At 40.2% G+C, this 72,089-nt stretch overlaps 1 pseudogene; it reads left to right on the top strand.

Moving 5' to 3' along the window:
- The first annotated feature begins 21,892 nt into the window (after positions 1 to 21,892).
- Positions 21,893 to 61,043, top strand: LOC122739178 (annotated as a pseudogene).
- The last annotated feature ends 11,046 nt before the right edge of the window (positions 61,044 to 72,089 follow it).

The following is a 72,089-nucleotide window of genomic DNA, read 5'->3' as shown; positions in this document are numbered from 1 at the left end:
TTCATTCCTACAATTTATTCACTTTTTCTTTTGACCTGAACTTGTAATTCCTCTGGTGTAAGAAATTCTTTTTCTTTTCTTTTCTTTTTTTTTTTTTTGTGGGGCAATGAGGGCTAAGTGACTTGCCCACGGTCATACAGCTAGTAAGTGTCAAGTGTCTGAGTCTGGATTTGAACTCAGGTCCTTCTGAATCCAGGGCCGGTGCTTTATCCACTGCGCCACCTAGCTGCCCCTGGTGTAAGAAATTCTAATTGAGGAAATTCCTATTTATAGGCTTTAGCTAACTCCTCTACACCTAATAGTTCCAGAGAGCTGCCTGTGCACTGAGAAGGTAAATGATTTGTTCAGAGTCACATGACTAGTATATGTAAGAGCCATGACTTGAACCCAGGTACTCCTAACTCTGAGGTTAGCTCTTTACCTACTGTGCCATGCTGTTTCTCATTTTGCTTTTTTAAAATTTTCAATGTATTAGCATAGCCCAGTCATAAGTATTAAATATCTTTTCCATTATTTAGGTCTTCCTTTATTTCTGCAAATATTGTTTTATAATTGTATGTATCTATATATACATGTATACATATAATTGTATTTATTTAAATTTAGTATGGTAACTTTCAGATAGTTTATTTTATAGCTAACTTAAAAATGGTATTTCAATGTCTTTTGGCTTTTAGCAGTATTATACAGAAATGCCAAAGATTTTGGTGGATTTATTTTGTTTCCTACTACTTTTCTGAAGCCATTAATTATCTCAATTAGTTGTCTCAATAGTCTAGTAAATGATTATGTTGCCTGCCAATGCAAATAACTTTGCCTTCACTTCTTCCCTTAATTTCTTGCTCTTGTCTTATTGCCATCATTGTAGTAAGCATTTCTAGTAATGATAATGGTGGAGACAGGCAGAATTCCTTAATTGTATTGGGAAAAAATTTACCCTTGATTTTATTGGGAAAGCTTCCAGTATTTCTTTATTCCAAATAATATTTACTTGTTGTCCTAGATAAATACTTTTGATCCTATTATTTTTATTTATTTATTTTTTAGTGAGGCAATTGGGGTTAAGTGACTTGCCCAGGGTCACACAGCTAGTAAGTGTTAAGTGTCTGAGGCTGGATTTGAACTCAGGTACTCCTGATTCCAGGGCCAGTGCTCTATCCACTGCACCACCTAGCTGCCCCTTGATCCTATTATTGAAAGGTAGTCCCATCCCTTTGCCTTGTAGCATTTTAAACTTTAACATAAATGAATGTTATATTTTGTTGAAGACTTTTTTCTACACTCTTAATTTGGAGCTAAAATCTACCTTTCTACAACTTCCACCCATTGTTCTCAATTCTGCCCTCTGGGACCAACTAAAACAAGTCTAATCATTCTTCCATATGACAATCCTTTATATAACAGAGGAGAATTCCTTCCTCCCCCACCCCCACCCCCACCCCCACTAAAGCTTGTCTTCTTTAGGATAAACTTTCACAGTTCTTCATCCCATTGCTGAATGACATCTTCAGTCTCCTTTACCATTTTGGTTGTCTTTCTTTTGAACATATTCTAGATTGTCTATAGCTTTCTTAAACTGTGGCTCTCAGAAAAGAACACAGTCGTCAGTCAGTCGATAAACATTTATTAAGTGCCTACTATGTGCTAGATACTGTGCTATTCCAGACATGGTCTGACTAGGGGCAGAGTACAGTGAGACCTTCACCTTTCTCATTCCGGATACTATCTTTTCAAAGTAACCAAATCTAATTAATTTTCTTGGTTGTCATGTCATAGTATTGTCTCATATTAAGTGTAATTACAGTCCACTACAAAGGATTCCCAGTATTAAGATGCTGTAACTCAGAGAATGGGGTATTATTAGCACAGTCGGAACCTGAAGAGAGGAATTCTGGCTGCCTGCTATGGCCTGAGACAGACGGATCTCTCAGGAAGCCAAGCAAATTCCACCCACACTTCCTTCCACCTTTACCTTTAATGGTTCTAGGAAACACAATTGCCAAACCGAGAGGAAGCTGATCCTTCACTATTCACTTAGAGCATAGAAATGGGGGCGTGGCCAACCCCATCTCTGGTCTAAGCATTTTATATTTTCAAGAGGTTCTTGGCCCCTAAGCAAAAGGGAATGTGGCAGAGAAGAGAGGCTAATATGGGCAAAGCTTATTTAAAGATTATGTCCGGGGCAGTTAGGTGACGCAGTGGATAGAGCACTGGCCCTGGAGTCAGGAGGGCCTGAGTTCAGATCCGGCCTCAGACACTTAACACTTACTAGCTGTGTGACCCTGGGCAAGTCACTTGGCCCCAATTGCCTCACCAAAAAAAAAAAAAAAAAGATTATGTCCATCCACTCTCTAGAGCTGGCCAAAACTTGGAGATCGTTTAGTTTGGCTCCCTCATCATACACATATGGGGATATGATGAAGTTAACACCATTTAGAAAGAACATGTTGTGGTATATGATTGTGATGGGATACTATTGTGCTAGAAGAAATGATGATGGAGATAGTTTCAGAAAAGCCTGGGAAGACTAATAAGCTGATACAAAGTGAAGTGACCAGAACCAGGACAACATTGTACACAGTAATAGCAATATTGGAAGGATGATTAAATGTGAAAGACTTAACAACTCTAATCAATACAATGATCCAAGACAATTCCAAAAAACTCATAATGAAAAATGCTATCCACCTCAATTGAGAGAACTGATGGAGTCTGAATGCAGATTGAAGCATACTCTTTATTTTTCTTGCTTTTTTGTTTTTGTTTTGCAATGTGGCTAATATGAAAATGTTTTGGATTACTTCACATGTATAACTGATATCGTATTACTTGCCTTCTCAATGGGGAGGTAAGAAGCTGGGGGGTGGAGAATTTAGAACTCAAAAGTATTTTTAAAAAAAGGATGTGTTTGCATACATATGTAAACAGCATTCAGCAAGTTAGTAAACCAGGATTTAAACCCAACTCTCCTGACTCCTAGCTCTTTCCTCCAGACATGATCCAGAGCTCTCCTTTCCCATCATCCCAATCACCTTCTGCTATATATGTTCCATTTTATCAATATCCCTCCTGAAATATGGCACTCAGAACAGACCAGGGGTGAGTCTGATCAGGGCAGAGAAACAATCACATCTCTTAATTTTGATGTTAATACAACCTACAGTCACTTCAGCTTTTTTTTTGGCTCCCAGGTTGCCTTGTTCAAGGAGGTAGGTTTAGTTTGTGCTTTTAAAAAAAGACCAATCATAAGATCATAGAATCATAAGAAAATAACTAAAAGAGATATTAGAACTAATCAAATCCAACTTTTCAAGGGCAGCTAGGTGGAACAGTGGATAGAGTACTAGGCCTGGAGTTAGGATGTCCTGAGTTCAAATTCAGTCTCAGACACTTACTGGCTGTGTGACCCTGGGCGAGTTACTTCACCCTGTTTGCCTCAGTTTTCTCATCTGTAAAATGAGCTGAAGAAGGAAACAGCAAACTACTCCAAGTAAATCCCAAATGGGATCGCAAAGAGTTAGAAGAGTCTGAAGAACAGAAAAATCCAACTCTTTAATTGTATGGAACTTGTAATCTATACAGATATAAGATATTATTATTACCTCCCAGTTAATCAATTCCACACATGGGTATCAGTCTTTGTTAGAAAATTCTTCCTTAAAAAGAAAAAAAAAAAGAAAATTCTTCCTTACCTTACCCTGAAATTTATCTCTGAAAATTCCTTAGCATCAATCTTCAGTTTTATTCTTCCCCTTCCATTTAAAGAGACCATGAGACTGGTATGGCCTACGTTTGATAGAACAGAATGGAATAGAGGAAAGAACACGGACACTGGAAATTGGGGAGATCAAGGTTGGACTCTTGGCTTCAATATATTTAATAAGAAGGTGCCATGGAAATCTCTAAACCTCTTTGGGCCTCGGTTTTCTCATCAGTAAGATGGGGACAAGAACACTAGTACCAACCCATCTCACAAACTTGTTGGAAGGAAAGTTAAAAGCTAAAAGCACTACATATAAAGGTTAACTAATCTGGAATCTTAGCGTCCCAGAGTTAGAAGGGACTGCAGAGTCCAACTGATTCATTAGAAGTTAGTGATTTTTAACAGGAACTGGGCTCAAATTAATCTCTGGTCTACCTATAAAAAAAGTTTGGTAGTTTAAGGTGTTATTTCACAGGCATATACCCCCAACTCTCTTGACTCAAGCAATCCAAGGTGTGAATAGCAGAGGGAAACAAGTCCTTACTCACTTTGGAAAGAGTAAAGTGCTTTGACCATGGAATCAGATGGTTGAAGAGAATTAGGCATACATACCTCTGGGATTCTGTGTGACTTATTGAGCCAGTTCAAAACAGAGTCCCAGCAGGAGGTTCCAACAAGCCAGTTTAGTGATGGTTGAGAAAACTTTCCTTGGGAGAGGGGGTGGGGGAACGGCCAGGATTAAGGAAAGTAATAGCACCAACCTCTCAGGCTTGTTGTGAGCATCAAATAAGTTAATATGTGTAAAACACTAAGCTCAGAACCTGACACATAGTTGTTGTTTTTCAGTCATTTTGGTTGTGTCTGACTCTTCATGATCCCATTTGATGTTTTCTTGGCAAAGATACTACAGTGGTTTGCCATTGCCTTCTCGAGCTCATTTTACAGAAGAGGAAACTGAGGTGAACAGGATTAAATGACTTGCCCAGGGTCACACAACTAGTAAGTGAAGCTGAATTTGAACTCAGGTCTTCCTGACCTTAGGGTTGGCTCTACTTAGCTGCTGAGTTGACATATAGTGGGTACTTAATAAATGCTTGTTCCCTCTTTCTCCTCTTCCATGGCATTAAAGCAGGCCCCTAGCTACCCCTAACTGGGCAGCACTTTGCCTAGTTATAGACTTTGAAAGAAATAAAAGTGCACATTATTCTTTGTTTTTTTCCCCCTCCCTAATTCTGCCTTTTCACGAATGCTGATTTGTAACACCCAGGCTCACCAGAGAGCCTGCATTAGGTAGGTCTGAGTGCTCTCAAAATTTGCCTTGAATCTTAGTTCCCAGCCCACCCTTCCCCACAATCCAGCTCAGCTCAGTGGTGACTCAGCATTTCCTGAATCACCAGCATCACATCTGCCTGCTGTTTCCCCTCCACCCACAGGCTTCAGAAGTTGTAGGGTGTTTTTTGGGGGGGGGTTGAGGTGGTAGGGGTGGTGGATGGATTTGGCCATGGAGCAGGGACTTTCCCAAAGCTATAGAGTGGGGGTGGGAGGGAAGGAAACAACAGTCTAGAGATCAAACGTTTACTGTGGCCTCACAGCTGTGGCTAGGGAAGAGGACTGCATTAGCAATCAGGAGAACTAGGTTCTGGCCTCATTCTACCATGAAATACCGTGTGAATTTGGACAAGTTATTTCCCTAATTTGGGCCTCAGTTTTCCCCATCCATAAAACGAGCAGTTACTTCCAAAGTCACTTCCCATTCAGACATAGTATAAATTCTCTGGGTTAGAAACACAGTAATGTTATGGCCTTGGGTACCTCATTTGAATGGCCCTGTGTACCCCAGAAGTTTTGTGGAGGTAAATCAAAAGAACCTTCTCCTCAAGAAACTAAGCCAAAGGACAGACACACCTAACTCCCCCACCCCTCTGGGAGATAAGATTGGGTGTGGCTGCTGCCTTTGTGGCCTGAGGAGCAGAGAGATGGCTTGAGAGATCCACAGCTGCCCCTCACCCAACTTCCCCAACCACCACCAGAGGGAGATGGTCCTCCCTCAGTAGGGGAACTTTCCACAGTCAGATGATCACCTTATCAGACCACCATTAGACCTCTATAAAAGTATCTGCCTGTCTCCTGCTCGAGGAGATAGGTATCTCAGAGCCACGCTCTGTGCCATGCCTTCTTCCATGAGAAGAAGCCCAAGGATTTCTCTCTTGGTTTCCTTTTCCTAGTGCCTAAATAAACTATTATTTTATTCTAATTGGATTTGTGTGCAAGAGGGTGTAATTCTTTAAAGAGGAGTTCCTAAGAACCCCTATCCCAAATCCATACCCTAAACCCTCACTCTATTTCCCCATAACAGTATGTGGAAAATAACTGCGGCTCTCCCCTCAGTACTACTTTCTTCTTGATCCAGTCCAGTCCCTTCAGGGTCCTCTCATCCCATTTCCCTTTGCTCTTCCTTCCCTACCTCCACCCATCAGAGTCACAAGCCTAGGTATTGTAAACTTGATAAATTAGCATGATAAGAAATGGGATTTAATCAACTATTCTCATTAACAATCTGATGGAATATAATAAAGCCTAGATTTGGAGCCAGGGACCCTGGGTTCAAATTCTGGCTCTCAAGGCAGGTACTTCATCTCAGTTTCCTCCTCTGTAAAATCAGGGGTCTAAATTAGATGTTATCTCCATTTCTGTGATATGACCCAATTATTATCTGAATAATCTTAAACACTGTACTCAAAAAACCAATTCTGAGAAAATTGGAATCAAATGCTTTAGATTACTTGATAAAATGTATATTTTTAAATTGTATAATATTAAAACAGTATATATGTATATAATTATATATGTATATAATATGTGTATATCATTATAGAACACATGTATATAATATAACATAAATGTATATTAAACACAACTGTATAATGTAACATATATGACTCAAATCCCATTTAAATGATTTTATGGATCACCACTGGTTGACAACAGATATTATTTGGTGCCCATTTTACAGATGAGTAGAACAGGTACTCAAGACAGGTGAAGAGATTTGCACAAGATCACAAAGTACCAGAGCTAGGATTTAGAATCATGGGATTTTCAAATTGGAAGGTGCTGGAGGTCACCTAGTTTAGTTCCATATTTTTTTTAAATTTTTTTTTTTTGTGAGGCAATTGGGGTTAAGTGACTTGCCCAGGGTCACACAGCTAGTAAGTGTTAAATGTCTGAGGCCGTATTTGAACTCAGGTACTCCTGACTCCAGGGCCCATGCTCTATCCACTGCGCCATCTAGCTGCCCCAGGATCTTACATTTTAAAGGGGAAGACTATGTAAAGAATTGAGTACATACAAATTATATACAGAGTAGATAGAAGGCAGTTTGAAAGGGAAAGGCATTAATAAGCTCAGGGGACTGGGAAAGACAAGTGACTTGCTTGGGCTCATACAATTAATAAAGTTATGAAAGAGCAATGAAAACTTACCCCATACCCAGACTCTTCATCACAGCCAAGTAATTTGTAGTGAAAAAATACTTTTCAAAAGTCTAACTCCATTTCCCTTCACCTTGTCCTCAAGGGTACTCTACAACTGAATTCATATTTCAAAAAATACAATTATAATACACCCTCTGAAATATTCTTCCAACTTCTACTTATGCTCACAGGCTGGGTCCCTGTAAGGTAACTGCTTCCTCATGTTCTAGCGGTAACCGTGTGGATTTGTACCACACTGCTCACAAGCCCCCACTCTTGTATTTCTCATTAACAATCAACTAGTAGAAACAATTAGTTCTTGGCAAATAACTAGAATTAATGCAGTAGTTACAAAACATTTTCTTCTCCATTTAAACCTAGGATATACTTTCCAACAAATATGCAGAATCCAAAGGAAGAGTAGTCTTAAACTTGAGAGTATGATGATAGTGAGCCTCATGTATCAAAAGTAAGTTACAACTATTGCTACTACAGGGAGTAGAGATCCTTTCTCCCTTTGTAGAGTTCTCATGAAGCAATTAGGTACAATTTCTCTACTGTGACGTTTGTTCAGCTGGATTTCCAGGGTCTGCTCCTCTCCAGGCCACTTTTCTTTGCTTTGGGTTCTGTTCCTTGAAGCTGTTTCCTCCAAATATCTGAAGTCTGTGCCTATGTGCCTCTTGCTCTCTCTTGCTCTCTCTTGCTCTCCCTTGGGCAATGAGGGTTAAGTGACTTGCCCAGAGTCACACAGCTAATAAGTGTCAAGTGTCTGAGAACAGATTTGAACTCAGGACCTCCTGAATCCAGGGCTGGTGCTTTATCGATTGTGCCACCTAGGTGCCACCTAGCTGCTCCCTTTTTTTCTTTTCTTTTTCTTTTGCCTATGCTCTCCCAATTGTGCTTTGAGATCCTTCACTCCTCTCAAAATGATGGACGAAGTGTCTTCTGCTGTGCAAGTGGCTACTGGGCACCATGACCCCTGAGCAAGGAAAGGAGAAATTCCATCTCTGTAAGAGTCTTGTCACAAGATGCTCTCCAAATTCTCTCAGACTCCCCAGAGTTTAGCCATTTAAAGCCCCCAGAGGAATGCCTAATTTGTTTGCTCATCAATGAGACTGCCCCTTTTAATTCACTCAGAAGACTTGTTCCCACTTCACTAAGAGATCACCAGGAATTAACACCTTGTTAATACATTAATTAACACCTCATTACCTGTGTTCTTACATCTGAGCTGGGGTTATCAGAGCCACCCTTAAACAATTATTCCAGGCAATTGGGGAAAAAAGGCTGTTAACCTTTGCCCTATCCCTTGTGGCCCAGAAGACTGACATTGCTCAAATGACCTGTAAGCTACTCTGACATCCACCTTTTAGAATCCCTAATTTCCTCCAAAATCCTTCTCAAATGCCATCTTCTACATAAAGCCTTTCTGGATCCCTTCCCTGCTCCTGTGTCCTCTCCCCCAAATCACTTTGTATTTATTATGTATATGTAGTACCTCTCTGGGCTATTTCCTTGAATCTTACTCATAGTCATAGCTTGGTGTCTCAAAGGGTGGCTGCTACTTCAGCTTCTAGGGGTAACTCTGTGGGTGGCTTTTCCTTCTACTATAGCTCAAAGTTTCTACCATGGGATTCTTTCCATTGAGGATCAACCAGTAGACTTAATCAGAGTTTAGCAAAAGTATTATTAAGATAGAATGGAGGGGCAGCTAGGTGGCGCAGTGGATAGAGCACCAGCCCTGGAGTCAGGAGTACCTGAGTTCAAATCCGACCTCAGACACTTAACACTTACTAGCTGTGTGACCCTGGGCAAGTCACTTAACCCCAATTGCCTCACTAAAAAAACCAAACCAAACCAACCAAACAAAGATAGAATGGGAGAGCATTTAGTACAAAACATTCCTTTTCCCAATCTGGGGCACATTTTGCAACAAGTATACACAGTGTCAATGGATGAAGGTTGCTCGCATTAGAGTACAATGCTAGTGAGGCACAGATTTAGTCAATAGTGACTCATAACTGCTGGTACTGCTTGACTAGGAAGTTCTTTCTCACCTTGTCCAGACGTCATGCAATTATCTCTGTTTGCTGGGCTGCTCAGTAGGGCTCCAAGGGTCTGCTCCTTTCTTGAATCCATACTCCAAACATAGCTACTATGAGGAGTCACACTAACTGAAGCTGCTTCCTCTCTCAGGTGTCTCTGTCTCTGTCTAAATCTGTGTCTGTCCTTAACTGTGCATCTCTACTCCATGCTGGATGCCACATGTTCTACCAGTCCTTTAGTTCTAGTGGCATGCCAGTAGAGAGGGAGAAAAGTCCCCTTCTCCTCTCTACCGAGGTCTTCCCTCCCTGCAAGTACTCCTAAGCCTACACTTCTTGGCTCTCCAACTGGAACTGAAAAACATCTAGCTATTTAAAGCCCCAAGGGGTACAGTAAACTTGTTTGCTCAGGCAATCACCTGTTCCCTTTTGGACCCAAGAAAAGTAGTTTGGTCCTCATAAAGGGATCACACGGATAAAGGGACTCATTTAATATCTACACATTAATACATTATCACATATTAATAATAATAACAACTAGCATTTATATAGGATTTAGGGCTTACAAAGTATCTTACAAAAATTATTTCATTTTCTCTTCATAATAATCCTAGGAGGAAGGTGCTAATCTCTATTTACAGATGAGAAAACTGAGGCAGACAGAGGTGAATGACTTTCCCAAGGTCACACAGCCAGTAATTGTCTAAGGCTGGATTGCACTCAGGTCTTCCTGATTCCAGGTCAAGTGCTCTATTTGCTTTGAAAATCATATTTCCCTTCCCTTCCATATATGTTTTATACACACACACACACACATACATACATACATGTTGTTTTCCTCTAGAGAATGTAAACTCTTTGAGGGCAGGGATGATTTTGGTCTTCATCTTTGTATCTCTAGAACCCAACACAATGCCTGGCACATAGTAAGCATTTAAGAAATGCTTATGGATAAATTTATTTATTTCTGACCTTCCAGACTCTGGATTCATGGTTGTTTCCTGCTTTTCCCCTGATATAATTGTTTTCTCTGAAGCTGATCCCTTCTCTGCTTAGATTTGCGATAGTTTCTAGAGCCTCCCTACTTAGCCTTTTGAGTTCTGATCCCTCCTGACCAGTTGTGTCCTCCCTCCTCTTCCTTCCCTCTTCCTTGTCCTCCTCCTCATCCCCACCACCACCATCTTGTCGCCATATGAACAAAATGAGATGTGTACATATTCCACTCCTCCATTCATTCCAGAACCCAGTTGATCATTTGAGAGTACTACAGAACAGTAGCAGTCATGGCAGTAAGAGTAGCAGCAGCAAACAGCAACAAGAGTTCACATTTGCATAATGTTTTAAGATATCATCACATGCCATCAATAATAACCAAATAACCAGTGTAAAAGCATTTATTAAGCCTTCTCTGTTCTAGGCACCGGGTAAAGTATCAGGATATGGACAAATGTCAAATAATCCCTGCCCTCAAGGAGTTTACATTATGTGTATATATACATATATAACATATATGTGTATATGTATGTGTATAGTTCTATTTGTGGCTGTACTAGGATGGTAAACAGAGTTGTTAATACACTTCTTTTCATTTCTACCTTACTACTGATTCATTAGATGAGTTTCCAGGTAAAAGCACTGCTCTGAGAAGTTGTAATAATAATAATTTCCAATTCTCTATCTTTTTAGTTCCAAGTCAACAGGTGGAGATAACCCTGAGGCACATACCTCAATTTTAATTCTCTCTCTCTCTCTCTGTCACTGTCTCTAACTCTCTGTGCCTCTGTCTCTGTCTGTCTGTCTGTCTGTCTGTCTTTGTCTCTGTCTCTGTCCCCCTTCAAGCTTCTTCTCAACTATAATCCCAATAAGTATAACCAGACAAATAAATATCTATGTTTAATATAAAGTAAACTTTTAAGACAAAGAGAGAGGTAAATAATTTTCTACTCACCAAAGAAAAAGGCTACAGGCACCTATGAGGAGCTCCAGGGGAGAAAGGAGATATAGAATTGCTGCCTAGGGTATCTGTAGAGTGGGTGGGAAGGGGTTCGGCATCACATCCCAGCATCTGTCCTAACCCTGTTCCAGCCCACATAGTTTTGTTCCTCAGCAGCAGCTGGCTGCAGCTTCCATGTTCCCAGCTGCATAAGGTTTTCTCCTTTTCTTCAGCTCCATGAATCTTTTGTATATCTTATCAGGAACTTCTTCTTCAAGATTCATTCCTAACTAAACTCACTTGAATTGACCTCTTTGGGTAGTGGTAGTCTCTAGATTTTAAGATTCAGACTCAGCTGCCATCCTGTCTTGGAAAGAGCAGGAACACTTATCATAGGAATGGTAGAGGTTTTGCTCCCTTGGGATCTTGGTCCTGGAGTCCTGCCCCTTCCCAGGCAGGTGTCAAGGCAGGGTCATCCATTTAGGCTTGTCTTTTAGACTTAGTCTTTCAACAACTCTTTCTGGTAAAGGGCTGGATATCTTTCATGAGGGACCTCACCCTCACTTATGGTGTGACTGTCCATGGCATTTCTCAAATCTTCATCTCTACAATCTAGGCCACAACCAGGCAATGGTTATTTGTTCAATAAAGACCCAATAGCTCTGAAGTTCATGGTCTCCCAGGTCCCTGACAACCCTGAAGTCAATCAGACATTATGGGGAGGAAAGAGCTTTTCTTTGACTTCCTTTTGCCCTTCTCCCAATGACCCAATCACTCAATAACTCCCTCATGGGGGAGGGGGTTTGGTCTAGCAGGAAGAGCATCAATGTGTTTGTTCCTACCACCCAGATGAGCTGGGAGTCACCATTACAAGCCTTTACAGAAAGATAAGATGTACACTGATGCTGTATTCTTAAGTCCACTGGACCTTACATCTACTCTGTCACTATGTCCGCAGGATTCTTCATCACCGTCATCCATCCATCCTCCAAAATTGCAAAAGGCTTGATTTGTGACTACCCAAGGGCCCCCTTGGCCTTGCCATCCATCTGGCCATTTTATTCTTAGAATTTCTGGGTGTTTCTGTCTGCCTTGCAGCTGAACTCATGTATATGGTACACACCCATACACACAAATATACAGTCTCTGCCCTGGAAGAGTTCACATTCTAATGGTGGAGGCAATGTGTAAATAATTTGGTACCTAAATGATACATACAGTGCAAATGGGAGGTGATTTTAAAGGAAAGTCAGGGAAAGCACTGGAAGAGGGGTGGCAAGGGAAAGGCCTTGGGTTCCATCCAAGTCTTGAAGAAATCCAAGAGACCCATTAGGCACAATTGATCAGGAAGAGCATTCCATACATGGAGGAGAGCCTTGCAAAAGCATGGAAGCCAGAGATGGAATATCATCTACAAGGAACAGCAAATAACTTAGTATACCTAGATTGCAGAGTTCATAGAGGGGAATCACACGTAAGATTGGAAATGTAGGAGGGGGTCAGATTCTGAAGAGCTTTAAATGCTAAACAGAGTTTATATTTGATCCTGGAGGTTGTAAGGAACAGTTGGAGTTTATTGAACGGAAAGGGGACATGGTCAGACATAATCAGAACCGTACTGTGGGAAAATCACATTGGCACCTGAATGGAGGATGGATCCGAGTGGGGAGAGACGTAAGGCAGGGCAACCAGCAGAAGGCTATTAAAATAGTAGAGAAGGGAGGTGGTAGGATAAATTGCAGCCGAGATTAGAGGGACACTAGGGTCCTAAATTAGGAAGATAATTGAATTTGTTTTCATCCCACTTTGGCCCAAATCTTTGTTGTTGTTTATCCTTCCTTCCATCAAGAAGATGATGTCTCAACTTACAAATGAATTGGATTTAAGTGAGGCAGGACTGTGCAAAGTCACCAGCCTCACACTCTCCTCTGGAGCCATATGGGTCCAGTGGCGAGATATATATCAGGACAAATGGAGATGACCCCAGAGGCAGTGGGAGACCTTGGCTCAAGGAGCACCATCAGAAGCTATGTGGTAAAAGTACTAGATTTGTTTTCAGAGGACCCAAGTTCAAAACCCAACTCTATTACTTACTGTCTATGTGATGTTGGTCATTAAATGACCTCTAAAGTCCCTTCTGTTTCTAAATCTAAGATACTTAACATGAATGATTTTATTTCTACACCCCTGGGAGATTTAGCCATTTAAAAAAAATCTGAGTACTTAAGGGCAGTTTTCAAGATATTTGGACTAGTAGAAGAAAAGACAGCATGTCAGAGAAATTTTGTCCTCTATGATTTTGCTAGAAATATTTTTCTTCCCTGCCTTCCTGCCATGCCTGTTCTCCTCTTTTCCATTCCAGCAGGCAGAGATGCCACAATCCTTATGCCTGGAGCAGAGACAGAGACTCTTCTCTGCATCTCTCTTCAGTGCCACAGGAATAGTTTTCATAAATTAGACTATAACCATTTTGTGAGTTGTAGATGCCCCTAACCGAGGGCTGAACCCCCAGCCTTGAAAGAATGATATCTATGGCCAGTCACTGTAAGATCTTCGATCTTTCCATCACACAGTCTGCACCACTTCAGGTTCCTTGGGTTGGCAACATAGTTGAGAACTGGAAGGGACCCTATAGAATTCATTTAGTGCAAATCTCACTTTTTATAGTAAGAAACTGAGACCCAGAGAAGGAAAATACAGAAACTAGTAAGTAGCAGAGGTGGAATTTGGAGTCTTTTGATTTCAAATCCATTGTAATCTTTCCCCAACACATAGTAAACCCAACCCAGAAACCCAAAGGCCTTTTACCTCTTAGAGCAGAGGTATCAAACTCAAATAGAAATGCCGCTGATTCAAATATAAGGACCCCTTCAGCCTCTGGTTCCTGAAGCACTCAGGAGATCCATAGGCCTTATTCTGCCCTTGAGCCTGTATCTTAGAGTATCCTAAATGACTCTGAACAAGCTGAAAGAACTAAGGAAAAATAAAAAGAAGAGGAAAAAAAGGGCTTGGATACCTTTCACCAACCATTTCAACTCAAAGAATTCAAGAAATATGTATTAAGCATATCTTAATTTTTAAAGAAAATTATAGTTGACTTTTGTTTGTATGTGATACTTATTTTCCAATATGCCCCTCCTTTATTCAGTAGCACCACATCCTTAATAGTCATGAATTGTGCTCTAGCCAGAGCAAGGTGGTAGGGGTGGCAGTTGTGGGGCAGAGGGGAGGCCTGTAATTTATCTCCATTATATTTGTAACAAAGAAAAACAATTAAGCAAAATGGTGTTTAACAGTGCATGCAATATTCAACATTTTAATACTCCATCTTTCCAAAGGAAGTTGGTTGGCATATTTCCTCACATTTTCCCCGAGATCATTCTTTAAAATTATACAGGCTTCATTTTACTGTTCTTAATATTTAGCATATTGTAAATAGTGTCTATGTTTTTTACTGATTCTATTTATTTCATTCTGCATCAATTCATAGCTTCTAATGTTTCCTTGAATTCCTCATAGTTGACATTTCTTACAGCACAATAATATTCCATTACGTTTATATACCACAATTTAAAAATTCATTTCTCAATCTATGGGCATCCACTTTGTTTCCAGTTCTTTGTTAACACAATGAAGTGCTGCTATGAATACATTGGCATATATGAGACCTTTTCCTCTTTGACCTTCTTGGGGTATATATGCCTCTGGGTCAAAGGCTTAAAAAATTTTGGTCACTTTTCTTGTGTAGCAATACACTGGACTCACTGTTCCAGAGGAAGGTTCACTCTTTCCCTTGGGTTTCCCCTCAGGGTTCTAGGGAGGTTCTTCAGAGGGGTTCCAATGTCTCTTCTCTAACACTATCAGCTCAAGTTCCCATTCCAGGGTGCTTCCTCCTAAGGTTCTCAGTTGAGAGTCAATTTAGACAGCTAGACTTAAGGTGCTTTTAGAAATATATTAGAAGAACAATTGGTACAAAACAGAATCCAAATGTCTTCACATACCATCCATAAGTATGCACAGAGTTTAGGGGAAAGTGGACTCTTGCTTAGGAAGCACATGTAGGCATGGTGTGGTTTCTCTGCTAGGCTCTTTGTAGAGCTATAAGTGTACTCTGTCTTTGGCTACTGATGCAGACCTTGTCATCAGCTGATGCAGGGGCTAAGCTAGGACACTGATATGAAGACAGGCAGTCTACAAGGTCCTCCTCTATACAGAGGGGAAAGGGGAGGAAAAAAGAGCTGGTGACAGACTGAAGTTCCTTTTCTCTCAACCAGTCCCTTCTTAGAGGGGTTCAGCTATCACTGTTTTCAATTCTTGACCCCATTTGGGATTTTCTTGGCAAAGACACTGGTTTGCCATTTCCTTTCCCAGCTCATTTTACACATGAGAAAACTGAGGCAAATGGGGTTAAGCAACTTGCCAGGGTAACATAGCTAGTAAGTGTCTGAGGCTATATTTGAACTCAGTAAGATGAGTGTTCCTGACTCCAGGCCTGGCACTCTATCCATTGCATCACCTAGCTGATCAGCTAGCACTCTATGTTAGCTCCAATTTCTAGAATTCAATCCCTTCTCAACTCCTTTGATAATTTATAGGTGATTTGGAGGGGGGAGGGCATTAACAAGATTTTGCACCTTTAGAACTTAGTCTAAGACCTATAAATGATTAATTGATTGAGGCATGCTCTCACCTAGTTAAGTAAGGTATTTAGGCTAAAATGGGATTGGTTAGTTTTGATCTTGATCTTATCTGAACCTTGTAAAGGTATAGGATTCTGACCTGCATAATTCCAAATTGTTTTCTAGAACAAACAGACCAGATCAAAGCTTTACCAACAGTCAATAACCCCTGTCATTCTACAGCTACCCTTCTCTTCTATTTTGGGAAACAATTGGGTCTTTAAGCTAGGCTTGGGGAGAAAGAGAGAGAGAGAAAGTGATCTAACATGATGGCAGCAGAGAGTAGTAGTCAAGGTAAGAGTTAAAGAGATATAGGAACTTCAAGGGCGAAATGGATGATGGAATGGTTCCTTTCTGATTCTGGCTTCCAATTTCATTCACCCTGCTATGTGATGAGTTAGCTGCATCCAGATGGGACCAGAGATCCCCAGCAGTGACCAGTCAACTAAGACCAAAAAGCAGCAACCCCACCTGAGTTCTAGTTCATAATGCAGACAGTAATCTATGCTCTGAGACTCTGGGTCCAGAGCTTCTGTATCTGCATCTGATGACCAGTCTGATAGAAAGCCTGAAAAAAACATGTTGGAATTGTGTCATTACATTCCTTTGCCTATTTAAGGGAAGGCTCAAATTCCAGATTGGTACTACATCTGAGGGATTTTCAGATTTGGGAGAGTAATGAGCTTGCAGCTTCTCAGTAGATGTCTTTTTATGCATTGAATTCTCTGGTTATTAAGTACTGTTTACTTATTGATTATAAAATCAATTTTACTAAGAGTAAAAGCATCCTATTCAGCACTCCAGCATGTGTGTCTACTTCCACAGATGACCTAGTCCGCTATGTCAAGGTTATATAACCACAATTCACTGAAATACAAGATCAAAACAAGACGGTGTTAGATAATGGGATAGGGGCTCAGAGCTAATTTTTGATTGGTAGATTCCCCAAATCTATGAATTCCTTGAAGATCCCGTGGGCACAAAGCCCCATAAAGAAATATGGAACAGAGGAGGTAGGTCCTGTCTCTGCAGTAACCATGGAGAACAGGACACATAGGCATTGCTTCCCCCACCCAGCAAAGTATGTGCAAATCACCAAGGTGAGCCACGACATTCCATAGTGACTATCTGTCAGTGCCACCTGGTGGCTAAAAGCAGATTAGTGTGCATGTCATCGCCTAACAGCTAAACCATTGACTATTTCCATCTTTTGTCCTTTTTTTGACATTTTTATAGGTACAAGATGAAACTTCAGAGCTGTTTTAAATTGTGTTACTCTTATTATTTGTGATTTGGAGCAATTTTTCATGTGGTTATTAGTTTACATTCCTATTTCATACAGTGCATTGTGTTCTGTTCTAGGGATACAAAGAAAAACCACATAGCCCATCCTCTCATGAATCTTATAATGTACTTACAGATCCATGGTGCTGCTGAGGGACCTGTAAGGTCTCTTCCAGCTCTAATTCCTATGCTATGACATGTACACAAATCATTAAGATACAAGGTAGAATGGGATTGAACAAGAAGAGAACCAGACATGGTGTTCTTTTTTTTTCTTTAATTTTTTTTCCCCAATTGCATGTAAAAACCATTTTTAATATTCATTTTTTAAAATTTGAATTCCAATTTCTGTCTCTCTCTCCCTTCTCTCTCCTCTTCCTGGGATAGTAAGTAACTCAATATGGGTTATACATGTGCAATCATGCAAAACATATTTCCCCATTAGTCATGTTGTGAAAGAATATATAGACACACACACACGCACACACGGAAAAAAGTTTGCTTCAATCTGTATTCAGACTCTATCAGTTCTTCCTCTGGAGTGGATAACATTTTTCATCATGAGTCCTTTGGAATTGTCTTGGATTGTTAGGAGGGAGAGCTTGCTTTCAGCTGGTAGGATGGGGAAGGCTTCATCAAAAAGACATTTGAACTGGTCCCTGAGGGAAGAAGATTTCTACAGACAGTGATAAGGTAGGTATGGGAGCAGTTTGTATGAGGAATACACATTTCTGGGAGAATCAAGACAAAACTGGAAACTAATGGTTTCAGTTTGGCTGGATTTTAGGGAGGGATGTGCTGATAGTAAACGTTTAATAACTGGCTGCCATTACACACTATTAAGTTTAATCTGTATCATTGACATTTTTCCTTCACTTTCTTAAGCCTAGACAACAAAATAATAAAGCCCTAATTTGTAGCATTTGTTTATTTCTGAGGTATAAACGATCACATTGTAAATTTAACAATTGGTTGGAGCCAGTTTGATCTTATACCACACCTCTTATTGTAGATTTAAAAAAAAGAGTGTGAAACAAGACTCTTTCCAGTAATTCAGTGTTATCATCACCAAAATTTACTGTAACAATTTAATTAGTCAATTAAAAGACTTTTGGTGCTGGACCAAGCTTCAGTACCAAAGAGCACCAGAACCAGACCTCAGCATCAGAGAGAAAGATGCTTGATAGGACCTGGGTTCCAATCATACTTTTCCCATTTGCTACCTGTAGGGCAAGGGATTAAACCTTTCTGGATCTCATGGATGGGAAGACCTGTAGGGTGCCTGCCAGCTCCAAGGCCATGATCCTAATAATTGCTAATCCTATAAGCAGGAAGAACAGGGCATGATGTTAACACTCTATTATTAGCTGCATGGCCATGGGCAAATCTTAAGGCCTCTCTTAGTTACCTTCTGATACTCATAATTGTTCTAGCTGTTTCATGGAATTGTTACAAAGGTAAGCTTTTTAAAATGCTGTAGAAATGTATTTTGTTTTTTTCACCTATTTAAACTTATTGAAAGTTTTAACTAAATTTAGATGCCACCATAAAACCAGTAATGAATGTCCTCGTTGGACATAGAACCATGCATAGAACATAGAACTTTGTGACTTCACTTAAGTCTGTATTATGTAATATTGTGTCTGTAACTATCTTTGTTTTTATCATTTCCCCCAGGCAGACTGTAAGTTCCTTGGGGACAAGGATTGTATCTGATCTAAATTTTGCATCTCTTCTAACACTCTGTATGCAGAAAACACTAATAAACACTCAGTGAATGGAAGGATAGTTGATTGAGGGATCATGTCAAGGTAGAGGAAAGAGGGATATTTGTCTTCAGAACTTTTCTGCCCCTCTACCTCCATCCCCACTTTCTATGTTCCTCCTTAGGGGGTTACAATTACCTATTTCAAAGGGGAGGAATAAGACATGCACTCTTCATATTGCTTAACTTCTTAATGTGTGGGAGAGGGACTGAAGGGAGGGAAAGAATTTGGAACTGAATTTTTTTTTAAAAAAGGATTAAAATTAAATTAATTTTTTAAAAAAAGAATAACAAAAAAAAAACACACGCACAGTCTTCAGCTATTCCCAGGCTGCCAAAGGTGCTTACTGTCATGTCCCCCCTAGGACAGACCTACCCTCTTGGAGAAATGCCCAAGCTCCAGCTTGACATCTCATTCTTTAGAGACTGAAAGGAGCTGAGGGATTGGTTAATCAAGCCTCTCTCACCTCCTGTACTCCATTTTACAGATAAAAATAACTGACACTTTTATCGCATTTAAAGTATCCAAAGGTTTTGCCAATATTATTTGATCCTCACAAGAGCTCTATGAAATAAGAACCAACATTCTCATTTTATAAGAAAATTAAGTAACTTGCCCATGGTCCCACAGCTGGTAAGGGACAGCATGTGTAGCCTGAGTGCCACAATTCTAAGGCTAGCTAGTTATCCTTATGTGACAGTGCTTCTCTGAGGTCCAGACAGGGGAAGTCACTTGTCCAAAGTCATAAAAGTAGTAACATAGAAGAATGAGATTTAAAAGCAGAGTTCTGATCCCCCAATCATGGCTTTTTCTATTACATCTGCTGCCCCTCCAGCATCTACCATGGACAAGGCAATGTGCTAAGAAATACACTAAGGTGAATACAATTTAGGGCCTGCCCTCAAAGACCTCAGTCTAATAGAGGAGAACACCACAATACTTCTCTGATGTTCTAACCATCTCTATGACCTCGCTCTTCTCTGAAAGCCACGGGAATTTTCTAAATCTGGGTTGGCAATGGTGCAGTGGATTGAACAGTAGACTTAACCTCAACACAGATTCCAATCTGAGCTCAATACTTAAAAGATGTGTGACTTTATATAATAAATTCACTATCTTTGTGCTTCAGTTTCTTCATCTGAAAAATGAGAATACTAACACTTATACTATTGACCTCACAGGGCTGTTGAGAGGATCAATTGGTATCTAAAGTCCTTTGTAAACTTGAGGCAGTGTTGTAAGCCATTATGATATATTTTGTCTCCATTTCCCTCTTGCCTTACTCTGGGTCCTTCCTCCTTCTCAAGACAGCAGGAAGAGTCCTTCAGATTACTGAGAAATCATTGAAGCCTTTACCAGACCATTAAATAATAACTACTCAAAGGCTACATTTCCTCAGAATCCAAGCCCTAGATGGGATCTTATGAGTCTTATGGTCTAATCTCATTTTACATATGGGGAAACTGAGGTCCAAAGAGGTTAAATGACTTGTCCAATGTCACATAAGTGGTAACTGGTGAAGCTGGGATTCGAACCTAGGTCCTCTCGCTCTAAATATAGCAGCTTTTCCACTACACAGAACTATCTCCTAGTATTTTATGCTGCCTTGTACCCCTGTGAGGTCTTCTCTTGTGACGGGGCTTAAGGAAAACTCTGTACCATTGAAATAAGTCTGCAATGTATCTGATTTCACAGCCTTCCTATCACTTGTTACCTATGTTGTTGTATAGAACTGATACGGTACAAGGTCCAAACCCAGGCACCATCACAAATACAACACAAAGGGAAAAGACCTTGTCACTCATCCCCCAGTAACCACTGTAGTGCCTTATGAAACACTCTCTCCATGGGATATTTTGTCCCTACACACTAACTCAAATGGTCTCTTAATCCACCACTCTTTTTTTTTTTTTTTGCGGGGCAATGGGGGTTAAGTGACTTGCCCATGGTCACACAGCTAGTAAGTGTCAAGTGTCTGAGGCCAGATTTGAACTTAGGTACTCCTGAATTCAGGGCCGGTGCTTAATCCACTGTACCACCTAGCCGTCCCTCCACCAATCACTCTTAAACCAATAGCTTTCCTACTGCTGAAGTTCATTTGCCATTAGTTTCCACTCACTTCAGCTGTTTGGCACAATGGTGAGGGCAGCCTAGGAAGCTTGGCTCCATCTGTCTCCTGAAAAGCTTCTACCTCCCCTTCCCAAGAAAGATATACTTTCCCTACTAATCTACCACCCTATATGATGCCACTGGATGAAGAGGAGGGTTAATAAGGAAAGGGAGAGAGATGTGCAAAGTCAATGATCAGGTAAGAGGAGCTGGGAATTCTTGAACATGGAGGCAATACATTTGTGGATAATGGCACAATCAAAGGTGTGACCATCTTTGTGTGTAGCAGAGGCAGGGTGGAGGAATAGGTCATGGGAAGTGAGTAGGTTGAGGAACTGAAGAGTTAGGGTGTTTGAAGGAATGTTAATATGTATGTTAAAATCCCCTGGTATGAGGACAGGAAGTGGGGAGGAGAGAAAAATTGTGAGCCAGGTACCAAACTCATTGGGGAAGAAAAAGGAGTGGTCTGAAGGTCTGTGGACAACAGCTACTAGAACTCTGAGAGGTGATGAATAGGCATTGCATGAGCCTCAAAGGAGGAGAGGTTATGGAGTTATGGAGGTAGAGAACCTGGAAGTAGCAATGCGGAGCAAAGAGTATTCCAACCTCCCCACTTTGACCAGTGAGCCAAAGGGAAAGAGTAAGGGAGCAGCCAGTACTGGAAAGGGTGTCTAGGGAGGCTTGTCACTGGAGGGGAGTTAGGCTATGGCGATAGCTAGAAGATGGAGAGCGCGAGGAAGAAAAGATTTAGCATGAAGGGAAGTGTTTTGCCTATGGAACAGATATTCCAGAGGGGACATTAGAAGGGGTGGATGGCCTTTGGTTGGGACATTGTTGGGGGAACATTGTGGGGGATGGAAATCAGGAAGTGAGTGGTTGGGGATGGGGAATGGGGCACGGATGATGACCTACAGAGGTTCAGAATCACTGGAACGTGCAGGGTATGCCTAGAATCTCCTTCGCCACCACCTCTTAGAATCCTTTGCTTCCTTCAAGGTACAGCATATATGTCTGTGTCTATATGAAATGAGGTAATATTTGGAAAGTGCTTAGCACAGTGCCTGGCATAGAGTAGGTCCTATAGAAATGCTTGTTCCCTTCCTTCTATGCATGTGTGTATACATATATGCATGTACACACATGTATATATGCATATGTGTATCTGTATAGATGTACATATATGTGTGTGTACACATATAATCAGTATATACACACACAAACACACCCCTTGGATAGATAATAAAGATGGACAGTGAGCTAGGCCCAGAACTGAACAAGAGGAGGTAAAAGGAACAGATTTGTACAGTTGCACAGTGTCTTTCATCACCTCCAAAGTTCTGCTTGAACTGCACCTATTATTATTATTTTTTTTTTATTTTTGCAGGGCAATGAGGGTTAAGTGACTTGCCCAGGGTCACACAGCTAATAAGTGTCAACTGTCTAAGGCTGGATTTGAACTCAGGTCATCCTGAAGCCAGGGCCAGTGCTTTATCCACTGTGCCACCTAACTGCCCCCAAACTGGGACCATTATTTTTTAACACTAGAAAGCTTGTCTCAGAGTCAGAAAGATCTGGGTTCAAGTCTGGTGTCCGACACATTACCTGTTTGACCATGGACATATCACTTAACCCGTCGGAGCTCCAGGGAATTCTCTAAGACTTTAAGTTAGAGAAATTTCTGATTGGTATCAGGAGAGGAAGTTTCCATACTGAGTTCCCTATGTTGATGAAAACATAAGTTTAGCACCCAAAATAAATCTTCCTATGAGGCTGTATGGTTACAAATCCTGAAATAGTCCCCACAGTATTAAGGTGGTTGATGTCCGGAAGGAAAGACACATGACAGATGTGGGTATGCTGCAAAAGGTTGCCAACCAAGAATTTCACAAGAGAAAATGTATTAATGATGTCACCCAAGAAATGTATAACCAGAGAAGGAGGCTAGCCATAGATCTACAGCAGGAGATAACTAATGGACAATCTGCGTACTCCATTGGTGCAATGTCAAGAGAAACTAAAGGCCCACCCCTTGAACAATGGGTAGGTTGGAAATGTGTTGGGGTTTCCACATATAGGTCAATATCTTACTGCCTAAGCTTCTGACTCTGAGGCAGTGAGGTTAGCACAGTAGGTAAAAGACTGGATAGGGAGTCAAGCCGACCTGAGTTCAAATTCTACCTCAGATACTTAACTAGATGTGTGATCGCGACCTGAAGACCTTTTAAGGGGTGTGTATGAGTTGTGACTATATCTTGGAAGAGTGTACCTATGTGTTTGAACCAAGATAGAAAGACTTCTGGATCTGGGATCAGAGTCTGTGGGATTGATCCCTTTCTGCCACTTACTACTTGGGAGACCTGTGTAATCACTTAATCTCAGTTTCTTCACTTCTAAAATGAGAGGGCTGGTCTGGATGGATTCTAATTTTTAATTTTTTTTTTTAAAGTGAGGCAACTGGGGTTAAGTGATTTGCCCAGGGTCACACAGCTAGTAAGTGTTAAGTGTCTGAGGTCAGATTTGAACTCAGGTCCTCCTGACTCCAGGGCCATTGCTCTATCCACTGCACTGCCTAGCTGCCCCTGGATGGATTCTAACAGCCCTTCTAGCTTTAATCTATGATCTTATGATTCTGTGAACCATTAAAGTATCCCCAGATCCTTGTATACAATAAGTATGTTTAAAATGCTTTTTTGGAATTGTTTGTTGAAGGTTTAATTGTTAAATATTGATAATGTTGGTACAAAGTGGTTTAGGTGTCTGGGCCAAAGTGGTTAGGAAATCTTTCACTCAGAATAAGTCACATTTCTATAGTTGTACAGGTTTTTTTTTAAAGCATTTTCATCACAATCGTATAGTGAGGTAGATAGTAAAAGTATAATCCTCACTTTACAGAAGGGTTAATTAAAGCTCAGAGAGGTTAAGTCACTTGTCTAAGGTCACACAGCTAGTCAATGCCCAAACAGGACTAAGCTAAGCCTAACACTCTTTTTGCTGCACTATTGAAAAGGTGGAACTTAAATTAGGCCTTGGAGAGGGTTTCAAGGAGGGCAATCGATGGCAATTGGAATTTGCATAACCTGTTGGAAGTGAGGAAAGGAATATGAAGCCAGGACTAGGAAGAAAATAGGAAAAAAGGGAATGTAATCATAAATGTCTTCAACGGACTTTTTAAAAAAATAAATGCACATATATTTAATAACAGGAAAACCTTACCCTTTATGACCCATGGAGATTCATTCCAGTGATGTCAAATCCCATGGGTTACAGAGAAAGCCAGAGCCTTTAGTGGACAGTAATAAACAGGAAGTGTCATTTTTCCAACCTGGCCTGGGGCACTGAACTGCTTCCTCTCTGTTCTGGTGGAGGAATGATGATTTCACAACCCAACTCCAAATGGCCATGGTCGGGGGAGGGAGGGGTGTCTGGCAGTGGGGAAGTCATGGCATCAGCATGGTTAAAGTAGAGGTTTTATGTCAGGGAATGGAGAGTGAAGGGGTGGGGCAGGGAGGCAAAAAGGTAGGTTGGAGCCAGGCTGAGGAAGGCTTTGAATGCCAAGCTAGAGCCTTTGGACTTTTTCCTGGACCTAATGAGGAGACACTGGAGGTTTTGCAGCAACAAAAAGGATATGATGAAGGAGGTGTTTTAGAAAGACTAATTTGGCAGTGGTGTGCAGAATAGAATGTTCTTTGTTCTGTCTTCTTTCAGAGGGGAAGGTCAGCCCACTGGCATCCGATTGCTGAGGAGGCTGAAGATCCCTAGTATTGGGTGGTTTTGCAATTTCATGATCTGCAATATGCGGTACCTCATAAGACCACAAGTTACAAGATGGAAAGGGTCATCAAGTCGTTTGTATTTTACAAATGAGGAAACTGAGGGCATAGTCATAAAGGTAATTATTGTATTGATTTAGTTGTGACCCCATTTGGGTTTTCTTGGCAAATGTACTGGAGGGGTTTGCCATTTCCTTCCCCAATTCATTTTACACATGAGGAAACTGAGGCAAACAGGGTTAGGTGATTTGCTCAGGGTCACACAGCTAGTCATATAGCTATGATTTGAACTCAGGTCTTTGTGATTCCAGGGTTTTCGCCCTATCCACCGTATCACCTAGCTGCCCCCATAAAGGCGGTAGTAACTCCAAATCCAGAGCTCTTTTTGCTCTACCACACGATCTCCAGACTCATCTTGCGCAAAGGAAGCAAGTGCTCTCTCTCCAAATATCTCAGGCCTTCAAGACTCTTCCTGTCGGTGCTGGGCTACTCACCCCCTCTGTGATCTGAATGACATCACTGGGCTTCAGTCTCTTCTTCCATAAAATGAGGGGTTTGGATTGGACAATCTCCAAAGCCCCTTCTGGATTTGACATTATGGGGTTCTGCGGCCTTAACAAAAGTTAGCAGGGTATTAGAGAAAGAAGGGTTGGTAGAGATTGTCTAGTCCAATCCAAGTAATTTTCAAAGGAAGAAATTGAGGATAATCAATCAACCAGCATGTATAGCCAGGCAAAATACCGTCCCTGCTGTAAAGGAGCACACAGTTTAATAAGGGAAACAACATTCATACAGCTCTGTACAAATAAGATACCTATAGGATAAACTGGAGGTAGTCTTAGAGGGAAGGCATTAAGATTAAGATATAAAATGACTAGGGGCAGTTAGGTGGTGCAGTGGATAAAGCACCAGTCCTGAATTCAGGAGGACCTGAGTTCAAATCCAGCCTCAGACACTTGACACTTACTAGCTGTGTGACCCTGGGCAAGTCACTTAACCCTCACTGCCCTGCCCTCCCCCAATTACCATCAAGATGTAAAATGACTTCATGTACAATCTATATTAAAGTGTTTGCTTTCTCAAGGAGTGAGGAAATTTGGCCCTCAAAGGTGATAAAAATGAATGTTAAAATTGTTTTAACATGCAATAAAAAAATTAATTTTTTAACAAAAGACGATTTGCCCAACATCATTCAGATAGTTTAGTGGGATAGCTGGAATTTGAATTCAGATCTTCCAACTCCAAATCCAGGGAGGTCTTGACACAACACCCAAATATATATGTTTCTCTAGATTTACTGGGATAATTTTCTCTATACTACATCATGACCTTGAACTGACTCACTCAGTGAACAGTCAATCCTTTCTCTATCCACAATTGCAACCTTTGAAGCATCATGGGAAAAGTGTTAGACCTGTTTCAAATCGTACCTGATGTTTACTTCCTGTATGACCTTGGGTAAATCACATGACCTCTCTGGGTCTCAGTTTCCTCATCTGTAAAAGGAGACAGTTCGACTATATGAGTTTCTCTCTTCCCATCTCCATAAAATCCTTGCAGTTTTTATATAGAGAATTAACAAAGTCAGCAAGGAAACCTCACAGATTCTTAGGATTATTTCTTTAAGGTTAAAAATAAACAACTCTGGAAGGCCAGAGACTCATTTGCCAACAAAATGAATTGGATCAAAGATACTTCCTTACCATGAATATAGCAATGTGTATTTTTGTCAGTAAAGGATATGACATGCTCAGCAGAGGAAATAATCATTGGACAGCTGTCACCATGGTAATGAGGGGCCCAGTTGAAAACAGGTAGGAATGGGCCCAACATTTACTCACCTGAGAAATATTGGTTAACTGTTAAAAGAAAAAATTGCAAACATAAGCCGTAAGTTTTGTTTTCATAGACACATGGAATGTCAAGCTAGAAAGAACCTTAGAAAAAGTGTAGTTCAACCCTATGATTTTACAGATGAGAAAACTGGGAATTAGAAGAAGGAAGGGACTTGATAGGGTTACCCAATTAATTAGTGCCAGAGCTAGGATTAGAACCCAGGCCAACTAACTCTGTCCAGTGTTCTTTCCACAAAGGCAGGTTCCTGCTATTCATTGTTTTTATTTTTATTGATATCTTTGGTTTTTATCAGCCTCATTCTCAAATATTCTTTTCCTCTCCTCAGAGATCTAACCCTTGCAAGAAAGAATAAAAAAGAAGCAATATAGTACAAAAGTACTCAACTAAGTCTATTAGTATATGCAGAGTTTCACTTCCATAGTACCCCATATTTTCAAAGAAAAGAAGGAAATATATTTTGTCATCTCTTCTTTGAGCTTGGTCATTATTGTTTCAATACAGTTTCAGATGTTTTTATTCTTTCCATTTATATGGTTGTAGTCATTGGACATCTTATTTTCTTGGTTCTGCTTACTCTATCTGCATTAGCTGAAATTAGTTTTCCCATGCTTTTCTGCTCTCTTCATATTCATAATTTCTTATGATGCAATAATATTACATTACATTTGCATGTCACAAATTTGTGTAGCCATTCCCCAATCAATGATCATCCTTTCTTTCTAATTCTTTGTTACTACAGAAAGTGCTTTTATAATTTTATTAGTGTATTTGGGACCTTTCTCTTTTTGATCTCTTTGGGATATATGCTTAACTATGGGATCTCTAGGTCAAAGGTATATATAATTTCGGGGGCAGCTAGGTGGTGAAGTGGATAAATCAGGAGCCCTGGATTCAGGAGGACCTGAGTTCAAATCCAGCCTCAGACACTTGACACTTACTAGCTGTGTGACCCTGGGCAAGTCAATTAACCCTCATTGCCCAGCACAAAACAAACAAACAAAAAGGTATATATAATTTAGTGACTTTTGGGATATGGTTCAAAATTGTTTTCCAAAACGGTTGGACCAATTCACAACTCTACCAACATTATATCAGTGTGCTTGTCTTTCCATACCCTTCCAACAATGATTATTGTCTTTTGATATCTTTGTAAATTTGCTAGGTGGGAGGTGAAACCTCAGAGTTTTTGTTTTTTGTTTTTTGTTTTTTAGTGAGGCAATTGGGGTTAAGTGACTTGCCCAGGGTCACACAGCTAGTTAAGTGTCTGAGGTCGGATTTGAACGCAGGTACTCCTGACTCCAGGGCCGGTGCTCTATCCTCAGAGTTGTTTTAATGTGCATTTCTCTTATACTGGTGAGTTGGGGTAATGTTTCATATTTATTCATATTTATAATTTTTCTTTTGAGAACTTTTTTGTTCAGTTCAATAAATTCAATAAACATTTATTAAACACCTAATATGTACCATGCACTGTGCTAAGCGCTGGGGATACAAAAAGAGCCAAAAGACCGTCCCTGTTCTCCAAAAGCTTACAGTCTAATGAGAGAGACAACATGAAAATTAATATATACAAAACAAGATCTATACAGGATAAAAAGGAAATAATTAAAAGAGGGAAAGCACTCAAATTAAGAAGGGTTAAAGAAAGCTTCCTTTGGCCATTTCTCCATTGGGAAATGGTTTTTAGTAGCATATTTGTTGTTTATTTTTACCAGATCTCTTTAGTTTGTAAGTGTAAAAGGGAGTGAGCCCTCTATCAATGTGACTTTTTCTAGCCCTCACCCCCTGGAAACTGCCTTGGAATTACCCAGCCAGGGAGAAGATGTGATTTGGACAAGAGGGGATTTCCCAGGTTTTTCCATCCTATATCTACTGTTGTTTTCCTATTTGAAAACAATTAATAAGATCAGCACAGCTGGTGAGCCAGAGCCCAAAATAAACTTCATTTAAAAAGGATGGCAGCATGGGCTTGATTAAAAATAACTCAGGGCTACTGCATCATCATAATGAGAATTAAACCCATTGTAAAAGAGATGATGATGATGATAAACATTTAGTTAACACTTTTTAGGTTTACAAAGCTTTAAAAAATATCTAACTTTATCTTTAATAACAACCCTAGAGGATGATATGCTATTATTATTTCCATTTTACAGATGAGAAAACTGTGCCAGAGAGTGGTTGGTTAAGTGACTTGCCCAGGGTCACACAGTTATTAAATATCTAAGGCCAAATGTGAACTCAGGTCTTCCTGACCCCAGGGCAGTGTTTTATTCATTGAACTACCTAGCTGCCTAAAAGACTATTGCTTTTAGTCTGGTGGTGGGACCCTGTTCACAGAGCTTCCTGATAGAAGGTGTCCCTGATGCCATTGACCTCTGTATGGAAGTTGAACCTTAGCTCTGTTCTATTTGCATCATAGGATTTAAAGTTAGAAGGGACTATAGGGATCATTTAGTCCAAATCACTTGTGTTACAGTGGAAGCTGAAGGCCAAAGCTCACACATTGATAGAGAGCTCACTCCCTTTTATGTTTACATACTAAAGAGCTCTGATAAAAATGAACAACAAATATGTAGACTCTTGATTTTAATTAGGTCCTCTGATTCCAGATGCCATAACTACATCACACTGCTTCAGGGAAGATAGGGAAAATCTTTTTCATTGATTTGGGTAAATCTTGTAATAATAGCTGACACTTGTCAGTCAATAGGCGTTTACTCAGTGCCTACAAAGTGCAAAGCACTGTCCCGGGGTTACAAAATGAAACAGACCCTGTCTTCAGGGGACTTACATTCTAATTGGGAAGACAACATGTATAAAAACAAATTTATACAAAGTATGCACAAAATAAATACAAAATAAAAGTTGTAGAAGGATAATACTGGCATATTATGGGGTGGGGTGGGGAGGGCCACTATCCGGAAAGGCTTTATGTAAGAGGTGATTTGAGTAGAGTTTTGAAGGAAACAAAGGATGCTTTATGTTTTTCATTCCATTCCATTCATTCCATCCACTGATCCTCATTAGCATCCTCTAAAAAAGGCATCATGGGGCAGCTAGATGGCGCAGTGGTTAAAGCACCAGTCCTAGATTCAGGAGTACCTGAGTTCAAAACCGGCCTCAGACGCTTGACACTTACTAGCTGTGTGACCCTGGGCAAGTCACTTAACCCCCATTGCCTGCAAAACAAAAAACAAACAAACAAAAAAGGCATCATCATCATCATCATCATTATTATTCCTAGTCTACAAATGAAGAAACTAAAGTACAAAGGGGTAAGTGACTTGTTCAAGGTGACACAGATGGAAAGCATCTGAGGCAAGATTCAAGCTTGGGTCTCCCTGACTTTAAGTCTGGCATCCTGTTGACCAAAGCATGCCTATAGGTATGTCGGATTCCTCAACCTATACAATGAAGAAAGTGGACCAGGTAAACTCTAAGGTCCTTTCCAACTTTTTTTTTTTTTTTGTGAGGCAATTGGGGTTAAGTGACTTGCCCAGGGTCACACACCTAGTAAGTGTTAAGTGTCTGAGGTCAGATTTAAACTCAGGTCCTCCTGAATCTAGGGCCAGTTCTCTATCCATTGCGCCACCTAGTTGCCCCCAGTCCTTTCCAACTTTAAATTTATGCTGCAGTGACCCTGTTTCTGATGATGTGGATGCTAGTGAATGAGGCAGAAGAGGTAGCCTACCTCTCCATTCATCCCTTCCATCCCCCCAGTTTTCATGAGTTGCTATTGCTGAAAAAAAAATCCATCAATTGATGGCTGATTCAGCATTTTCCTCCTTTGATGCATTTTTCTCAGGTGGGCCCTCTGAGGATCTGAAGGCACAATGAAGAGAGGAGATAACTTGGAACCCTAGACCTTCAGAGATAGAAGGCCTCTTGGATATCTGTTTCAACAATTGGAACCCAGGCATCCCGATTCCAAGGTTGGAATTCAGCCTTTGCCAGTGACTAGAGGTGTGACCTTGAATAAATCATTTGTCTTGTCTGGGGCTCGGTTTCTACATCTATAAAATAAGATGATCAGGGTAGGTAAGAGGCATGCAGATTGTTTCAATAGTTTGCCATATGGTAACAATCCCTATGTGTGTGGATCATGTGAACTGAACTATATAATTAATCACATTCCCCTTAATTTACATGATTAAGTGTAAATTGTCAGCATTCCATTGCATGATGGCATTGGTTAGGTCATCCAGGGCCAGCTAGTTCATCTGTGTTGGCTGATTAGATAAAACATTTTTTAGGTTGGGTCTGAAAATCTCAGATGTGCCACACCCCAAAGTCAAGAAGGCACATTTGGCCCCAGACCATTTATTGAATGATCAGGAAAATCATTTCTAAGGTTCCTCCCAGCTCTGATATTTTCTGTTCTTGGGTCTTTTTCAGTCTAGCATCTCCCACTGGGGTAAGAGAGAGGAAGTGAATGTCTAAATGCCATGACCAGCATAGTCAAAATCTGCCTATCCAAGCCGATCTATACCCAGTGGGGCTCCCCTTCCCCTTTGAAGGGAACAGTCTGATTCTCCCACATGTTCTTCCTTTCACATCCTATTTTTTAATCTCACTACTTCCTTCCCTGTGGACAGAAGCTAGAAAATGTAATGATGACATTAGGAATAAATCAGTCAGTGTTCTTTCTTCTTTTTTTTTGGAATCATATGTTTTAACAAACTGCCTCACAAAGTAGGAACAAAGTCTATGACAGAGGAGAATTAAGCAAAATAACACAAACCAGTGATTGTAAATGATAGTACATGCCACCTTATACTTCTGTAGTTTACCTTTTTAGAAAAAATTAAGAAAATGTACTTAAATTTTAAAATGAATATTTATTGACCTTTTGTCTTTACATTACCCCATTCCCAAATATATCTCTCCCTCTCCTTCCTTACCCAGCAAGCCACTCCTTGTGGTATAGAATAAAAACTAAATAGGAAAAAAAATAGCAGTTTAGCAAAACTAACCTACATATCTGCTGAAGACTTTTACTAGTTGCGTGATCCCGGGCAAATGATTTAACCTTTCTGAGCCTCAGTTTCCTCAGCTATAAAGTGAGAGAGTCAGATTTTGATGACTTCTAGTGTCCTTTTGTGGGTCTTAAATTTCTAATATGTAACAAAAGTCATTGAGAACTCCAGGAATGATTCATCAATTTATTAGGATGTCCAGGGGCCCCTAACCAATGGGGTCCAAGATCTTTCTCACTATCAGGTACCTCCCACGTTGGGTGCTCCCTAATTTTATATACTTGGGAGGTATTACAGTTTACTAATTGGTCTCAGCAGAGCCCTCTCAAAGGTCATAAGACCCTTTCATCAATATCTCAAGGCTTTCCACAAGTCATAGACTATAGTGTTTGACTAGTACTATTCTAGGGTCCAAGGAAGTTGTGGGTTTAAAACAAAGGTCACTAGGAAGTGGACACTAGTGATTCATAGGGGTGAGTGGGTATTATACCAGCAAATTTATCTTTATTATTATAGTTATTATAGCTATATATTGTTATAGTTATATTATTATAGAAAGTTATAGCACATTACAGAGTCAGTGTAGCAATTATATTCTGCTTACATTTCTAACTAACAATCTGAATCTAGCTGATAAATATAAGTACTATGATCATCAATACATTTATGACTCTTATCCTAAAAAGCATTAACTAACATAGCTAACTTAAACTTAATCCTATTTTGCTTAATTCACTAATATAATCACAAATACTCATCAAATCATAATAACCTGAGTAAATACTGATTAGTTTGAGGAAGGGTATCAAAATTATAGTCACACTGTTCAGTTCCAAATTTTGATCTTATCACATGCTCAACCTTGTCTGCCAGTATGCATAATGTTCGACACCCATACGTAGTCCATCACCTCTTTAAAAAAAAGGGAGACAAGCACATTTTCTAAATCTTTCTATAGGGCCAAGCTTGGTTCTCATAATCATACAGCATTCAATTTCAGCAATTCAATTGTTTTGTTTTTGTAATTATTTTTTCCAATTACATCGTATATATACTTAGTTAAAAAACTTTGGGGGGAAGAACTTAGAAAGACCATGCATGGCCATATGATGACAGAGGAAGCTGAGATAGGGAATTTTAAAAGGTCTAATTTTGAATGTGAGGAGAGAGGACAATTGGTTCACTGCTAACAGAGAGAGCATAGTATTCTCTTTCCTCAGCAGCCTAGGTAGAATTGTGACACCCAGACTATTTATGCTCAAGGAGAAGACCCCACTACATATACATGTGTACACACTTGGCCAATATGCCAGGAACAGAAACACGATTAAAGACCCATATTGGGGCAGCTAGGTGGTGTAATGGATAAAGTATCAGCCCTGGATTCAGGAAGACCTGAGTTCAAATCCAGCCTCGGACACTTGACACTTACTAGCTGTGTGACCCTGGGCAAGTCACTCAACATTCATTGTCCCAATATATATATATATATATATATATATATATATATATATATATATATATGATGAGAAAGCTACCTTGTGTTAGCTGCCCTTCTGAGAGACCAGAGACACTTCAAGTTCCTATACATTAATGAAAAAACTATGCCAACATCATAGGTTCAATGATGGAAAACCTTTAGGTGAATGCCTTGCCACCTATCTCCCCCTGGAGGCATGGAGTGAGCATATGGGGCTTGGAGAACTGAGGACCCTTCCTGGCCACTAAGGAGTGGGGGCAGGACTAATGTAGAGCTGGGCTTCTTAAACTTTTTCCATTGATCACACCTTTTTGCAAAAAACTTTTACGTGACCTCAGGTATATAGGTATATAAAATAGGTTTGCATAACCTTTTGCTGTTGCCAATTTTTTTGCGACGCTCACATTCAGTTATGTGACCCCATATAGGGTGGCAACCCACAGTTTAAGAAATTTTGATGTAGAGGAGCTCAGGCTGAGGATGTCAGAGGCCTGGCTTGTTGATGTTATTTGCTCTTATTTGTTTCAAATGGTCTGATTAAAGAATCATACTGAGACTGGAAGAGACAGCCTAGAGTAGTAGAGAGAAAGAAGTGGCCTCAGAGTCAGGAAGGCCTGTGCTCAAGTCCTGTTTCTGACACGTATAGGGACTATACGTGAGAAAGGAGACAGATAAGTGCCAACCTGTTGGGAAGGGGAGTTCCTCCATCCAAGATGTGTTTATATCAATTAAATTGCAATCCAGTCACCAATCTTATCCTTATCCATACAAGCCTAGATCTAGTGGACTGCAGGCCAAGACTGTGGGTTGATGACACAGTTCCTTTCAGATACATTCTGTGACAGTCCTACCAAGCCCATCATATCTGTGCTTTGTAAATGATCAAGCATGGAGAAATTATAATTGGAGTAATCCTTGGGAATCTAGAACCACAAATTTATAGGTTTAGATAAAAATCACTGTTGATGGCATTTATTAGAAATATAAAGTAACATAAAAACACAGATAAGGGTTAGAAGGCTGTAATGAGGATCATAGCCATGGTTACCCCCTTTTTTTTACACCCTCCTACTATCTGAGGAAGAGTTGCTCCAGAAAGTGATTGATATTTAAAGCCTGTGTAGAATTTTTCCTAGCCCTGTGCTCTGGAAAAAGCAAAGGAAAGGGAAGGGCTTTTACTTGGATTTCACTCTCCCCAACTGCCACAACTATCACAGCTTCCAATTCGATCTGGTCTCAGATCCTCTCCACTCTTTCCATATGCATTCTTACTCTCCCATCTGTCCACATGTCTTTTCATGTTTCATTTTTGCCTGTCTGGCACCAACAAACTTGGGCAGATGCCACTAGACCCTCGAAACAAATTGAACTCCCTTGAATGTCTGCAAACAGTCTGCCTCTAGCATTCTCTATCATCCCAAGAAGGTCTACCATAGGTAGGTAGTAGCTAGATGGCAAAGTGGATAGAGCACTGCCCCTGGAGTCAAAAAGGCCTAAGTTCAATTCTCACCTCAGATGTTTACTAGCTGCATGACCCTTGGCAAGTCACTTAACCCCAAGTGCCTTAAAACATCCGGGGCCATCTCCAGTTGTCCTGATATATGTGTGTGTAGGTGTAGGTGTGTAGGTGTAGGTATATGTAGGCTAATGGGAAAGGCAGAACTTAGGAAGTGGCAGATGTATAATTAGTCTTATACTCTAGTGTGCCCTCTGGTGTTAATTGGTAAACATGACACATGGAGGGAGCACTTAATAGCACATACTTTGGTCCTTATTGCTGAATAAACAGGATCAGGTACTAGTAATGGTGCTCCACCCCAACTTTCTACCCCTACCTTCCCACCTTCAGAGTCAAATTCACTTCCATAGCTGTAGTTAGTATATGTTTATATATTGCTCTTTTGGATCTGCCTTCTTCCTGCTGTATTATTTCATACAAGTCTTCCATTTTTTTTCTTTCTATTCTTCATATTCATATTCCCTTACAGCATAATATATTACTATTTCATAGATCACAGTTTGTTCAACCATTCTTTTGTTGTGCTCCTGGTTTATAATAATATATTAATATTAAAATTAGTACTGCTATGAATAATTTTTTGTACAGAAAGCTCTTTTATTCATTTCTAAAACTTCTTATAGATGTTATTAAAAATTAAAAGAATGGGGGCAGCTAGGTGGCGCAATGGATAAGGCACTAGCCTTGGATTCAGGAGGACCTGAGTTCAAACCCAGCCTCAGACACTTACTAGCTGTGTGACCCTGGGCAAGTCACTTAAACCCCATTGCCCTGCAAAAATAAATAAATAAATAAAAAGAGCTATGTAAAAATATTCATAACCAATTAATGAGTAATAGCAAAAAAAATCTCCAACAGTTAAAGATCAGTTGAATAAATAGTATAGTAGTCAATATAACTGAAATTTTTTGTGCTATAAAATGATAGGGTTTTACTCCCTTTACTGTTTATCTTTTTTTAAAATTGTAGACTAGTAAACCAAAGCTTTCATCCAGTATCTTCTATGCTTATGTTCAGAGATAAATTTATTCAAAGATCCTCTGGTTGTCGGCAGAAAGCAGGGCATGAAATATGAAGACAAGTGCTTTCTAAAGGTGTCCAAATATCAAAAAAGATGTAGAAAGGCAGTTCTGTACAGGGGAAAGAACACTGGATGAGAAGCAAGAGGAATCGGGTTTGAAAGCCAACTCTACCACTTGCTATGTGATCTTGGGCAAGTTTCCTCACTTCTGTGGGCATTAGTTTCATCATCTGCAAAATTAGAAAGATGGATTAACTCATCCCTGAGTTAATTCCAGTTAATTCTTTCCAGCTTTAAACATATGATTATATGATCCTACAAGAAGGTTGAGGAAAAAGAAGAGCTCTTCTCAATATGCTGTGTGCAAAGTCCAAATAGAAGAGAGATTCCCTAGGGATGGTGAGACTATATTCTCATCATTGTTTATGACATTATGTTAATCAACTCGAGCCCCAGAGAAAGCTCTTGAAGGAGATCAACCTCCATCTACAATATATTAGCCTGGTTATCCACAGTAGAAAAACCAAATGGATGAAGAATTCAAATTGTCATAGATAATGGCATTCAGTTGTACAGACATACCATTGAGTTAGTACATACATCTTGAAAAGCCATTGTTGATAAACAATGAACTGGCCCTAGAATTGAATGGGAGAATGAAGTCATGTCAGATAACATCTTAAGAAATTTGACAATGTTTCCAGTGATTCTAAACTGTTACTATCCATTAAAGGCATCTTTTTAATACTTCCCAGTGATGTTATATCCCTTTACCACTATTTTTCAAGAATTGAGACTACAAGAGACTTCAAAGCAATGGAAAGATACATGGTAGGAGTAAGTAGGATATAACTTATTACTAGAGATGCAAAAAAATGGATTAAAAGACACCAGCAAGAGAAAAAGAGGTGGGTCAGTCATGTGGTGAAAGAATAGCAGATGGACAGCACAAGGACTGCCCAGATACCCTGGAACTATTATGAGTCCCAGAGGAAAGTTGCTAGCATGCAAAGTAGATCCTTTATGAAAGATTTATGGAATGACATGGACAAAAATTCTACAGAATGAAAAGTTATGAATGGGCTGTAGTCTGTGTTCCACTGACGTATTGAAGTAAATGTGGTCACTGTTAAGAATGTAAAAAAATCATAGAAGGGCTTTAAGAAAGTCATGCAGTGAGATGAAAACATAATTAAAAGGACAACACAAATTTTGAATGAAACCACTGAGAAGTCAATATAGTATAACTGTTAGCATACTGGTCTTGAAGTCAAGAAGATCCAGGTTCAACTCCTGCCTTTGATACATGCTGAGTGATCATGGGCAAGTAATATCCCTCTTTGAGCCTCAGTTTCTTTCTTTGTAAAATGGAGATGATACCTGTATCACTCAACTCTTATGGTTATTAAGATTAAATGAGATAATATATGTATGATACGTTGCAAACCCTAAAGGAATAGTGACTGGGCCTTCGATTTCATTGAGATATGCAGGGAGAAAAAGAGATATGCAGGGAAACACACTACCGATTCAGTATCTTCTCTGCACTGAGATACAGAGAGTTGCCTACACTCACACAGACTATTGCAGGTAACTGAGGTGGGACCCAGCTCCCCCATAGGTGAGGCCAGCTTTCTATCCACTATGTCATTTTGCCTCTCAAAGTGCTATATAAATGTTGGTTGTATTTAAAGAACCGCAGATTTATAAGGCATTCCAAAGGGGACACAGAGCAATTCGAGGGTGTGTGTGTTATTTTATTAAATTTCATATATTATAAAAAATTCAAAAGAGCTTGGATTGTATGGTTTTGTTGGAGATTTGATTCTTAACTGATTGTATTTCTGAGACTAAGTTTATAATAAAAGAGTTTAAATAGTATTTTTTTTTTTTTTTTTTTTTTTTTTTTTTTTTGCTGGGCAATGGGGGTTAAGTGACTTGCCCAGGGTCACACAGCTAGTAAGTCAAGTGTCTGAGGCCGGATCTGAACTCAGGTACTCCTGAATCCAAGGCCGGTGCTTTATCCACTGCGCCACCTAGCCGCCCCCGAGTTTAAATAGTATTGAATTTAGTCTACACCATTTATGTTGTACAAAATGTGGACACAGGTACCACTGGGGTAGGGAATATGTTCTATCTTTGCAAAGTCCAGTGGATTAAGGTGAACAAAGGTTAAGTGACTTGCCTTGAGTCACACAGCTAATATGTATCTGAGGCCATATTTGAACTCAGGTCTTCCTCACTCCAGGCTCCATACTCTATCCACTGAACCACCTCACTGTTTCCTAGACTCATTAGCAATAGATTGCATATGCATTGTCTTCTTGAACTTCTTAGAAAACTCAATTTTTATCTTTCATGTGTATTCATTATATGTTATTGTGTGGTATAATAATGTCAGAGGTAGTATGGAGAGAGAGCTAGCCTCAGAGCTGAGTTCAAGTCCCATCTCTGACACCAAGAACAACTGAGTTAAACTCTTTCTTCAGGCACTTACTGTGTGACCTTGGGCAAGTCACTTGACTTGCCTCAATTTTCTAATCTGGAAAGTAGGGATAATAATAGCAACCAACCTCACAGGATTATTTTGAGGACTAAAAGAGATTAATATGTAACACTTCAAATATTAAAACATTATTTAAATGCTAGCTGTTATTATTATTATATCCCATATTTGAGCATAAGCTCTGTGATCTTCTACAATGTCCAATGGACTGCTCTGCACACAGTAGGTACTTGGTAAATGCTTTGTAGAGAATGTGCCTGGTGATGCCATCCTGAATCCCTCACATCTCCTTACCTCTTTTGATATCAGGAACTTACCTGGCTCTTTATTTTTTAAATTTTTTTTGGAGAGGCAACGAGGGTTAAGTGACTTGCCCAGGGTCACACAGCTAGTTAGTGTCAAGTGTCTAAGGCTGGCTCTTTCTTTAACAGCCATTTCCTACACTGGGGCTACATCCTTGGACTTGGCTTTTAAGAGGGAAGGAATCAGAGCTGAAAAGGGAGAGATGCAGCAAGATGTTTGGCTACTTTAAGAGACACAGACTTGATTCCCCGAGAGAAGAGAATGCCTCTTTCTGTGGGTAGCACCTCCAGGGGATCATGTACCCCCAGGGATGGAAAGCAGATAGAGGAAGTAGGAGACCAGCTGGATGCCCACTTTTTGGATATGCCATGCTGGGGATTCCTTTTAGGGTATAGGTTGGAATAGATAGCTGCTGAGCTTCCTTCCAACTAAAATTCTTTGATTCTATGTATTGCTCTCAGATGAGGAAACTGAGGCAAACAGGGTTAAGTGATTGGCCCAGGGTCACACAGCTAACAAGTGTCTGAGGCTGGATTTGAACTCAGGAATATTAGTCTTCCTGACTCTAGGCTGGGTACTCTATCCACTGCACCAATTAGCTGCCCTGTACATCGTAGGTGATTAATAAATGTTTATTAACAAATTGACTGACTCCTTTAGAACAGCCTCAGCATATTCCTATCCTGGGATCATAGACCTTAGAACTTAAGAAACAATTTGACCTAACTTTCTGCCACAGGGCCTGGGCCTGCAAGGTGCTAAAATTTTTATTTTACAAAAACAGCGGAGACTCTGAGGGTAATAATGACAATAACACCAATAACTTCTATTTCTACAGCATTTCTAGGCTTGCTAACTACTTTCCTCATAATAATCTTGTCAGGGAGGAAGCGCAGGTGTTCCTATTTTAGCTCAGAGGAGTGAAATGATATACCAAGTCACACAGTTATTGTGGAGGGGTGCAAAGAAATCAAAGAAAGAGGAAAAGGGACTCATAAGTACAAAACAATAGCAACTCTTTTTATGGTAATCAAGAACTAGAAATGAAAGAGTTACCCATCAATTGAGGAAAAACTGAACCAATTATGATATATTAATGTGATGGAATATTATTAATAATAGCTAGCATGCATATGCATATTATATAAAAAGGTTTTTTAGGTTTGCAAGGCACTTACATATGTTAAGGTATCTCGATTCATCCTCACAACATCCCTACAAGGTAGTCGATATTATCTCCATTTTACAGATAAGGAAACTGAGGTCCAAAGAGGTTAAATCACTTAGAGTCACACAGCTAAGTAAATATGTGGCAGGCTTAGAAGCAGAATTACTATTCAGGTCTTCCTGAATCCAAGTCTAGTACTCTGCCGCTTTGCTCCACCTATGGTACCATAAAAAATAAGGAAAGGGGTCTCAGAGAAACCTGGGAAGACTTGTACTCATTTTTGCAGAAGAAAGTAAGCAGAACCAGGAGAACAATTTACAAAATAACAACATTGTTAAAATGAACAACTTTGAAAAACTGAAGAACTCTGAACAATGTAAATGATCAACCATGATTCCAAAGGAGTCTTGGTGCATCATGCTAGTGCACCTCCCAAGAAAGAGGTGATGGACTCAAAAATCAATCGATAAACAATCATTTATTAATAATGATCAATTATCAGTCATTAGCCAATAAGCATTATTAAACACCAATGGAGACATACATGTTTGGATGTAAAAGATATGGTAATTTGTTTTGCTCAACTATACATATAGTTAAAAACAAAGATTTTCATAAATACTCAAAAGTGAGGGAGGGAGGTGAGGGGGAAAATAAATGCTTGTTACATGAAAAAAGTTAATAATTAAAAACATTATAATGTATAGGGATGTTATTGTTAGTTGTCCTTCATTCCATGACATCATGTCAATGTCATAACTTGCAATGAAATCGATTTAAGTAAGGGAGGGCTGTGCAAGGTCACCAACTTCACTCTCTCCTCCAGAACTATCTGGGTCCATGGGCAAGATATATATCAGGACAACTAGAGACAGCTCCAGGTGTTTTAAGACAATTGGAGTTAAGTGACTTGCCTAGGGTCACACAGCTAGTAAATGTTTGAGGTAATATTTGAACTCAGGTCCTCTTGACTCCAGGGCCAGCACTCTATCCACTACACCACCTAGCTGCCAATGTGTAGGAATGGACTTGGGGTGAAACAGGGAGGAGAGGGTAGAAAGAGCTTCGTGTTTTTTTTAAAGAGCCCTATCCTCTTTTCACTATTGGTCACTTCAGTTTCCTGTTTCTAAGCTTTCTCCTTTGTCAAATGATCTCTCAAAGATTCCTTCCACCTGTGACATCCCATGAGTCTGTGCTCACCCTTCAGATGCCCCTCCCTTTCTTGTTCTGGGTGGAACCACATAGGAAGTCCCTCATTTCACCATCATTGCTTACTAATAGTGGGATAGATGAAATGGGAGTGGAATGATTCATATTTTTATCTTATCTTAGGTTAGTAATCACTGCATCCACCACTTTCCCTGAACCTCCTCACATCTTTCTTGGAGGGAGTGTAGACACAACCCTTTCTCCAGCTATGGGGAAAGAGGAAGGCTGGGAGAGGACGTGGTTAAAGCGTGTTGTACAGATCCTGGCTTCTGAGAGAATTTCCCCTTTAAGGAACAGAAGGTAGTTTGTTTGGCAGCCCCTCTGCAGAAGAACATTGGGCTGGACCACAGGAGGAATTCGGGCTGATTATCTTTTCGATGATGACTTTGAGCTCTTGGCTTTTCCACCCCTACTTTCATTCTCATTGTATGAGAAATGCCATTGAACTGGGGTAATCAAAGGACCAGCACACAGTAGGCACTTAAAGCACATTGTTCCTGGGGGCAGCTAGGTGGCGCAGTGGATAAAGCACTGGCCTTGGATTCAGGAGGACCTGAGTTCAAATCCAGCCTTAAACACTTGACACTTAACTGGCTGTGTGACCCTGGGCAAGTCACTTAACCCTCATTGCCCTGCAAAAACAAAAACACATTGTTCCACTCTGCAGTGACTTGACTTTCCTTCTCTAGACCTCAGTTCTCCAGTCAGGAAAATGAAGGGGTTGGATGACCAAGGTCAAGTTCACTTCTAATATTCTGATTCCAGTTCCTTAGGCTCATAGATCTAGAAGCATATGCTATTTGTTCAGCCATTTCACAGCCAGTCTCATCATTTTACAGATAACGAGACCCAGAAAGTTAAAGTGCTTTCCCCAAGGTCATACAGGTGGTAAGTGGCAGAGCAAGGATTTGAACAAAGATTTTGTGACTCCAAGGTCTTTTCCCTTGTGCCATGCTGTGTTCCTCCTTCCTGTTAAGTCTTACTGGCCAGAACTCCCAACATCTATCTTCTCAATTTTCCTCTTGATTCTCTATCTCTAAGTCTCCTGCTTGACTTTCATTCTCCTGTTTTGACCTCCCCACTTGATATATCTCAGTCACTGCTTTGGGCTCCAGAGAGCTCCCTCCTCTATGAGAGAAACCAGCTGACCACCAGCCTTGAGATCATCAATACTTTCCTGACTGATGGTAGTGAACTGTGTGACCTCTAAAATTATAATGAAAATACAGGGAATGAACACAAACATTCACTTGCTCCCCCTGGGGATGACAGGCACCTCTTGAAGGTCAAAAGAGGTCTCAGGACAAATGAGAGGAAGCTTAGATTTAAATATTGTGTTTATTCATTTGTGTACATGCCTTTTCCCAATCACAGTAGAATACAAAATCCTTTAGGATAGCTAGGGGCTGTTTCATTTTTATTATTATATTTCTGGCATCTAGTACAGGGAATTACAGATAGAAGATATTTAACAACTGCTTGTTGAATTCCTTCCTTCCTTCCATAAGCCATTCCAGCTCCTATGAATTTACACTCCCTGAGCAACTCTGTTGAAGGATTCCTCCCCCAAACAAGAAAATAGAAAGAATTCACTTCCTTTCATTAGTCATTACTCATGTTCTTCTCTTCTTCACCCCCCTGAAGAGATCAGCTTTTTCACAAAGTACTTCAGCTATCAAGCCAGCTGCTGTGGGTGGATATCTCCCACAGCTCTACTTCAGGAGCCATTACTAAGCTGATTTACCATTGCCTACCTAGGCAAGTAAACTGGAATTAAAAGTCCAAATTCTGACTTTAATACTTAGTTAGTAGTATGACCTTGGTAAAATCACTTATCTTGAGCTTTCTCTTCTGTAAAATTATGGTTTGGACAACCTCTGAGGTATATCCTATGATCCTAAATATAGTCTGGCATTCAATGTCCTGTGCAATCTGGTTTACAATCTGTATAATAATATAAGCCTATAAGCCTTTCCAGACTTATCTCACATACTCTCTTTCTACATTTCAGCTTCAAAGTACTATTTGATCATTCTCTGAACCCTTCCATGGTGGTTCTAATTCCAAATCTTTGTTCAGGTTATTCCTACCTCCTCCTTCCCCATCTCTGTCAGTTGAAAGTCTATCTGTTCCTCAAAGTCTATTGTACCACATTGTCTTGGAAGATATGAGGGGGGATTGAAGTGAAGTAATTTCTAGGAACAGTGTATTTTAGACAGAACCCTTGAGTTAGGGTGGTATAGCAAAAAGAACATTGAAATTGGGTAAGAAGTCTCAAAAGACCTGGCTTCAAATCCTAGCTTTGCCCTTTACTAGCTGGGTGACTTTGGGGAAGTTACTTCTCATCTGTAAAAGGAGAGGGCTCCACTAAATGCTTTATATGAGGCATCTAGGTGATGCAGTGGATAGATTCCTGGTTTTGGAGTCGGGAAGATGTAAATATAAATCCAGCCTCAGATAATTACTGTGTGACCTTGGGCAAGTCACTTGACCTCTGTTTACTTAGTTTTCTCAACTTTAAAATGGGGATAATAATAGCACCTACTTTGCAGGGTTGCTACAAGAATCAAATGAAATAATATTTATGAAGCACTTAGCACAGTGCCCGGCACACAGTATGTATTTAATAAATAATTGTTTCCTTCCTTCCTTCTTCTCTCCCTCCCTCTCTCCCTCCTTCCTCCTCCCTCTTTTCCTTCTCTCCATCCTTTTTTTTCTTCCTTTTCTTCCTTCCCCCCTCCCCAAAACAAGAAAACAAAATTTACTTCCTTTCATTAGTTACCAGTCACATTTTTCTCTTCCCTCTCTCTTTAAAGAGGGTAGTTTTTTCCACAAACTTCAGCTATCAAGTCAGCTGCTGTGGGTGGATATCTCCCACAGCCCTACTTCGAGAGATGTTATTACTATACTGAGTCAGCAGTATTTATGCATATGTGTGTGTGTGTGTGTGTGTGTGTTTATATATTCTGACATCTCTGGGTGAGGTAATACTAAATGATCTTGACAGACTGTCCTTCAGGATTCACTGTTCATTAGCAGTCATGTAGTAAAATGGGAAGAACATTAGATTTGACATTAGGAGACATGGATTCTGATGCCAGCTTTTAAACTTTCCTACCAGTAAGACCTCAGGAAAGTCATAGCCCCTTTCCTGCCCTCAACTAGAAAGTGAAAGGGGTTATGCTAGGCGTTCCTTAAGCTATCTTTCAAACTAAAGATCAAATGAGATAATATTTTTAAAACACTCTGCACAGAACCTGTCACGTAGTGTTGTTCAGCAGTTTTTCAGTTCAGTTCACAGTCTGACTATGACCCCACTTTGTGGTTTTCTTGGAAAGGATACTGAATGGTTTGCCATTTCCTTCTCCAGCTCATTTTACAGATAAGGAAACTGAAGCAAACAGGGCTAAGTGACTTGTCCAGGCTCATATGGCCAGTAAGTGTCTGAGGCTGGATGTGAACTCAGGAAGATGAGTCTTTCTGACTCCAGACCAGGTACTCTATCCACTGTGCCACCTAGATGCCTCTGGTTCCTCCCTTCTCTTTTCAAAATCCTATGGATGGTATACCCTTCTCACTGAGAACCAGATCTCCATTCTGTTCTGGACTTTCACCTCTCTCCTGTGGTTTCAGTATAGAGATGGTGGATTGGTCAAGGCACAATGTGATTGTTTCCCATCTCTCCTGCCCCTCTCCCCCAATATTGATATCCAGATGATATCAGTTCATAATGGACAATAATAACAGCCTTGAAGGAGAAGCAGAGTCACAAAAGGGGTAGCCTGAGTCATATGTAGGAGGAAAGGAAAAGATATGACCCTACCCCACTTTTACTCAGATGGGAGAAAGAGAGGAAATTTGTGGTTGGTTACATATAGACATGAGAAAGAAGTCTGATTGTACCTTCCATGCTGGCTGGGCCAAAAATGTGATTATTCATTAGAAGAGGAGTCCAGGGCTCTACTTTCCATTTGCCTATGTATGGTACTGGGTAATGGTATCATGACTCATTGACTTTGGCTGGGGGAAACATCTAAGAAGAAAAGAGTATATGCTTCATTAACATATACCTCAAGGATGTCAAAGACAGAAAGAAAGGTCCCATATATACCAAAATGTTCATAGCAGTACTTTTGGTGGTAGCAAAAAACTAGAAGTAAAGTGGGTGTGCATCAATGAGTAATGGCCAAACAAATTAAATTATCTTTGTAATTAATAGAATATTCCTGTGCCATAAGCAATGACAAATAAGAGGAATTCAGAGAAACATGGGAAGCCATATCAGTTTATGTAAGTGAAGTGAAGAAAGCAAATATAGGAAAATGATATGTAAAATGACTACTAAAATGTAAATGAAACATTAAGAGACACCCAAACTCAGATGAACTGAAATAACCAATCTTTTGTCCCAAGGTAAGATAATGCATGCAGATGTAGTGGCTTTTTCAGTTGGTTTTGCTTAACTGATTTTCCTTATTATGAGGAAGAATTCCTTGTGGTAGGGGTGTGTGATGAAATAATGGGATTTAGCAGATACTCAAAGACCCACCTGGAGATTAATCTAGACTGATTGAATCAAGTGAGAGTGATTAACTGCTGATTAGCCTACTTCAAGTTAACTGGATTGTAATCACACCTTGAGAACACCTTCAGAACCAATGGATTTGGATGATGCCAACCAATCAGCTTGAAGTAGTGTGTAAGGACCACCTCTGCTCCAGACCTATAAAAAGCTTCCACAATCAGTTTGCTGGAGAGTGTTCGTGATTGAAGCAGGCTTGTGGCAGAGGACTTGAGGAAAAACCAGACCAGGCTGGAACTCTAGGCTAAATAGGCTTTTTTCTTAACTTTCTGAACTCCATGGGAATACCTCTGTGCTTTAATAAATGTTTAATGCCCAAAGACTGGTGCTGAAGCTTCTAATTTAAGGCAACCACAATTTAGATTTTAAATATCACAGGTGCAATAAAGTGGGAAGTGACCAGGATATAGACAAGTTGTGATATATGATTGTGTTAGACTACTGCTGTGTTATAAGAAATGATGAGCTCAATGATCTTAGAAAAATATGGAGGGGGGCAGATAGGTGGCGCAGTGGATAAAGCACTGGCCCTGGATTGAGGAGGACCTGAGTTCAAATCTGACCTCAGATACTTGACACTTACTAGCTGTGTGACCCTGGGCAAGTCACTTAACTCTTATTGCCTCAACCCCCCCCCAAAATATGGAAAGATTTGCACAAAATAATGGAGTGAAATGAGTAGAACCAAGAGAACATTGTATACAGTAATAGCAATATTGGGGTTTTTAGTAATATTGTTTTAAGAAGGACTTTGAGTGAATAGTTATTTTGACTATTATAAATACCCAAATTAACTGTAAATGACATATGAAGAAAGAAGGTATCTCCATTCAGAGAAAGAACTGATAAATAGAAGTATGTATAGAATAATTTTACATATATAATAAAAAAATAAGGCACCAATAAAATTAAAAATGAGGAACAGGGGGGCAGCTAGGTGGCACAGTGGATAAAGCACCAGCCCTGGATTCAGGAGTACCTGAGTTCAAATCTGGCCTCAGACCTTTGATACTTACTAGCTGTGTGACCTTGGGCAAGTCACTTAACCCCCATTGCCCCACAAAAAAAAATGAGGAAGAATGGGGGCAGCTAGGTGGCACAGTGAATAAAGCACTTGCCCTGGATTCAGGACCTGAATTCAAATCTGGCCTCACACTTACTAGCTGTGTGACCCTGGGTAAGTCACTTAACCTTCATTGTCCCGCCCAAAAAAGTGAGGAAGAAAAGAGGGAGCCAGTGGGGAGATCACAGTAATGATATTCAGTAACTGAGAGGTCCCTGAATGGTCCTAAGATTCCAAAGAACAAGAAAAGATAGCCATCAAGGTGAGATGAGAGTAAATCTGGGGTAACCTTGTGTTGGCAGACTCAATCTTCAAAAAGGATTTTTGCATGAAGGCAATATGGCCTTGTTTGGGATCTGATGATGGAAAGAGAGAGACTTCCCATTTTGGAAGACATAAAACTCAGAGATGCTATTTTCCCAAGCTACTCTGGTGGAAATCAGGGCTGAGTTTGCATTCTTTGGGGAATAGGTGTTGAAATGTGTGTGTGTGTGTGTGTGTGTGTGTGTGTGTGTGTTTTACAAATATTTTCTGCTTTGCTTTGTAATTCTGTCCCAATTAAATCTTTTACTATTTCAATGCGTGATTCTAGCCTGGTCTGCTAGGCAAACGCATGCCAAATTTGGACGATTTTAGAGGTTTCCAACAGAGCTGCAGTGGGGACCCAAGCTAAATTGGTATAACAATCATCAACTATATCCCCACATGAACCCAGAAGTTTGTCTTAATTCAACATTGAACAGGATATGGACTTTACATATGATGCTGCAACTTTTTGTTTGGATTTTTTTACCACCATCTGGGAGAAACACTCTTCTCTCTAATGCCTGTCTCCTCCAGTCAACACTCAGCTGCCAATAGTGAGGCAAGGGTATAGAGAATCCACCAGATTCATTAATACATAACAAATCACTTAACAAATATTTATTCAACACCTGCTGTGAAAAAGAGGGGTTATACAATTTAGATAAGACCGTTTGCCCTGAAACCTCACAATTTAAGAGAAGGATAAAACATGGACCCACATAAATACAATCTACAATATTCCACAACAAATTTACCAGAGAGATGTAGAGATGTATATGAAGCATCAGGAGAAAGGTCTTTTTAGATCCATATGATTTGTGGGAGCTTTGGGAGGGAGGTAGCAGTAGACTTTGGGTTTAAAGATTGAGTGGGAAAGAGGAGATTATTCCAGTCACAGTGAACATTGGGAGTAAAGGTGTGGAAGTGGGAGCGTAGAAAAACAAGTCGAGGAACAGAGAGTAGCCCAATTTGAAGAGTAATTAGACAGAAATAATGAGTTATAGCTCAAAAGGTAGGCAGTACCAGAATGGAGAATGCCAAGTAGAAGAGTCTGAACTTTCCTGGGGAAGCAATAAAATTCCACTAAAGACTCTAGAACAGAAGTTCTGGTTCAGGCTCTGATTACCTCTCATTTGTATGATTTCAACAGCCTCCTGATTGGACTTCCTGCTTCTAGTCTCTAACACTTTGATTAATCAACTAACAAGAATTTATTAAGTGCTTACTGTTTCCCAGGCACCGGGGATCTAAACAATCCCTATTTTTAAGGTGCTTACACATTCTCCTTTCACTCTGTGTTCCACCCGGATTAAACTACTTTCTGTCCCTCATATTCGATCTCCTGCCTTCTTGCCTTTGCCCTGGCTGCCCCTCATACCTAGAATGCCCCACTCCCTTACCTCTGCCTAGCTTTCTTCACAGCTCAGGTCAGGTGCCATCTCCTACAATCAGCCTCCCTTGATCCCTAACCATGAGTACTTTCCTCCCTCAATCCCACAAATTACTTATATTTTCCCTGTGGGCTTTGTGCAATTACTTATCTATAAGCATGTTGTCTCTATCAGTCTCCATCCCCCAAACCCTCAAAAGAACATCAACAGGGCAGCTAGGTGTTGCAGCGGATAAAGCACCGGCCTTGGATTCAGGAGGACCTGAGTTCAAATCCAACCTCAGACACTTGACACTTACTAGCTGTGTGACTTTGGGCAAGTCACTTAACCTTCATTGCCCTGCCAAAAAAAAAAAAAAGAACATCACCTCCTTGAAGATAGAGACTGTTTTATCCTTGTCCTTGTATCTCTAACATTGACCATAGTGTCTAGCATAGAGTTGGTGCTTAATAAATGCCTGTTGAGTGATTGATAAATTACATGTCTAGCTCTATTTGAAGAAAGATAATTATGGTAATGGGGTGAAGGATGAATTAGAGGAAGAAAATAGCAGAGCTAGAAAGACTTGTTAGACTATTTCTATAATACTGGTGAGTTGTAATGAAGGCCTATGCTAGGTTGATAGAAGTAGGAAAAAATGAGGAGAGAAGTGACATGTCAGTCAACAAGCATTTAGTAAGTACTTACTAGATGTCAGACACTGGGTTAGGTACTGAAGATACAAAGAATAGCAAAAACTGCCTGCTCTCAAAGAACTTATATTCTAATGGAACACCTGATATGTAAATAAATCGGTACATGGAGTATAGATGAAAAGTGATCTTAGAGATAGATTACTGATAGATAGCTAGGTGACATAGTAGGTAGAATGAAGAATATGGGATCAGCAAGCCCCAAGTTCATATCCTGCTTCAGTCACTTATTAGCTGTGTGTTTCTGAGTAAGTCATTTAACCTCTATCTGCCTCAATTTCCTCAACTGTAAAATGGGGATAATAATTGTACCTACCTCCCAGGGATGTTGGAAGGATCAAATGAGATATTTGTAAAGCACTTTGCAAATCTTAATATAAACTATATAAACGTTGGTATGGAAGGCTTTAGTAATTTGGGGTAGGGGATGCTAGGAAAGGCTTCCTGCCGGAAGTGGCATTTCAATTGATTCTTTTTTTTTTTTTTTTAGTGAGGCAATTGGGGTTAATTGACTTGCCCAGGGTCACACAGCTAGTAAGTGTTAAGTGTCTGAGGCCCGATTTGAACTCAGGTACTCCTGACTCCAGGGCCGGTGCTCTATCCACTGCACCATCTGGCTGCCCCTCAATTGAGTCTTGAGGAAGCTGGAGATTCTGAGAAACATAGGTGAGGAGGGAGAGCATTCCAGGTATGGGGAACGGTCAATGCAAAGGCATAAAGAGGGGAGATGAATCATTATGTGCAAGGAATGACAAATGAGCCAATCTAACTGGATTACAGAGTACCTAGAAGACAGGAAATGCATATGACTAGTAAGGTTACAAAGAGACCAGGCTATGAAGAGCTTTCTTTTTAATTTTGCTTTTTTTTGGGGGGGGGCAGGGCAATGGGGGTTAAGTGACTTGCCCAGGGTCACACAGCTAGTAAGTATGAAATGTCTGAGGCTGGATTTGAACTCAGGTACTCCTGAATCCAGGGCCAGTGCTTTATCCACTGCGCCACCTAGCTGCCCCCTTAATTTTGCTTTTTTGAGACTGGGTCTCCCTATCTCACTCAGATTGGAAGTGCTCCTCAGGGGCTGATCTTAATACTAATCATCACAGAAGCCTTAACCTACTTGGCTTTCTTTCTTTCTTTATTCATTCATCTATTTATTTATTTATTCATCTATTTATTATTCATTCATTCATTCATCTATCCATCCATCATCTATCTATCTATCTATCTATCTATCTATCTATCTATCTATCTATCTATCTATCTATCTATCTATCTATCTATCTAAACCAGGGCTACTTCACCCCTCTTTGTTCCCAAAGGGTATTACCATATTGGCTCCAGACTTAGTTGAGACAGCCAGTTTAGCCTATTGGAGCTCAGGAGAGGCAAGCTAAATCTATCCACCAACCTCCCCAATAGCAGAGATTACAGAAGTGTGATGGTACACCCAGCTAGGAAGAGCTTTAAAACAGAGGAGTTTATATTTGAAAGTAAATGGGAGTTCACCGAGTAAGGAAACAAGGTGGTCAGACCTACATGATGGGTAAATCCCTTTAGCAGTTGAGTTGGAAGTTGAATTGGAGTGGGGATTGATTTGCAGCAGGGAGGCCAATTAGAAAGCTATTGAGGGGCGGCTAGGTGGGGCAGTGGATAAAGCACCGGCCCTGGATTCAGGAGTTCCTGAGTTCGAATCCAGCCTCAGACACTTGACACTTTGCTGGCTGTGTGACTCTGGGCAAGTCACTTAACCCCCATTGCCCCACCAAAAAATTAAAAAATAAAAAAAAAATAAAAATAGAAAGCTATCAAAATAGTCAAGGTGATAAAGGCATTAACTAGAGTTGTGGTTATGAGAGAAAGGAACATATATGAGAGATATTGAGAAGGAAGAAAAACTAAGATTTGGCAGTGGCCTGGATATGAGGGCTGAATGAGAGGGAGGAGGAAAAGATGGCAGCAAAGTTGTGAACTTGGCTTACTGGGAGATGGTGATAATATCTTTCATAGTAATAGGGAAATCCAGAAGACAGAGGATTTGGGAGAAGAAAAAGATACTGAATTTTGTTTTACATAAATTGAGTTTGAGATCACTGTGGCAATACAATTCAAGATGTCTGATAGGCAGTTGGTCATAAGGTACTGGAGGCTAGGGAAGCAGTTGGGGCTGGATAAATAGATCTGGAAATCATTTGTATAGAGAGAATAATAAAAACCATGGAAGATGATGAGATTTTTAAAAAATAGTATTTTACTTTTTTTCCAATTCCATGTAAAGACAATTTTCAACATTCATTTATGAAAGAATTTTTGTTCCAAATGTTTCTCCCTTCTCTTCCCTCTCCTCTCCCCAAGATGGCAAGCAATTTTTGAAGGACCTCCCCTTTTGGGGGACACTTGTTGAGGGGAGGCTAGTAGTTGCTTCAAGAACACTTGTGCTAGCCCACTCTCTTTCTTCTTGGTTTCCTGGTGATGCGAGAAAGCTAGCAGACTTTCCAGGTGTGGTGAGTGAACACCCTCCCCCCCCCCCCATTCCTTTGAATTAGCTTAATTGGAAATGATCTGGATATAGATTTAGGTTAGAATTAGGAGGATTTATCTGTATTTCTTTTTCCCTATTTCCTTATCTTTGATTTTTTTATTAATTTCACCTTTGTTGTTTAATTCCCAAGTAATAAAATCTGATCCTTTTGTGGAAAAGAAGCTGTAAGGCTCCTTTCTTATTGGCCTGGGAGAAATATCTAAAAGGGAAGTTCGGAGAGGAGGGAACTTTGAACCTAGAGGTCCCTCATTATTTCTGGGACCCCAATATTTTGGTGAGTCACCCAATTAATGCTCCATATATTAAATTTTGGCCCCTACAGCTATAATATAAAACATTTCCACATTAGTCATGTTGTGAAAGAAGAAACAGAATAAAAGGGGAAAAAACCACCACCACCACCCCCAAAGTGAAAACAGTATGCTTTGATCTGCATTAAGACTACATAAGAGAACTTCTACATAAGAAAGAACTTCTCTGGATGTGTATAGCAATTTTCTATCATGAGTCTTTGATCATTGTATTGCTGAGAAGAGCTAAGTCAATCATAGTTGATCATTGCACAGTGTTAATGTCGGTGTGTACAATGTTTTACTGGTTCTGCTCACCTCAGCATTAGTTCATGTAAGTCTTTTCAGGTTTTTCTGAAATCTACCTGCTCATCATTTCTTATAGCACAATAGTATCATTTCATTACATTCATATACCACAACTTGTTCAGCCATTTCCCAATTGATGGGCATCACTTCAATTTTCAATTCTTTGCCACCACAAAAAGAGCTGTTATAAATATTTTTGTGCATATGTGTCCTTTTCCCTTTTTTTATAATCTCTTTGGGATACAGACCTAATAGTGGTATTGCTAGATCAAAGGGTATGTGCAATTTGATTGCTCCTTGGGCATAGTTCCAAATTGTTCTCCAGAATGGATGGATTAGTTTACAACTCCACTTTTTAACCCTGATGCACTGTTGGTGAAGAGGACTCAGGACAGGTCTGTTAAGAGACAGTCATGGTTAATGGGCATCATCTGGATGAAGATCCAGCAAAGAGGACTGAATAAGGAAGAGTAGAAAGAAAACCAAGAAAGAGCATGAAAACATAGAGAGGAAAGACTATCAGATGGTGATGGACTGTTGTAAATGCTCCAAAGAGGTGAAAAAGGTTGAGGAAATGCCACTAGACTTGGCAATTAAGAGATTATTAGTGACTTTGGAAAAAAATTGTGTTGAATTATGAAGTCAGAAGCCAGATTGCAGAGGGTTTAGAAGAGAATAGGAGGAGAGAAAGTAGATGGCCTTTTCAAAGAGTTTAACAGAGAAGGAAAGATACAGAGCAGTAGCTAGCAAGGATAGTAGGATCAAATGAGGGTTTTCTAAGGATTAGGGAGACATGGGTGTATATGTAGGCAGCAGAAAAAGATATGGAACAAATAGGACTTGGTAATTGATTCAATATGAGAAGAGAGGGAGAAGGAAGTGTCAAAGACAACTCCAATGTTAAAAACAGGAGAAAAGGGTGAATGGTGGTGCCACAATCAGAAATTGTAAAGTCAGAAGCAGGGAACAGTTTAAGGAAAAGATAACAAGCTCTCTCTTGGAAATGGTGAATTTTTAACTATAATTATGGGTGGCATTTAAAAAATGTTTTCCAGTTTACAAAGTTTTTTACATACATTACCTCATTAAATTCTCAAAACAAATGTGTGGGGTAGGTAGTACTAATATTATCTCCATTTTGCAAATGAGGAAACTGAGGCTTAAAGAAAAGTCAAAAGGGTTAGAATTTGAACCCCTATCTTTTTTATCATAAAAGTATTTTATTATTTTCCAGTTATAGGTAGAGATAGTTTTCAACATTTGTTTATATAAGATTTCTAGCTCCAAAATTTTCTCCCTCCCTCTCTTCCCTCCCCCCGCCCAAGACAGAAAGCAATCTGATATTGGTTATATATGTACGATCACATTAAATATATTTCTGCATTAGTCATGTTGTGAAAGAAGAATGAGAACAAAAGGGGAAAACCTCAAAAAACAAAACACACACACAAAAAAAGTAGAAACAGTATGGTTCAATCTGCATCCAGATTCCACAGTTCTTTTTTTCTGGATGTGGAGAGCATTTTCCATCATGAGTCCTTTGGAATTATCTTGGATCATTGTATTGCTGAGAAGAGTTAAGTCTATCACATTTGATCATCACACAATGTTGTTGATAGTATGTACAATATTCTCCTGGTTCTGCTCATTTCACTCAGCATCAGTTCATGTAAGTCTTTCCAGGTTTTTCTGAAATCTGCCTGCTTATCATTTCTTACAGCACAATAGTATTCCATTATATTAATATACCACAACTTCTTCGATCATTCCCCAATTGATGAACAGCCCTTCAATTTCCAATTCTTTGCCACCACAAAAAGAGCAGCTATAAATATTTTTGTACATGTGGGTTCTTTTTCCTTTTTTATGATCTTTTTGGGATAAAGACCTAATAGTGGTATTGCTGGGTCAAAGGGTATGCACTGTTTTATAGCCCTTTGGGTGTAGTTGCAAATTGTTCTCTAGAATGGTTTGGATCAGTTCACAACTCCACCAACAATGCATTAGTTGAACCCTACCTTTTGATTCTAAGTCCAAGCCTCTTTCCCCTTCATGTCACCTGTGTTGGAGGTGCTGGTGACACATACAGGTGTAAATGTTCTAAAGGGAGATTAAAATAAGGACATGGCACTTGAAATCAAGCCCCCAAAACATCAATTTTGGACTCCTCTGGAACGATCTGGTGGCTGTAACCTCAGGAGTGAATGGGATTGGCAATAGAAGATATAGAGGGAGAATAGAAGGAGGGGGAAGACCTTTGGGAAATGCCCATGTTAAAGATATAGCTTTGGGCCTATATCGTGTATAGACCAAGCTAAAAAGTTATTGTTGAGGTTTTTTTTAAATCCAAAAACAATAGGAAGCCACAAAGTCATCTTGATCAGGTGAGTTACATGGTCAGACTTGTATTTTGGAAGCCAAAAGACCTATTAAGAGGATATTGTGGGAGCAGCTAGGTGGCACAGTGGATAAAACATCGGCCCTGGATTCAGGAGGACCTGAGTTCAAATTCAGCTTCAGACACATGACACTTACTAGCTGTGTGACCCTGGGCAAGTCACTTAACCCCCACTGCCCCGCAAAAAAAAAAAAAATTTAAAGCCAAGCAAGAGGATATTGTAGTAATCTAGTAATGAAGTGATAATAGCATGAAGGAACCAAAGGACCTTTGGAGAAAAAATCAACATGACTTGATAATTAGGTTCAGGAGCTGGAAAAAGAGATCTTAATCAAAGATGACTAGGTTTCTGAGCCAAGAAAACTAGGAGACAATGAAAGTGGCCAGTAAAAGACTTCCTGGTGTGATTTCAAGTGGCTCCTGACCATCCTTTCCCAAGTCCTACTTCCTGAAATCCCACCATTAAAGCTTTATTCCTTTAGCTTAAGTCATTGGATCTCGCTAAAATATGCCTCCCTTTAGTGAAGCATAACACCGAAGCTAACTTCAGACATACCTTAGTCTGAATGACTTCTGAATCCATCCTACAGAGCAGGGAGCGAAGAAGGGAGGGACAATGAGGAGTGAGGAGAAGAACCACCCAAGGCAGAGCAGCACAATACATGAAGGCTCTGGAGACTGAGGACAAATTTCACAATTTTGTTGAGAGCTGGTTTTTCAATTTTAAAAAATGTTCCTGTGAGTAAGAGACATTTTTCAATAAATAAGTGCTCAAAGGATATGAATAGGCAATTGAAATGTGAATTAAAACAGCTCCAAGATCCCACCCTTACACCCATAAAATTGGCCAAGATAATGGTGAGACTGTTAACTTCACAGATATAACGATGGTGGAAAACTAGTCTAAAATGCTACTGTTGGGTGGGGCAGCGAGGGGGCGCAGTGGATAGAGCACTGGCCCTGGATTCAGGAGGACCTGAGTTCAAATCCAGCCTCAGACACTTGACACTTACTAGCTGTGTGACCCTGGGTAAGTCACTTAACCCCCATTGCCCAGCAAAAAAAAAAAAAAAAAAATCTTGGCAGGATAGTTTGTGATGGCCAAAAAACGGACTCAAAATAGGTAACCAATTCAACAAGCATTAATTCAGAGCCTTTCCTTCTACAGTTGTGCTGGGTTTGGAGGGGAGTGGGATTAACAAAGACAAAAGGAAAAACATTCCCTGCCTTCAAGGAGGCTGTATTTTATTCAGAGAAGCAACATTTATACAGACAAGTAAATGGGATGTAATTTGAAGTGAAAAAGAATACTAAACAGAGTGATCAAGAGAAGTTTTCTGCATTTTTACAATTGTAAAGGATCATTATTATATCATAAGAAACAAAAAAGTGTGATTATGAAGCCAGGGAGAATGAGGAAAATAAGCAAATGAACAATATACTCAGTGGCTCCAGCTATGTAATTAAAGACAACAACAGAAACCACAAATTCAGATTAAATACACATATACAAATGAAATTCAAAAGGGATCTTGGGAATAAGAAGGAAGATTTGGTTAACCCTCTGCTAAAGTTAGTAAAGGTTTGCTTTCCTTTTCTCTCTCTTTTCTTCGGCACTTCCCAAGGAGGGGCAGCTCTCTCTTCACCCTGCCCTCAGACCGCTCGGGAAGCCCAAAATCATCAAGAAGAGGACCAAGAAGTTCATCCACCACCAGTCAGACCGATATGTCAAGATCAAGAGAAACTGTCATAAACCAAGAGGCATTGACAACAGAGTGCGAAGACGATTCAAGGGCCAGATCTTGTATTGGTTATGGAAGCAATAATAAGACAAAACACACGTTACCTAGGGAATTCAGGAAGTTTCTGGTGCACAACGTCAAAGAGCTAGAAGTGCTGCTGATGTGCAACAAATCTTTTTTTTTTTTTTTTTTTTTTAGTGAGGCAATTGGGGTTAAGTGACTTGCCCAGGGTCACACAGCTAGTACGTGTTAAGTGTCTGAGGCCGGATTTGACCTCAGGTACTCCTGACTCCAGGGCCGGTGCTCTATCCACTGAGCCACCTAGCTACCCCAACAAATCTTACTGTGCTGAAATTGTTCACAATGTTTCCTCAAAGAATCAGAAAGTCATAGTTGAGAGAGCAGCTCAGCTAGCCATCAAGATTGCCAATCCAAACGCTAGACTGAGGAGTGAAGAAAATGAGCAAAAATTTGCACATTTTTATTTGTGTTAAATAAACCACCAATGACAAAAAAAAAGTTGGTAAAGGTTTGGTAAATAATAGAAATTTATAGATATATACAATGATTTGTAATCTCTTTTTGTTTCATTTTTCTCGTTTTCTTATGTTCTTTTATATTTGAATTTTTGTACTTGTTAATAGTAATTAAAACTGAAAAAAAAAGAAAAAATAATTTTCCTTTAGTGGACGAGGTTGTGGGAATGATGACTGTCTTTAGTGATTTAAACATGAACATCTTTTTTTTTTTTTTTAGTGAGGCAATTGGGGTTAAGTGACTTGCCCAGGGTCACACAGCTAGTAAGTGTTAAGTGTCTGAGGTCGGATTTGAACTCAGGTCCTCCTGACTCCAGGGCCGGTGCTCTATCCTTTGCGCCACCTAGCTGCCCCCATGAATATCTTTTTAAAATATTTATTTAATTTTTCATTTTTCCCCATTTACATATAAAAACAATTTTAAACATTCATTTATTAAAACTTTGAGTTGCAAATTTTTTTCCTCACCCCTCACTGAGGAGGCAATTTGACATAGGTTACACTTGTGCAGTCATGCAAAACATATTTCTATATTAGTCATGTTGTGAAAAAAAAAAACATTAGACCAAAAGAAACCCAGGAAAAACAAAGAAAATTTTTTTAAAAGTACACTTTGATCTGTGTTCAAACTCTACCAGTTTGTTCTCTGGAGATGGATATCATTTTTTTATCATAAGTCCTTCAGAACTGTCTTGGATTGCTAAAAAGAGCTGTTATTCACAGTTGTTTATCATACCTTATCACTGTGTACAATGATCTCCTGGTTCTGTTCACTTCATTTTGCATAAATTCATGTAAATTCAGGTTTTTCTGAGAACATCTTGCTTGTAATTACAGCACAATAATATTCCATCACAATTGTATACCACAACTTGTTCAGTCATTCCCCAGTTGATGGGCATCCCTCCAATTTTCAATTCTTTGCCACCAGTAAAAGAGCTTCTGTAAATATTTTTGTACATATATGTCCTTTTCCTTTTTGTTTTTTCTCTTTGGAATATAGACCTCGTATTGTTGGGTCAAAGGGTTTGCATGAAAGGGTTTTATAGCCCTTTGGGCATAATTCCAAATTGTTCTACATAATGGTTGAATCAGTTCATAACTCTACCAACAGTGAATTCACGTCCCAGTTTCCCTACATTCCCTCCAACATTTATCAACATGAACATTTTCTAAGACCCTTGATTCTTTTCATGTCAGAGCATTCTAAAATTATTTGGAATAAAAAGAGTTGAAGTATGTGTTGAGAAGAAAAGGAGGAAGAAGAGGAAACAATGGAGAAAAGAAGGAGGAAGGAAAAGAAAGATTATTTAGGCAGGAGTGTGGGAGATGGATTAGAGAGGAGAGAGATTAGAAGTAAGAAGTCTAATTAAATTGTTATAGTACTCCAGATGTGGGGTGATAAAGGCCTAAAGAAAGTTAATGTTCACATGAGTGGAGAGAAGAGAACAAAAGCAGGAGATACCATTGCAGAATTAATAAAACCTGGTAATTGATTAGATATGAGGAAGGTGAAGGAGACAGAAGAATTGAGAATATATCCTATCAGAGCTTGGATCAGCTTCCCTGAAAGGTGAAAGTGACTCCACTCCCTTTAGGGGTTGGGGAATCTTTCTCTATGTCAGACTGGGTAATATTTTCCCAAGGACAAACAAGCCTTCTTAACTTATTTGAGCCCAAAGCTATAAAATAATAGAGTTGGAAGAGATGTTGCAGTGGACTAGAATCAAGGGACCTGGTTTTACCACTGAGTGTATGTGTGACCTTGAGCAAGGTGGCCTCTCTGGGACTTTCTTCATTTGCAAAACGAAGGGATTTTTCTGACTTCGTAATGTATTGCTCCAGTCCTCTAACCATTCAGTAAATGGTAAAGTCCTTAACAGTTATCACTGTTTGTTTTCATGCCCATATTTCCATTTCCAAAACCAGGCCTTTGCAAAGAGTAAGTGAGATGAGTTTGAATAGTGTTCTAACATTTACTTGGGCAACTGTAAAATGGGAATAATGTTTGCATTTCCTAGCTCACATCAGTGTTGTGAGAAGAGTTCCTTGTAAATCTCAAAGTTCTATAGAAATGTAAGGGTTTCTTTTGGGTTATTATTGTTTCTCACACTAATAAAAAGTTTTGAACGAATTATTGAATCATATAGGTAACCTGGTGGAATCCGGAGTGTGTGTTTACAGACTCTGCCACCAGAGGTCACCCACACATAACAGCCAAAGGTTCTCAAAAGGTGAAGGAAAGGGATGGGTGGGAAGACAGGTGGAGGCACTAGGCGGGTGGCCAACAAGAAAGAGGGGGGAAAGGCCCCAGCTTAGGGGGTGGAGAAAACAAATCCAGGGGAGAGGGTGTGGATGAAGAGCATCAGACTGCGGCGGTGAAGAGGCCACGAGTCTCTGCTGGGGGGCAGGGAGGGAAAAGGTGGCTTTCACCCCTCCCTGGTCTGGGTTCCTGCCCTACCTACTCCCTGTCTCTCCTGCAGGTATTCTAGAAAAAAAAGAGAAGCAGGGTCCAGGACTGTGGACCTGGCACATTCTGGCATCTATCTCCTCCCACTGCTTCTCTCTTTAAATTTATAAGCGTTAGAGCTAATAGAGGACCTTAAAAATCATTAGAGTCCAAAACCCTCATAGAGATAAGGAAATGAGGCTCAGGGGAGTGAAGTGGCTTGCCCAGCATTACCAAATAATAATGGCTTACATTTAATATAGCATTTGAAGGTTTGTAAAAGACTTGACATACTTTGTCTCATCTGAACCTCATAGAAGGATGACCTTTTATAAGGATGTGGCATAGATGATGCCCTTTTCCTGAGTCATCTGCTCTAATCCTTCACAATCTATGACTAGGTCACTTGTTTGATCGTGTCCGACTCTTTGTGACCCCATTTCAAGTTTTCTTGGCAAAGATATTGGAGTGATTTGCCATTTATATAGTAGCTACTACGTGCCAGGCACTGTGCCATCTGCCTAGAATATTTTCCTCAGTTGATCCTTACAATAACAGGGAGGTAGGTGCTATTGCCATCCCATCCCTATTTTATAGATGGGGAAACTGAGGCAAAATAGAAGTTAAATGACTTTGCCCAGGGTCACATGACTAGTGAGTATCTGAGACAGGATTTGAATTCTGGTGTTCCTGATTCCAGATCCAGTTGACTTTCCACTATGTCATATTGCTTCTTGGCTTATAAACGGCAGGGCCGGGATTCAAACCTGCAATTCCAAACTCCACGTTCCTTCCTCTATGCCACTCTGCGTTTTTCCTTTTCTCCTTCCCTCACTCTTCCAGTTTGGCTAACCTGGAAGCCTCAGGGCACAGATTAGGGATTTCCTTCCCCTGGACCTATAGACTATCAGAGCTGGAAGGAACTTTGGAGACCATTTTTAGTTCAACCCCCTTATTTTACAGAGGAGGAAACTAAGTGAGGGCCAGAGAAAGGCAGTGACCTCATAGTTATTTCAGTGGGTAGAGAGAGCCTGAAAAACTTGCCCAAGGTTACATAGCAAAGCAGTGATGGCAAGCGGTGACAACTGTTGGGAATGAGATCCTGGGTCTCTGGAGTCTCACCCCAATGCATTTGGCTTCTACACCGGATCTAGTAGCCTGATGGGGTCAATCAGGGCCTAGGGGTGCCAAATCCAGGGATGTAGGGATACCCAATTTGGGGAGGGAGGGAGAGACAGGGCCAGTTTGCTGGTGCTGGGTGTGGGAAGTGAAGAAAACACTTCCTGCTCTCCATCTCACTGGGGAGTGAATCTCCTACCTCATTGTGAAGCCTTGCCCAGTAGTGGCTACACCCGCCTTGGTTCTCTGGGCTTGGTTGCTACTTTGTCTGTTGTCTTGTGTGGGTGGAGGTAATTAATCTCTGCCATCAACAGCAGCCTATTAAAAATAAATACATAAATACAAACCTTTTGAAGTCAATGGGTGTGTCCACCTGGACTGTCAGCAGAAATTACAAAGCAGTTTTAAGACTCATCACTCAGGTAATCTTGTGGGGTTCCCCCTCCTTTCCAGGGGCTCCTTTTCCTGATAGGGTTCTCTCTGATCTCTGGTTCTGCTTGCTGAAAGGGATCCTTATCTCCGTTCAGGATCCCCTATCTCCCCAGGCTCTCTTTTACAAAGTAAGCACTCATTACATGTCTGTTGAATGCCATTGGGTTGAATTCCCCTCAAACGCTGGCCTGGGTGCTACTGAAAGATGATCTGTCTCCATTGTAGTTTGTCACCCAGCAGAACGAAGGGAACAGACACAAAGCTTTTCTCTGGTTGTTTTTCTAAGCAGGGCTTTCTGTCTTTGCTCCTTCGCCCCAGATCACTTGGTCCTAGTGACTGTGGGAAGGGCAAGGCGCTGGCATCCTGGAGCCAGGGTTTGGCCTGTGTGCTGTAGGCCCTGGGTTATTCTTTATTCACTGGTGATTCTTTCCAGGGTGTATATTGGGAAGAACTTTGGGTTGAGGATTGAAAGACCTGGGCTTTAACCCCAGCTTTTTATGACTGCCAGTGTGAACTTATTATGCAAGTCACTTCCCCTTTCTTGGTCTTAGTTGTATCTTGGCCTCATATGTGAAATGAATAGATGACCTCTAGATTTTCTTTCCATTTGAATTCCTATGATCCTCTTCTACTCCTGCACTAGTGGATCTGTAGCTCTGACTTGGATTGCACCAGTTACTGAATTTACAACCCTGGTGGACTGGTTCAAACGATTTCATTGGTATAAAGTAGAAGCTTTGAATGGACAGTTTGATTAAAGTTAACAGCTTCCACCATCCTTTATCAAATGCTTCCTGAGCGTTGAGCACTCTATAACTGTTTCAGCCTAGAACTTTCATCAGTTCCTGATGCCTCCTTTCCCTGTAACATCCAACCACCAGTGAGGCTTTTTTCAACAAAATATCCCTCTACAAGACATCCTTCTTTTCTCCCATTGGTGAGTTTGTCCTGGGGCTTTCATTTTGTGGAGGACCCCAAGCTAGCCTTCATTCCCTTCCTGGCTATGCTCCTGAGCGCCAGACTTCAAAATCATGCTCTATCCCTTAGTACTTTCATCCCCCCCCATCCCCTTGCTTTTCCAGCTCCTTTTTCTATATGTTATCTTGCCCCTTTAGAACACAAACTCCTTGAAGGCAGGGACTATATTTCTTTTTTTGTTTGTATTGTATTCCTGGCAGTTAACGCGATACCTGTCAAATAGTAAGTGTTTAATGAATGTTTCTATACTTCCTTCCGTCCTCCTTCAGATCACTGTGTTGAATGTTGGGAGTGAGAGGTAGGGGTAAAGTTACAGAGATGAGTAAGTACTGGTCCGTGCCTTAATGGAACTCACAGCTCTGTATTTAGAGCTAAAACAGATCATAGAAGTCAGCTGGTCCAACAACCTCATTTCCTAAATGAGGAAGCCCTTATTCCTCATTCAAGTCCCAATTCACACGCCATCTCCAAGAAGAAGCCTTCTATTTTCTCCTTTGTTGAAACTGAACACTTGGAAAACTTTGTGCCTCTTGTGACATTGACTATGTTGTAATTTAGACTATAATTATTTGCTATATCTCCCCTCCTGTGACATAGTGGAAAGAGCAATGGAATTAGAGTCAAAAAATGACTGGAATCCTGGCTCTACCATCTGTTCAAGCTTGAGTAAGACGCTTCATTTCTCTGGGCTTGTTTTTTTTTCATCTGTGAAAAGGAGGAAACTGAAGAGGCAGTGGGAGTATGTTGGACAGAGAAGTGGCCTTGATTCTAAGAAGACCTAGGATCAAGTCTTACCTCAGAAATATACACGCTGTGTGACCCTGAGCAAGACATCTAAACTCTCAGTGCTCTAGAAAACTCTTTAGGACTATAATTTGCACACACACACAAAAAAGTTTTGCTCTACATTGGTAGATTACCCGTGAAATCACAGGTGCAATCCCTACCCCCTATGGCTAAAACAAACAAACAAACAAAATGAGATTCTGATGATTTCTAAAGTCCCTTCTGGCTCCAAATCTTATGGTCCTAAGGAGGACCCATAGTGCTAGAAAGTGATCATTCATTAAACTATTTAACATATTTCAAAGGCATCCTGATGTAGTTAGATTTGTAGGTAGAGTTCTCTTATTTGCTTCTCATTGTGCCCCTAGGCAGTTTACCTCAGTCTCAGTTTCTTCATTTGTAAAATGAGGTATTTGGTCTAGAGAGGGTAATACATTTCTTGATATGAAGTGACCTGTAATCTACCACCAAAGTGAACAACACAATAGGTTTATAGCACTTAGAGTTGTGGTAATAATAATAACAAAACAATAATAAATAATGACTAATACAGTATTGTAATTTATATAATTCTTTAAAGTTTTCAAAACAGATTCAGGTATAAGAAAAGATAGTAGTGTGAGGGAAAATCATATAACCAAACTCTCTTGCGCAACTATTAGCAGCAAAGATTGAAGAATGGTGATAAGGAAATTCAAGGGAAAACGATAGTGGGTGCCTCTCTCTGTCCCCAAAAGACAGCCAGAGGCATGCAGGCTCCAGGAAGGGAATTCATCCAGGAAGGTCTACATAAATACCTTCCAATCTGCTGAAAGGGACTGGGGGCAGCAGCTATCTACTAGAGATCCAGCTAAAGGCAAGCCTGAAGCTGTGTTGCCCAGACCCTGAACTAAGGTCATTAGCATGAAAAGCTCACACCAGAAGCACAGCAAGCAGACTATTACCTTTATAAGACCATTTAAAATGCTGAAAATTTATAGTTTTCTGGCTTGAGTCAACTCTAAGGTTTTTAAAGAACATAGTACCTGATACTAGGAGGAAACAGCAGCAGAACCCCAGACAATACAGATCAGGACCACACAATGCCTCATCATTTCCTCTAGGAGTGCATGTAGTCTAGCCCCCACACAAAGTCCAAACCTAGGAAATAAGACTGGAAGAAAATGAGTAAACAAAACATGAATGATAAAGAAATATTTTGGATCCCAGGATACACAAGACACAGATCCAGAAGAAGAGAATAACTCTGTGACATCTATAAGCAAAATCTCAAAATAAGAGCTTTACCACAAGGCCTAACAAAATTCCTGGAAGGAAAGTAGTAAGAGGTTGTTTTTTTTTAATGTATTATAGATAAAATAGGAATTCTAGGGAGAAGAATTGAAAGATAAATGTGTGAACTGGAGGAAAGATTTGAAAGAAAAATAATCAGATTAGAACAGAAACTGAAAAACCTCACCCAAGTAAGAGACTCTCTGAAAATTATAATGGACCAAAGAAAAATCAATGAATCCATGAGAAAACAAGAAATATAAAAACTAAATTTTTAAAAACTGAAAAAAAAAGAAAATGTAAAGTATCTCTCCTGTAAAACAACTTACCTGGAAAACAGGTCAAGGAGATTGAAATCTAAGAATTATTATACTGCCCAAAGATCACAATCAAAAACAGACTTGAATACTATATTTCAAGAAATGATAAATTAAAATTGCCCAGACCTGTTAAAACCTGAGGGCAAAGTAAAAATTGAAAATAATTCGCTGGTTCCCTCCTGGGGAAAAAACAACAACAACAAAACCCCCAAAACCCTTCCAAACATCATAGTAAAAATCCAGAGCATCCAGGTCAAAAAAAAAAAAAGTACTGAAAACAGCCAGAAAGAATTCAAATACTAAGGAGTGACAGTCAGGATCATATAAGACTTGGCAGCTATCACTTGAAAAGAAGAGAAGAGGTTGGAATATGGTATTCCAAAATTTAAAAGATAAAAGCTTATAAGCAAAAATAACTTACCCACCAAACCAGTATAATTTTACAAGGGGAAAGTGTATGTTTAATAAAATAGAGAAGTTCCAAGCATCCTCGGTGAAAAAGTCAGAGCTGAGTAGATGCTTTGAAATGCAAACACAGGAATCCAGAGAAACATAAAAAGGTAAATTCATATAAGCAATTGGAGACTACACAGGAATGGAGTGTTTACATTCTAATAGGGAAGAAACAAATATCTCTTCAGAACTTTAATGTTATCTAAAGTCATAGAAGGGATTAATAAGACAGAGGGCCTGGGGATGGTTTTGTTATGCTGTGATGCTCTTAAGAGAAGAAAGAGACCCTGGGCAAGTCACTTAACCCTCATTGCCCAGCCAGAGAGAGAGAGAGAGAGAGAGAAGAAAGAAAATGGAGGGAAAATGAATATACTAATGAAGAAGGGTGACAAAAATAGAATAAATTACTATAGTATATAATTGGGATGAGAAATGAGGTGAAGAATAAGACCATACATACATAGAAGAAGTGGTGATGGTCAGTAGGCAACACTTAAACACACACACACACACACACACACACACACAAAATGGTTCCTAAATGCATTTATTCAATAGGGAAACAGTAGATAAGTGAAACAGGGAAAGGAGGAATCAGTGGGAGGGTAGATTCAGGGAAATATTAGTCATAAACAAAACAAACTCCAACCTCCAAGGTGGATCATGAAAGATATATTAAAAGAATCTTTTTAAACCTATGGTCATAGTCTAGGTGAAAAGATGAAAAAAGAGGAAGGGAAGAAGCAGAAGATTGTATCAAGTATAGTTCACTCATCTTGACCACACTTCTCTCTCATCACACTCTTCCTTGTAAAAAGGAGGACAATTGGTAAAGGAAAAAGTATAAGAAGATAAGATGGAAGGAAATATATAATAAATAATTGCAACAATGAAGGTTAATTGGATGCACTCAGACATGAAGCAGAAGAGGATAGCAGAATATATTAGAAAGCAGAATCCAACCATTTGTTGTTTACAAGGTTTGTGAAGCATTTTTACATGCATTATGTCATTTATCCCACACCACAGCACTCTGATGTAAGTGCTATTATCAGGCCGATGTGGGAGTAATGATATGATAGAACAGGGATACTTGGACAATACATCAAGCCTTCTCTGAATCTCACTTCCTTGCAGCTCCTGCTTCTCCTATCTGATAAAACCAACAGCAATGGGAAAGTGGAGCAGTAGCAAAGAAGGGGACCCAGGTCATGTGTGGGTGTCACTTCAATGGCTTCCCTTTGGCCGACAGAATAAAATACAAAGTCACCTCTTTGGTATTTAAGACCCCACACAATCTAACTCCAGTCTTTCCAGGCTTGTATTACTGTCCTTCATGGCTTTTCATTCTAGTCAAACTGCCCTTCCTGATATTTTCTTATACTCAGCTTTCCATCTCCCTCCTCTTTGCCTTTGAATAGGGCAGTCTGCCATGCATGGAATACTCCCATTTCTCACTTCTGACTCTATGAATCCTTTACTTCCTTCAAAGCTCAGCACAGATGCCATCTCCCATGGGAAGTCTTTTCTGATTCCCCTAATTGTCAATTCTCATTGCCTGATGCGGAAGTTATCATATATATATATATAAATATATATATATATAAATTATGTGTAACAGTAATAATAATAGCTGACATTTATATAATATACTTTGCTAGGTGCTGTGCTAAGTGCTTTACAATTTTTATCTCATTTGATCCTCACAACAACCCTAGGAGGTAGGAGCAATTATCATCCCCATCTTTACAAATGAAGAAACTTGAGGTAATGAGGATTGGTGTCCACTCTTTTATAAAGGACAGTTTAGACAATAAAACAAGGAGAAGAACAAAAATGCCAAAGGGTATAGTTCATTGGATTTAATTGTGGATAGCACCAGGAATTTCTGGTCATAGGAGTAGAAAACAATATTGCCGATTCAGATGTTTTTCCTCCTCATGGGAATAAGAGAGAGGCAGGCCCTGGATAGAGGAGTAGTCTCTTCCTATTACTCAGAGGCTGGGAAGAAAAGCAATGTTTTTGAGGTACACTTGGGTTGTCTCACCAATCATTATTCTTATCAAGCACCTTCATCAGACTCAGATGCTGCAATCTAGCAGCTTTTCGCTGTTTCTCTGAAAGAGAGATCTAGGAGGCCAGGAAGAAAAAAATGCCTGGGTACCCAATATTTCCCCACATGGCATCAAGATGAAGAATGGCATACAAATGCCAACCCTCCATCCTTATCCCTCTTTCCAGTTTCTTTCTTCCAGGATCATCCATCAAACAGTCCTCCAGTTGTTGTTTTGTCCTTCCATCTCTCTTTTTGGGGTAGGGCAATGGGAGTTAAATGGCTTGCCCAAGGTCACACAGTTAGTAAGTGTCAAGTGTCTGAGGCCGGATTTGAACTCAGGTCCTCCTGAATCCAGGGTGGGTGCTTTATCCACTGCGCCACCTAGCTGCCCCCTTGTCCTTCCATCTCAAAGAACACCATGATATCCGGAGGTGATGTCATGACTTACAGTGAATTAGATTTAAGTGAGGCAAGGCTGTGTAGTCACCAGCATCACTCTCTCCTCCAGAGCCATCTGGGTCCAGTGGCGAGATATATATCAGGATGACTGAATATTGCCACAGATGTTTAAGGCAATTGGGGTTGAGTGACTTGCCCAGGGTCACAGGTAGTAAGTGTCTGAGGTGAGATTTGAACTCAGGTCCTCCCAACTTCAGAGCCAGTGCTTTATCCAGTGTGCCACCTAGGTGCCCCTCTCCAGTTCCATATTGGTGCTGGTGGATCTTAGGGTGGCATCTGCATGGCAATACAAGGCAGTATCCCTAAAGTACAGGTTTGACCCATCACATCTCTATCCGGTAAGCACCAGGGACTTCCTCTTGCCTCTGGGATCAAAGGCAAACTCCTCTGTTTGCCTTTACAATCAAGCACCAACCTCCCTTTCCATTTTATTGTGCATTCCTCACTTTCATACACTCTGTGCTCCAGCTAAACTAGTTGTTTTTCCTTACACATCACAGTCTACCATCTGGTTTTGCACCTTTGCACAGGCTGTGCCCAGGGGCACACAGCTAGGTACCCTGTAGGTCAACACTATTAAAACTACAGCACATTAAGCGTCCCCTGGTGGGCTTACCATTAAGAATCAGACAGGAGACACAATCAGCTTTTAGCCACGGAATTAATTAAGATGGCATATTAGAGGGGGCAGCTAGGTGGCGCAGTAGATAAAGCACCGGCCCTGGATTCAGGAGTAGTGAGTGTCAGAGACTTGACACTTACTAGCTGTGTGACCCTGGGCAAGTCACTTAACCCCCAATGCCCTGAAAAAAAAAAAAAGATGGCATATTAGGAATAGGAACTACAAAACATCTTCCCCACCCCCGTAAACGTGAGATGCACTCTCCTAAAAATATCTGTGGCATTCATGGGAAGAGTAGGCACAAACTTGGAACATATTGGTAGTTACCATCAAGGTAGGGGTTGTTATTGTTTGTCCTTCATTCTTGAAGAGCACCATGACAGATGTCATGACTTGCACTGAACTGGATTTAAGTGAGAGAGGGCTGTGCAAGGTTACCATCCACACTTTCTTCTCCAGAGCCATCGGGGTCCAGTGGCAAGATATATTATTAGGACAACTGGAGATGGCCCAGGGTGCAGTGGAAGACCAAGGCTTTTTAAGCTAAGGCCTTTCCCAGGTCTCAGTTTGCCTGAGGCAATGCCCACTCAGTGATTAAGCCTAAGTAAGAAAGGAGGCCAAAAAAGGCCTCTTTTATCTAGTCAAAAGAAGGGGGGGGGGACAGATGGTAGATGATGGATGGATGGATAGTAGATAGATGATAGATAGGTAGATAGATAGATAGATAGATAGATAGATAGATAGATAGATAGATAGATAGATAGATAGATAGATAGATAGATAAATGGGGGAAGACCCTTGGGGTTTCTAGCTGAAATAGAAACAATTGCTATTTACACCCACTCTGAGCCACCAAGAGGCCAAACGACGACCAAAATGAGACCTGGGCTGGTACCTATTATTGGCCAATCAACGAAAGCCAGAGTTATTTGGGTTTAAGGAGTGGTTGGTAGAAGAAATCTAGCATGCAAACCCTAAAACCTTTGTGGGTTTTCAGCAAACCAACATATTTCTTTGGGCAGAGCGCCCAAAGGTAAGGGTATGATTCCTTAAATGGAGAGAAAGGTGAAGGGAAAAGAAGGGGAGGGAAGGGGAAGGGAGGGTACACATATTGGCAAGACAACTCATACCTCTGGCACTGAAGGATCCTTTCTTTCCTCATTTCTTCGAAGAGCAACTCCCTGGGCATAGTGTCTCTGCTGCGTGGTTTGCTCAGATGGTCATCGAGGGTCTGCTCCTCTTGAAAAACTCAACTCTCAAATTCCAGGGCTAGTTTCTGTCTTTAATTCATGTTGAATCTTTCCTCTACTGTCATGTTCCTTGAAATGGTTTCTTCCCTCCAATAATTATCTCTCTGAATCTTCATTTGTCTTCCTGGAATGTGTGTCTCATCACTTCTGCATGTGTCTCAACTGTGCTTTGAGCTCTCTTGAACTGATGAATGTGAGGTTCTCTGATCAGATGTCTGTTAGACACCATGATCAGTGGGAGTGGAGTGGGGAGAGAACCCTCATACTCTCTGGTCTGGATGCAGGTATATCCTCCACACAGTGTTTCTGGGTCTGGATTCTCCTGAAAACAACTCTCAAGCTGCTCCCACAGACTGCATGGCTTACAGGTTTAGATATTAGAATGCCCCATGTTGTCAGTTTTCAACCAGCCAAACCCAAATTCCCCTTCCAATTTGTCAAGAACTTTGCACATCATAAAGGAATTGAATGAATTTTCTAACAGCTCATTAATATGTTAATAACTCATTCCATATGTTATCTGACCTTTGTTTTCTGTGAGTATATATATATATATATCAACCAATAAAGGGAGAATGAACAGATATCAGCTACCCCCCCCCTCCCCAATACCTATATGTATACATGTGTTCCTCTGTAAATTCCTCTAGGGAAGGGTCGCTTTAATTTGTCTTTGTAATCCTAGTGTTTAGGGGCAGCTAAGTGGTGCAGTGGATGGAGCACAAGGCCTGGATTCAGGAAGAACTGAGTTCAAATACAGCCACAGGCACTCACTAGCTGTGTGACTCTGGGTTGCCTCAGTTTCCTCATCTGTAAAATCAGCTGGAGAAGGAAATGGCAAACTGCCCTGTTATGGGGGAAATTGATGGGGGTCTGGGGTAGGGGTCCTTAGGAATTCCTCTTTAAAGAATTATACCCTCTTGCACACAAATCCAATTAGAATAAAATAATAGTTTATTTAGGCACTAGGGAAAGGAAACCAAGGGAGAAGTCCTTGGCCTTTTTCTGATGGGGAGAAGGCATGGCACAGAGGTGTGGTTCTCTGACTTTCTCCCTGAGCAGGAGACAAGCACAAACTTTTATAGAGGACTGATGGTGGTCGGATGAGGTGATCATCTTACTGTGGAAAGTTCTCCTAGTGGGGGTGGACCATCCCCCACTGGTGGTGGCTGGGGGAAGTTGGGTGAGGGGCAGCTCTCGATCTCTCAAGCCATCTCTCTCCCCCTCAAGCCACAAAGGCAGCAGCCACACCTAATCTCATCTCCCAGAGGGGTGGGGGAGACCGGAATGAAGGGCCGTGGTCCTAGAGCTAACTCAATCCCAATCTGGTGCCCTTTATCTCTTTAAGTGTGTCTGTCCTTTGGTTTAGTTTCTCAAGGAGAAGGTTCTTTGCTTTACCCCAGAAAACTCGAGATAACCTTGGGCCCATAACACTCCACTATCTTTGCCAAGAAAATCCTGAATGGGGTCACATGACTAAAACAACTCACAGTTAACAACAAAACCCCCAGTGTTTAGCATTGGGCCTCACACATAGTAGGGACTTAAATGCTCATTGATTGAATGAGAGATTTGAATCTTCATTTCTGACTCTAAATTCAGCATTCTTTCCATCGCACTACATTGGGAACTGACAATATGACCGGACAATAGCTCCTCATCTCTTGAGAGGCAGAGCACCTGGTATAACAGAATTAGAGATCAAAGTTTGAGTCCTGCTTTTTGCTTACTAGCCTCATGACCACAGACTTATTTAATCTCTCAGCAAATTAATATTTTTATCCATAAAATGGAGTTAATAATGCTTAGAGCACCTTCTTCAGGGATCCCTCCCTCATAGGATTAAACTGCTGTAGAAATGTGACTTAACATTATTATTGTTGTTAAAGCACTTCTCTCTCCCTCCCTTTAAGGGTTGACCAAGGTCCCATCTCTTCCACAAAGCCCCTCTTGATCCCATTCCTTCCCTCACCTCAAGTTCTCAGATGTTCTCTCCCATCTCCTATTTCTCACAGCCCTCCATCTGGATCTCTCCTTTGAAGGAAACACATTATGTGTATATACAGCTTTCTCCTCTATTAGTATAAATACTTCAAAAGCAGAATATCCTTGCTTCTCCTGTACCTGGTATAATTAGTTGCACATAGCAGGAGTTTGGGCAGCCAGGTGGGCAGTGGATAGAGTGCCAGGCCTGGAGTCAGAAAAATGCATCTTCTTGAGTTCAAGTCCAGCCTCAGACACTTACTGTGCCCAGTGGTAAGTTAATATGTGCCCTATGGCAAGTCACTTAACCCTGTTTGCCTCACTTTCCTCATCTGTAAAATGAGCTAGAGAATAAAATGTCAAACCACTCCTGTATCTTTGACAAGAAAATGCCAAATGGGGTCACAGAGAGTCAGACATGACTGAAAAGTTGGTGTTTAGTAAACATTTGTTATATGAATCATCTTAGTGGCAAGTCACCTCCCCTCCCCCTCTGAGCCTCAGTTTCCTCCTCTGTAAACTGAGGAGGTTAAACCAGATGATTTATGGAGTCCCTTTCAGCTCTAAAACTATGATCTTTCTGGCTTAGGGCCCTCTACCTCTAAATCTTTTGATCCTTGAAGGGAAACCATATCTGATTTAATTGACTCATACCAAATAAGACTTGAGATGTAATATATCCAGGTATATTGGCATTTTAAAATGAGCTTGTTTACCCAAAAGAGTGGTAGATTTGCAAGTGTTAATACCTCAACAAGAATATTATTTTGTTTTGGGGAATGGTCCTTTACCCTGAACATATACCTCACAGAATACTTGTCCTTAATGGTTTTGCCTTCCCCCCAACCCCATGAAATTACTTTGTATTTACCTTGCACATATTAGGAATTTATTTATCTGTGTATATGTTGTTTCCTTGATGGAATATAATCCTTTGAAAACAGGGACTGATTCATGTTTCTTTATAGCACCAGTCCCTAACATAATGCCTATACATATAGTTAACAGCTAATAAGTTCTTATTTGTTTTCTAACTGACTAATCTATTAGGAATAGAGACCCAGTGAGCACCTAGTTCATGCCTAGATCTAGTTTGGGTTATGAAGGATAAAACACAGTCAATGACTTGGAGGATCTTACAATATGGATGGGAACACAAAACAGAAAGAAGAAACAATTAGAGAAAAGTATCAGATGGTTGGGTGCTCACACTTGTGGTTCAAACTTAATAGTTGCAAGCATTCACAGAAGGCAGATATTA

Source organism: Dromiciops gliroides, chromosome 2, assembly GCF_019393635.1.
Source record: "Dromiciops gliroides isolate mDroGli1 chromosome 2, mDroGli1.pri, whole genome shotgun sequence".
NCBI lineage: Eukaryota > Metazoa > Chordata > Mammalia > Microbiotheria > Microbiotheriidae > Dromiciops > Dromiciops gliroides.
This window is presented reverse-complemented; position numbering and strand designations above follow the sequence as displayed.